Below are 72,089 nucleotides of genomic sequence, written 5' to 3'. Positions count from 1 at the left end.
AAGGGTTCCAGGAGAGACCACTGATGCATCCCTCCTTTGAGATGCTTACCGCTTGGTTCTTTGCAGCTGGTCAAACACACAATGGACTTGAAGGACTTTAAATAACACATGGGAAAGTATAGATCGGGACACACCTCTCAAGCCTGCAATCCTGGGTAAAATAAGAAGACAGTATGTCTAAGCTTCCACCAGAACAGGAATGCCTAAGTGGAGGGGAAGGTTAGGGAAAATCATCGCACAGTATGCATTTCCCTCCTGCTCATAAACTTTGCCCTCCCTCACTATCTGGCTCTGTTTGCCCTCTGGTGGTCTTCTACCTGGATTACACTTCCTCAGCACCTTCACAATGGGGCTGGCTTTTAAGTGGTTTTGTTTGTTTCACCCTAAGCCCTGTCTCTCTACTGACTCTTAGCTCCATGCTCTGTGTCCTTAAGCCTTTCGCCCCCTCCTCAAGACCAGGCGAAACCAATTCATGTCTGGATAAGGAGTGTGCCTACTCGCCAATGACATTGAACTACAGACGCTGTTCAGAGTGAGGTAAACACATTCTTGCTCTTTGGGAGTACATGAGCTAAAATAAGACATGCATACATAGAACAGACTTAACAACTGGCTACAAAGGCAGTGAAAAGATAAACAGTGTGAGAGGCTGGCTCAGTCAGAGGAAGAGTAAGACTCTTGATCTTGGGGTTGTGAGTTTGAGTCCTACATTGGGTATAGAGATTACTTTAAAGAAAAAAAAACTTAAAAAAAAAGAAAAGATATATACTGTGGAAATCAAAGTGTTAGCATCACTGATAATACTTCCTGTACACATTCTTCCTAATCCACTTGGGACCTCAAGCATCACCCTATGAGGAGGACTCCTAATTCTCTGTTGCAAACTCACTACCTTACTCAATTTGAGATTAGAACCTGTGACTGTGTCTGGTCTCTGCTTGAATATCTCACTCTTCAGGATGGGAACTTTCCAAACTGAATTCCCCACTCTTTTCCTGGCCTTTCCCTTCTTGGCTGGTTATACTGTACCTATCCCAACCATGGACTTTATTTTAGCATTTTACAGATTGTAAAACCTGTCCTCACACATGAGCTCATTAATATTCCCGGTGGCAGAGGCTTGGAGCCTTGCAGCATCAACCTTAACTCCATTTCTTTGCCATCCCTTTTCTCAAATTTTCTACCTGTGTCCTTGGTTTGATCTACAAATAGTGTAATTGTCATTATTGTTTTTTTGCCCTCCTTGAGAAAAAAATAATGAGCTCATTTAGGTACTTGAAGAGAGCCAAAGGGATTTTGGAAACTGAGGTATCTGCCATTGAGCTTGGGCAGTGCTGAAAATTCAAAACAGAGCCCCAGTGAAATGCAAGACTTACTAATATAATGGAAGATAAGTGGGTTGTGTGAAGTGATTCCTGTTTATTTTTTAAAAAGTTTTTAAGTTTATTTATTTACTTTGAGAGACACAGTGCAAGTGGGGGGGGGGGGACAGAGAGAGACAGGGGGAGAGAGAGAATCTAAAGCAGGCCACACTGTCCATGCAGAGCCTAATGTGGGGCTTGAACTCATGAACTCTGAGATCATGCCCTGAGCTGGGGTCAGCCATATAACTGCCTGAGCCACCCAGGTACGCCAAGGTCGTTCTTATTTATTGATTTGATGCACATATAACATCTATGTAATAAAATCCCATTTGATTAAAAAAAAGTAGTTTAGTAGACGCTTTTACAAATTAAATTGCACCTCTCATATTTACCCTCCTGGCAGTAGATATACGCACACTAGACTAATTCCCTGCTCTATCTCTACTCCCTTTTTTTGGGTGGGAGATATTTTGCTCCTAGAAACCCCTCCAAACTGCACTGAGAAGTTGCATTAAATTCAATATCTACATTTTTTTTATTTTAATTTTTAAAATATTTATTTATTTTAGAGAGACAGAGCACAAGCGGGGGAGGGTCAGAGAGAGAGAGAGAGAGAGAGACCCAGAATCTGAAGCAGGATCCAGGCTCCAAGCTGTCAGCACAGAGCCCAATGTGGGGCTCCAACTCACAAACTGTGAGATCATGACCTGAGCTGAAGTCAGACGCTTAACTGACCGAATCATCAGACCCTACAATATCTACATTTTAAATCAGAGTGCTAACCAGAAGAGAAGGACTAAAGGCAACAGATTTCTGGGGGCACTGGGGTGGCTCAGTTGGTTAAGCGTCCAACTTCAGCTCAGGTCATGATCTCACGGTTTGTGGGTTCGCGTCTGGCTCTGTGCTGACGGCTACCTCAGAGCCTGGAGCCTGCTTCATATTGTGTCTCCCTCTCTCTCTGACCTTCCCCTGCTCACGCTCTCTTTCTCTCTCTCAGAAATAAATAAAAAACAGTAAAAAATTTTTTAAATAAATAAAAATTTTTTAAAAAGCAACAGATTTCTGGGCAGAGGAAGGTAGAACCCCAGGTAAACAGAATTTTGAGAGAAAGGCAAACCAGTGCCTAGAAGATAGATTAGTTCATAGACAATGTCCATGGAAGATTACTTGAATCTTCCATGTAGAGAAGACAGCCGCCAATGGAAACATGAGTGTCGGCAGCACTAAGCAGGTTTAATTCATTCAAGGAGTCTCACATAAAAGGCAACTAAAGAAAGTGTCTCAAATATTTTCTTAAGTGTTTCAAATATTTTCTCAACTGTTTTGAATATTTTCTTAACTTGGAAGCCCTGCTTTGTGTAAAACATGACAAGAGAAGCGCTGAGAGGCAAAATTACTGATAACAACTTCTAACAATAGAAAATTGTAACATATTTGGTTTACAAAGGTTGCACTCTTACTATGTCTTAACACCAGCATCGCGTGAGTATCACATTTACAGCAATATAAGCTGCATAACAAACCATATGTTTGTCATATTTTTCAGTAGCAATTCTGAGCTCATGAGACCTGCTGTACTTTGACATTTGCTGAACTAATGCTTGATATATTTGGACAAAATTCATTCAGGTACCCAAATTGTGTCTTATTTCACATCAGCTCACTTCCCCCTTTCTTTTGCTTTTGGAAAACTCCCTAAAAATCCATTTGGCTGTTTCTGATCACTTTAAAATGATTAAAATGTTTCCTTTTTTTGTCCAGAGGGGGAACGCTGATGCATTTTTACACTCAAAACTGAACAATGACTTTGTTTTGAATAACTGTGGTATGTACTAAATTTGGTCGTAGATGATGAGACCTTATGTAAAGAAAGCAGATTTTGAGTGTCTATATTTGTGAATGCTTTTAAAATGTCTTTCTGCACATACCTGATGCAGTCTGCTACTTGTGTTTAAATATGTTACTGTCCTGGGGTGCCTGGGTGGCTCGACTCAGAGCCACTCACAGTCCGTGAGTTCGAGCCATGCATCCAGCTCTGCACATGGAGCGCCTGTTTGGAATTCTCTCTCTCTGTCCCACCCTACTGTGTGCTCTCTCTCAAAATAAATAAATAAACTTTAAAAATAAATAAATAAATAACAGTCCTTTTGCCTATGGCCATTATATACATGATTCACTGATGACTTGATTCTATAAACAATAAAATTTGAAAAACATGAAGGTGCCTGGCCAGCTCAGTTGGTAGAGCATATGACACTTGATACTTGGGTCTGGAGTTCAAGATGCACGTTGGGTAGAGAGATTACTTTAAAAAAAAAAAAAGAAAAGAAAATGTAAACTATGTTATCTGAGTCATTGTGAAGTTTTAAAAACAATTAGGTTCAAGGGGCACCTGGGAAGCTCCGTCAGTTAAGTGTCTGACTGTTGATTTTGGCTCAGGTTATGATTCTAGGGTGAGGGTATGGAGCCTGCATGGCATTCTCTCTCCCCCCTCCCCTGCTCCTTCTCTCTCTCTCTCTCTCAAAATAATAATAATAATAATAATAATAATAATAATAACAATTAGGTTCCAGGAAGAACTCAATAGTATCTCCTGGTATGAATTTATGAGACTAGGTTATAAATCTTCACAATACTTTTGGCTAAAGGAGAAGAAAGGAAAAGGCCACTTAAATTGTAAAGTTTACAATTCTGTAAATTGAATTACAGAATACTTCATGATTAAGAGGTAATCAGTTTTATCACAGTAAATAATCAGTAGCTTGAACTGACGACTTATCAGTGCTGTCAAATACAAGACTTCAGTTTGATAAGAACTGATCACACAGTTATGTATTTGATATCACCCCAACATGGCTTAAAAGTGAGTGGAGGTTGAGGCATACACCTTTCTAAAACTGGGACCCTGAGCCTGTTTACTTGAATTACCGTCTGACCTTGGTGAGAAACATAATCATACAATTACGTGGTGATGATGCAGGATCAGTATGGGAAGAAGCTCCCTCTGCAGGAGTCCAGACTTAGGCTGCACTCAGGCCCAGGCCAGGCCTACTTCCCTCCTGGAAGACCAGAGCCCTGAGGGTGGCCCAGGAGAGCACTGCCCCCCCTACCCCCCCAAGTATTGAAAGAGATCCTGAGATAGCTTAAACACAAGAATACTCTCCTGGGGAGCCTGATGGAGGTACTGCTATCCCTGTGAATGAAAACAATTTTCATCCACAAACAGCTTTTACTTCTAGAAAATGTGTCATTTTATTGAGTGAATTCTGTCTTGTTGCCACATCCAGCCACTAGCCTTTCCCACATCACACCAGTAATACTGTATCTTCAGACTGTGTATGTGTTTTTATAATTTGTTTTTTAATTTTAGAGAGAAAAAGAGAGAGAGAGAGAGAGAGGGTGGAAGAGAGGGGCAGAGAGAGAGAGAGAGAGAGAGAGAGAGAAACGGAATCCTAAACAGGCTCCACACTTAGCGCTGAACCCAATGCAGGGCTCAATCCCACAATTCTGGGATCATGACCTGAGTCGAAATCAAGAGTCAGATGCTTAATTGACAGACCACCCACGCGTCCCTGTGCATATCTTTTAAAGAAACAACCTCTTTACTAGGAACTTGTAGCTTATTACACAATTCCCAGAATTTAAAAACAATTGTTTAATCCAAGTTGATATCAGGTTAATTCTCCCATAGCCTACCTGTGTATAGTTAAATAAGATAATGTGTGTTTTTGCCCCATTATATTTTATGGTTTGGATTTGTAACCAATCCATCTCAGCTGTTGAGACAATACTGAATCCTGGCACCTTCTAAGACGAGGAGGAAACCCCCACGTACGCAGCTCTCTCCGAGGTATTATGCTTCCGTTGCGTAGTTTCCTTCTCACAAAGTCTCTATGCGTTGTTCTTTTCCTGAAGTTAAAGAAGGAAGTGAAGCTCACAGAAGGTGCTGTAGCTGGTGAGAGGTGAGTGGATGCCTGGGTGGCACTTTCCAATATGGCACCAGTCTCTCATCACCAGGGGTCAATGGGAAACCTGATAAACTGGTCTTCCGTGTTTCCATTTGGAGGCTTGACAACACTTGGAAGTGGGCCAAGGACAAACACCTTGTAGGTCTCAGGGATGGCTCTTTTTTTGGCTCATGCAGGGCCAACAACTGCATGCATGTTGTTGTCACCGTGGAGTCTACTACCTCCCTGTGGAAACTGCATATCTTCTCTGACGGAGAGGATACCGGGAGAGATTTTGTTACATGTCTATCGCAAATCATGGTACATCGTACACAGCCTTTTCAAGTTTTTTTTACACCTATCTTTTAAAAATCTTTAAAGATAACTGAAGTTGGGTGCCTGGGTGGCTCAGTAGGATAAGCATCTGACTTCGGTTTAGGTCATGATCTCATGGTTTGTGGGTTCAAGCCCCTCGTCTGGCTCTGTGCTGACAGCTCAGAGCCTGGAGCCTGCTTCGGATGCTGCATCCCTCTCTCGCTCTGCCTCTCCCCCACTCGTACTCTGTCTCTGTCTCTACCTCTCTCTCAACAATAAATAAACATTAAAAAACATAAATTACTGAAGTTAGTTTGGTTGTATCTTTCATTTGTTCCTTTTCTTGGTGCTTACTTACCATCTGTTTTTTATAACTTTTTGGGTTTTGCTGGAAATTAAAATCAAACACATTCCAGTCTACCCTTTCTGGAAAATGTTCTTTTCTTGTTGAATTTTGGCACATTTGGCTGCTACCTGTTTTAAGTTTGTGAATGATTCTTGAGAACGGCTCAAATTACTTTCTTATAGTACCGTGGGATAGATTTCCAGTTGCTTTGAAGTTAAAGCGACAGGGTTTTCATGTTAGAAGTGTCTCTGCTATTCCTGGTTCTTTTAGAAAGACATCTTTCTCTTGTAATACTTTTTAATGCCCAACCTTTACTAGCTCTGGGATTATCTCTCTATAAACAGAGTCAAGGGACTTTTCTCCTCATTCTTTTTTAATCATAGATATTCAGAACTGCAACGAGTGTTAACTGTACCTCCGAGAACTATAGTGGTTATGCTGTCTTCCGCAAGACCCGAGAATGTGAGACAAGTTTGAGTTCAAGGGCAAATTTACAGTTCTTATTTTCTTTTTTTTCTTCTTCTTATTTAAAAATGTTTGCTTACTTTTGAGAGACAGAGAGAGACAGAGCACAAGCAGGGGAGGGGCAGGGAGAGAGGGAGATACAGAATCAGAAGCAGTCTCCAAACTGTCAGCACAGAGCCCGACGCGGGACTTGAACCCATGTACTGTGAGATCACGACCTGAGATCAGACGCTTAACTAACTGAGCCACCCAGGCATCCCTACAGTTCTTATTTTCAATCTCAGGTGTGTACTGGATAATTTCTCCTCAAGCATTCTTGTCATAGAAGTGCACATAAAAAGCAAGTGAAATTTAACAGCAAAAGGCTGGTGTTTTGAACTCCAAACGTCTGAGGGTTGAGTCTGCCGGCTGCTCAGCCATGTCAGCCAGTGTAGAGGAGCCACCGAGGGGCCTGCTGGCCCAGATGGATTCACTTAAGGCACCAGAACTACTTATCTGCTCCCTCTCTTCATCACATTCTGCCCCGCATTCCTGACAGCACTTAGCTCGACCTAATGGACAGAATGTGATTCCCAGATGATACCATATCATAAATCCAACCTTATAGTAACATCTTCAGTGCGTATGGAACCTACGTCGAGCTCATTCCAGAGTCTTATGTTCTGAAATAGAGCAGATGCTCTTGCTGGGCGTTTGAACAAGTTTAGAGCAAATCCACAGTTTTCTTTACCTCCAGGTGTGGGATATGGTAACCCCGGTCAGCTAAGAGCAGTCACCATTAGCAGGACGGGTAGGTAGTTTGTCTATAGCCGTCAATCTTCTGGCCTTTGGGTCATCTGTAACAGTTGCCAAGAAGCCTTGACCAAGGAGGGCCGAATGTTTGTGAGGCTTTGATGGGGATCTCAATTGTCCAATAATAGGAAATCTCTTCTTAGAGCCAGATGTCCATTCACTGAGTGTATTGAGCACATAACATAAGCTCTGGTCCAGGCTCTGCAGAGGGCATTTTACATACACATGATGGGCCCCAAGGGCATATGAGAGATAGTTTAAGTTTGCCCTTGGGTGTAGGGGATTTGGGATGTCATGTTTTGTGTCTGGCAATGTGCTTTTCCTCTTCTGTGTAGCAATCTCTCCTCAGTCTTCAGCTCTTGGGATAGATCTTGTTTCCCTAAGATGCCTGCTGGGCTCCCGATCTAAACCAGTCATCTGCCTCCTACTAACAGACCCCTCACATCACCTTGCTTATTTTCCTGATGACATGAATCACAACTTGTAATTAGATATTTGTTTGCAAGTGTGTGTATGTTCTACCTCATGCTTGTTTGTTATTTCAGAAGCTCAAGGACCCTCTCTCCGCTCCTTATTTTCTTTCTACTGTAACCCTGAATGCCTAACACACAGTGCCTAAGTGGTACATAGCAGGTCCTTAGTAACTATTGAATTAAGGGCATCGGAGTGGCTTAGTTGGTTGAGCATCTGACGTCGGCTCAGGTCATGATCTCACAGTTCATGAGTTCAAGCCCCACACTGGGCTCACTGCTGTCGGCGCAGAGCCTGTTTTGGATCCTCTGTCCCCCTCTCTCTCTGCCCCTCCTCTGCCTGCACATGCTCTCTCTCTCTTTCTCAAAAATAAACAGTAAAAAAAATATTGAATTAATAAATGAATCAATCATTAAGGGCTAGCTCGACTGAAATCCAATGATGAGAGCCCTTTTTTTTTTTTAAGTTTATTTATTTATTTTTGAGAGAGACACAGACAGTATGAGTGTGGGAAGGGCAGAGAGAGAGGGAGACAGAGAATCCCAAGTGAGTTTCGTGCTGTCAGCACAGAGCCTGATGTGGGCCTCAAACTCACAAACCATGAGATCATGACATGAGCCACAACCAAGAGCCGGATGCTTAGCTGACTAAGACACCCACACACCCCAGAGCCCTTATTTTCTTTAAAGCTTCCTTTTAAAAAATTTGTTATAAAGTTACCTACATTTAAAACTTTTATTAGTCAACTACTTTTAAACTGGTTTGGGAAAAGTTGCTCACACCTCAACTCCAGTACCTACCAAGAGACCTAAAAATGTTTCAGAGATGGTGGTATTTAGTAGATACCCCATTCCCTTAAATCCTGAAATGCTTGTTTCTATTGCAGCTTGCCCACTATTATCAGACTTACCTCTCAGTTGTAAGAACTATGGTCTCTAGAATTACTGTTCACATTGAGAGCATGGGGGGGGGGGGCGCGGTGTGGGAGGCGGAGAGCAAAATAACGTAAGGAATTTGGGAGGAAAATATTGGAGCTTCTGTTTATATACCTTTTTTTTGAAGTTTATTTATTTATTTTGGGAGAGAAGGAGAGTGCCAGCATGCACGGGGAAGGGGCAGACGGAGAAGGAGAGAGAGAGAATCCTAAGCAGGTTCCTCAGTGTTAGCACAGAGCCCCATATGGGGTTGGAACTCATGAACTGTGAGATCATGACCTGAGCTGAAATTGGAAACTTAACCAGTTCAGCCACCCATATGCCCCTGTTTATATACTTTTATCAACAGATAAGAAAAAATTAAGCTTTATGAATATTTAATGTATGTTTTGACAGTAGCTCGTGTATAAATTTATATATTGGGCACCTGGGTGGCTCAGTTGGTTAAGTGACCCATTCTTGATTTTGGCTCAGGTCATGATCTCATGGTTTGTAGGACTGTGTCCCCAGTTGGGCTGTGCTCTGACAGCATGGAGCCTGTCTGGGACTCTCTCCCGCTCTATGCCCCTCCCCCGCTCACTCACCCTTGAGCACACACATGCACATACGCTCTCTCTTTCAAAATAAATAAACTCAAAAAAATGTGTACATTAACATACATGCAAAGGTGGTACATGTTTACATGTTCACTTTTTTTTTTTTTTTTTTTTTTTTTTTTACTGATAGGGGTTCTTAACCTAAAAAGTATGGAAGCCACTAGACAAGAACATCATGTCTATGTGAGTTCATAGGCAGGGATCATGGCTAATACTTCTTTGCAGTCTTCAGATGGCCCAGCATAGTGATTGGAGGACATAGAAAGTGATGGAGAGCTGTTAGCTGGATATTTTTTCCCCTGTTTGCTTGATTAATGAGGTCAAAGATCACAGATGCTGTTCATGTCAAGACAATTAACTTTTCACTGGAAAAAATAAAGTCAGCAGGTGGTACCTCTGGCCTGTCTGTGGTTCCCCATTCCACTTTTAAACACTTATCATCAGTCCTAGGAAAACAACTGAAAATAGACGTCCCACTGACATGGGTCAGTAGAATTATCTCAGTATATAAAGGGCAGAATATTCCATATTTCCTATATACTTTCCCCTCTGGGATTCATGAATCATAGAAGCTGCTGCGTCTGTCCCTTGACTGAAGCATAAACCCACTGAAGTTGGCAAATGTGAAGCCAGAGGGTCATGGAGACACAGGCTGTCAGTTGTTACGTGTTGGAACCTTTTATGCTTTGCTTACATACTTCTGGTGGTGTGCAACTCACTGCCTCTTTTCAACGACTTTACTCCTTGCATTGACTTGAACTCTGCCCCTCCATGACTTCTGTTCATGGGTCTCAGAGCTTCCCCGCTCCAAATAAGCTTCTTCCACATAAATGCTTCCCAAGGGCTTTAGGAGCACTTCTTGTGTCTCTGATAGGTTTTTCTGCTGCTAGAAATCCTTAGCCTTCTCAAGTTTCTTCCATAGCCAGGGTCTTTAGTGAGTTCACATCCTAGTCATCCTCCTTAAAATGAGGTCCAGTTTGTCAGTCTCCCCTGGAATCCAGTGCCTAGAACTATATGTAATCATCAAGACATGGACTGGGGAGTGTAGGCCAGACATCTCCCTGCACTGAACGCTGCATTTCTATTAAGTAGATGAGCATGGAGATGGGTCTTCCTGTAGGCACATTACATGGAAGACACACATTAAGCCTTCGGACTAGGAAATCCCGTCTCTCTTCACCACGAGCAAGATATTTGCACCCCTATGTTTATTGCAACAAAGCTACAATAGGCAAGATATGGAAGCAGCCCAAGTGTCTACTAATAGATGAATGGATAAAGAAGACATGGTATGTGTGTGTGGAATATTACTCGGCTATAAAAAAGAATGACCTCTTGCCATTCATGACAACCTGGATGAACCTAGAGGGTATTATGTTAAGTGAAATAAGTCAGACAGAGAAAGATAAGTACCATATGATTTAACTTATGTGTGGAAGCTGAAAAACCAAAACAAACAAAACCAGACTCATAAATACAGAGAACAAACTGACGGTTGCTGGAGGGGAGGTGGGCAAAATAAATAAAGGGTAGTAAGAGATACAAACTTCCAGTCATGAAAGAAATAAGTTACAGGGATGGAGATTACAGCATAAGGAATATAGTCATAGTATTGCAATAATGTTGTATGGTGGCCACACTTACTCTGGTAGGCATGGCATAATGTGTAAAATTGTCAAATCACTCTGTTGTACACGTGAAACTAACACAACATGGTTTGTCAACTAAAAAAGAAAAGAAAAAGGGAAAGGTGAATCTTTTTTTCACTTTCTTTCCCCAAATCAAAATTCAGAATTTTCACGGTACTGTGGAGTTTAGAGGGAAAAGTGCTATAATGTAGGGCACCAACTATTTGCAGCTCTCTGTTCACTTTGGAACCTTCTCAATGACGACACAGGCTGATTTATGTTTTGTAGACAAACTGTACGTTCTCTTTTCTCTTTACATGATGTGACACATGCATTTTGGTGTACCAACAGAATCTGCAAACTTCATTCCTTTTACTAACAACATAACGTTCCATTGTCTTAATGTACCATGGTTTCCATAACCCTTTCCCAATTTTGAGCATTGGGCTACATTCCATTTTTCCAGTTATGAATGGTATTACCATAAACATCTTTGTGCTATTTGCTTTCCTTTCTCTTTTGCATATTTCGTTGGGGTATCGTCCAAAAATGGGACAATTGGGTCAAAGCATATGAACAGTTTTCTAGCTCTTTTTATATATATATAGCCAGACTGAACTTGAAATGGGATACATACTTTTCAAAAGTCCTAAATAAGACAGTGGGGCCAGAGAAATGTAGCTTAACTGGAAAAGTAGCTCTGCATGTGATATCAGACCTCCTTCCTGTCCTCTATCCTTAGCTCCAGGGATCTACATGTGAGAGAGAGAGGGTGTCAAAGACCCACACCCTCAGTAGGCCTCTCTGTTTTACCCAGAAGTGCGTCTTGCTTTTCTGTGAGAGAATTTTTAACTCTTGAGAGAATGCATAATGTGACCTGGATTCTAATCCAAGTTTTGTCAGCACCTTGCTGTGTGCTCTTAGATAAGTCACCTCATCTCTCTGAGCCTGATTCCTTTCTCATTTGTACATGAGGATACATGATAGTCCCTACTCAGGGTTATGAGAAGATATTTATACAATGTTGGGCTGTTGTTATTACCCAAGACCCACTTGGTGTGGGGGGCATGTTTCTCCTTTCTTCTTTGTACTGTCGGGTTGTGCTTGCCCTGTGGTTGATAAATAGACATGTGTTGTAGAATGCATGCACTGTCTTCACCCCTGATCTTGATTGATAGTGTTTGGGAACTGGAAAAACATAACAGAAAAGTCTGTGAAATAATCTATCTTTAAAGTGTGAAGAAAGGCCTGCCCTTGAATATTTGTGGGACATGTCAAGTTTGGGGCCTGTACTTTGACTCATTCACTGAGTCTAATATGTTCCTGTAGGATGAGTGTCCAGCTTCTTTCTTTCTTTTTTTAATATTTTTTAAAAAGTTCATTTATTTGAGAGAGAGAGAGAGAGAGAGACAGAGACAGTGAGTAGGGGGAAGGGCAGAGAGACAGGAAGAGAGAGAATCCCAAGCAGGCTCTGCACTGTCAGCACAGAGCCTGATACCGGGTTCAAATTCACAAATGGCAAGATCATGACCTGAGCCAAAGTTGGATGGTTAACTGACTGAGCCACCTAGATGGCCCTCTAGTTTTCCAAGACCTCCAAAGGTATAAGAGTTTGTAGAGAAGATGGGCTGGAAATTAGTGAAAGAGGTCAAAATAAACTGTTTCAGAGAAAGCTGCTTCCACGTAAGGTCCTGGGTCTCCAAGTCTCCAGGGTATTTATAGCATCCATGGTCTCTGAGAGGGATTTGGGATGATATGTTCCAAACCTGCCTTGCATCTTTACCGTATCCTTCCTGCTAGTGAAGAAGGACCAAGAGAAGTGAAATTATGCTTGTGTAGGTGGTCCGCTTCCACTGGGTAGAAATTTCTTCCATTCTCCAATGTTCTAGGTTAATAATGGTCACAAATTATTGCTACTTCTCCCATTGAGAGGTAAAGTCTAGTGCCCCTCTGCTTGGAGCTGAGCTGGCCTTTGTGACTTGTTTGATTGGGAAAAATGCTACACAAGTGACATTCTGAAAAACTGCAGCTTCTACCCAAGTCACTTGAAACACTTTCCTTGGGAGTCCTGAGCCGCCATGTAAGTCCTTGAGTATCCCAAGACTCCATGCTGTAGAAGGCAAATGAACATGCTCTGGTAAACTGTTCAGCGAAGCCCACCAGGGCTCTAGACATCTGAGTGGAGCCATATTGGACCTTCCAGGTGAGGGCATCGGCATCCAGTCACACTGACTGGCCTCAGTTGATGCCACGTGGAACTGAAAAATTGTCCAATTGAACTCGCCCAGATTCTTGACTCACAAAATCATGAGACAGAACGTTGTTTTAACCTGCTAAGTTCTGGGGCAGTTTATTATCCAGAAATAGGTAGGTGAACATCAGGGTTTCCTGGGCTGTGCTGAGCCTTGGCTCTACCGCATGTCTATTAATCAGCTCCACTCAGCAGAACTTGCGCTTGGGTTTGTGAGCCCCCTTCTTACTGTTTGGACTAAATCTCAGAGGCCATGCAGAAGTCATTGACGTCAGTCGTTCCATTTGACAGAATTCCCTAAATGTATTTCTGGACTACAGTCTATTATTTACGATCCCTTGTTGAATTTTACAGTCAAATAGGGCAAGAGTGGGCAGTATTCCAGAATCCCAGCTAATGGACTTTTCCGTTGCGTTTAAAGAGGAAATGACAAAGCAAAAATATCTAGAGCTGTTCCTATTAAACTAGTCCCCCCACGAGTTAGGTGTGGGGTGACTCTACTGTATGGCAGCCCCATTCTGAAAGTCTCAAATACTAAATGAGGACCTGTTTAGAGCATCCACATATTTAGGACAATCAGTACAACTTCCTGACTGCTTTCAGCTCTCTTCAGGTGATCCAGGAGATTTTATTTAAATTTATTTAAGAACCTGAGAAGGCTAAAAATGTACATTCCCTTGCTGATGTTTTCATGTACCACATGACTTTAGCAGGGCCCAGACACATAGGAAGAATCCAAAATGATGAAACAATGACTTTTCAGTTTTCAGGCTTCTCTGCCATGGCATGACAATTATTAACTAAGAAATTAATCATTAAGGGTATTAATGGAATCAGTCCAATTGGTCACATTGCTTCTTACACAATGGAACTGATTAATGTCTGGCCTTGCCCAATATCCCTGATGAACATAGATGCAAAAATTCTCAACACAAAATATATATGTATACCAGCAGACCGAATTCAACTATACCTTAAAAAAAAGGAATTAACCATGATCAAGCAAGATTTATTCCTGAGTTGCCAGGGTTGTCCAGTATTCACGAATTGATCAATGTGATATATCACATCAATAGGAGAAAGGATAAGAACCGTATGATCATTTCACTAGATCCAGAAAAAGCATTTGACAAAGTATAACATCCATTCATGATAAAAACCCTCAAGAATTTAGGGTTTTTAAATTCATATTTTATTTTTTAATTTACATCCAATTTAGTTAGCATACAGTGCAATAATGATTTCAGGACTAGATTCCAGTGATTTGTCCCCTGTGTATAATACCCAACAAGTGCTCATCCCAACAAGTATCCTCCATAATGCCACTTACTCATTTAGCCCATGCCCCCACCCACAATACCTCAAATTAGGGTTTTTAAAAAAAAAAAAATCTTTTTTTTTTTTTAATGTTTTATTTACTTCTAGGAGAGAGAGAGAGAGAGACAGCGTGAGCAGGGGAGGGTCAGAGAGAGAGGGAGTCACAGACTGAAACAGGCTCCAGCCTCTGAGCTGGCAGTCAGCACAGAGCCCGACGCGGGGCTCGAACCCACGAACCGCGAGATCATGACCTAAGCGAAAGTTGGACGCTTAACCGACTAAGCCACCCAGGCGCCCCTAAAAAAAAAAAATCTTTACTGTTTATTTCTTTTTGAGAGAGAGAGACAGAGTGCAAGCCGGGGAGGGACAGAGAGAGAGGAAGACACAGAATCTGAAGCAGGCTCCAGGCTCCTAGTTGTCAGCACAGAGCCCAATGTGGGGCTTGAATTCACAAGCTGTAAGATCATGACCTGAGCTGAAATCAGAGGCTTAATCGACTGAGCCACCCAGGCACCCAACAAATTAAGTTTAGAAAGAACATACCTCAACATAATAAAGGCTATCTATGAAAAACCCACAATTAATATCAGCCTTAATGGGGGAAAGAATGAAAGCTTTTCCCCTAAGATCAAGAACAAGACAAGGATGTCCATTCTTACCACTTTTATTCAACATAGTACTGGAAGTCCTAGTTACAGCAATCAGACAACAAAAAGAAATAAAAGGAATCCAAATCAGTAAGGAAGAAGTAAAATTTTCACTATTTGCAGATGACATAATACTATATATAGAAAACCTGAAAGATTCCACCAAAAACCTGAAAGATTCCACCAAAAAACTGCTAGAATTGGTAAACAAATTCAGTAAAGTTGCAGAATACAAAATCAATGTACAGATGAGTGCTTGGCTGGCTCAGCCAGTGGAGCATGTATGTCTTGATCTTGGCGTAGTAAGTTCGAGCCCCATGTTAGGGATAGAGTGTACTTAATAAAAAAAATTTTAAGAAAAATATCAATGTACTGATATCTGTTGCATTTCAATACACCAATAACAAAGCAGTAGAAATAGATATTAAGAAAATAATCCAATTTACAATTGCACCAAAAATAATAAAATACCTAGGAATAAACCTAACTAAAGAAATGAAAGACCTGTACTTTGAAAATTATAAAACACTGATTAAAGAAATTAAAGATGACACAAGAAATTGAAAGACATCCCATGCTCATGGATTGAAAGAACAAATATTGTTAAGATGTCTATACTACTCAAAGGAATCCACACATTTAAAGCAATCCCTATCAAAATACCAACAGCATTTTTTACAGAACAAGAACACAAAAGACCCTGAATAGCTAAAGTAATCTTTAAAAAGAAAAGCAAAGCTGGAGGCATCACAATTCCTGACTTTAAGTTATATTACAAAGCTGTAGTCATCAAAACAGGTTGGTACTGGCACAAAAAGAGGCGCACCGATCAATGGAACAGAATAGAAAGCCCAGAAATAAACCCACAACTATATGGTCAATTAATTGTTGACAAAGCAGGAAGGAATATCTAATGGGAAAAAGATAAGTCTCTTCAACAAATGGTGGTGAGAAAACTGGACAACAACATGAAGAATGAAACCAAACTAATTTTTTTTTAAATTTTTTTAATGTTTTATTTATTTCTAGGAGAGAGAGAGAGAGACAGCGTGAGCAGGGGAGGGTCAGAGAGAGAGGGAGTCACAGACTGAAACAGGCTCCAGCCTCTGAGCTGGCAGTCAGCACAGAGCCCGACGCGGGGCTCGAACCCACGAACCGCGAGATCATGACCTAAGCGAAAGTCGGACGCTTAACCGACTAAGCCACCCAGGCACCCCCCAAACTACTTTCTTACACCATGCACATAAATAAATTCAAAATGGACTAAAGACCTAAATATGAGACCTGAAATCATAAAAATCCTAGAAGAGAACACAAGAAGTAACTTCTTTGACCGAGGCTCTAGCAACTTCTTCCTCGATATGCCTCTTGAGGCAAGGGAAACAAAAACAAAAATAAGTTGTTGGGACTACATCAAAATAAAAAGTTTCTGCACAGCAAAAACAAAAGACAAACAAAACTGAAAGACAACCTACAGAATGGGAGAGGATATTTGCAAATAACATATCCAATAAAGGGTTAGTATCCAAAATATATAAAGAACTTATATAACTCAACACCCAAAAAACATGGGCAAAAGACACGAGGAGACATTTTTGTAAAGAAGACATCCAGATGGCCAACAGACACACGAAAAGATGCTCAACATCGCTCATCATCAGGGAAATGCAAATCAAAACCACAATAAGTTATCACCTCACACCTGTCAGAATGACTAAAATCAACAACACAAGAAACAACAGGTGTTGGCGAGGATGTGGAGAAAGAGGAACCCTTGTGCACTGTTGGTGGGAATGAAACTGGTGCAGCCACTGTGAAAAACAGTATGGTCGTTCCTCAAAAAGTTAAAAATAGAACTACCTTATGATTGAGAAGTTGCACCACAAGGTATTTACACAAAGAATACAAGAGCACTAATTCAAAGGGATACATGCACCCCTATGTTCATAGAGGCATTATTTACAACAGCCAAGATATGGATGCAGTGCAAGTGTCGATTGATGTGTGAATAACAAATATGTGGTGTATATATACATATATATATATGGAATATTATTCAGCCATAAGAGAGAATGAAATCTTGCCATTAGCAATTATAGCAATTATTATTATTAGCAATTATAGAGAATATAATGCTAAGTGAAATAAGTCAGTCAGAGAAAGTTAAATACTATATGTTTTTACTCATATGTGGAATTTAAGAAATGAAACAAATAAGCAAAGGGAAAAAAATGAGAGAGAGAGAGAAATCAAGAAACAGACTCTTAATTACAGAGAACAAACTGAAGGTTATCAGAGGGGAGGGAGGTGGGGGATAGGTTAAGAGATGATAGGGATTAAGGAGTGCATTTCTAGTAATGATCACTGGGTGATGAATGGAAGTTTTGAATCACTGTATTGTACCTGAAGCTGATATAATGCTGTATGTAGACTAACTGGAATTAAAATTAAATTTAAAAACCAAGGGGCTGGGGCGCCTGGGTGGCTCAGTGGATTGGGCGTCCGACTTCAGCTCAGGTCATGATCTCACAGTTGGTGGGTTCGATCCCCGTGTCGGGCTCTGTGCTGACAGCTGGCTCAGAGCCTGCAGCCTGCTTCAGATTCTGTATCTTCTCTCTCTGACCCTCCCCTGCTCATGCTGTCTCTGTCTCTCAGAAATAAATAAAACATTAAAAAAAAAAAAAAGGGTTCTTCCTGGGTGGCTCAGTCAGTTATGTCTACCTCTTTTTTTTTTGTTAACCTTTATTTATTTTTGAGAGACAGAGAAAGACAGCAGGAGCAGGGCAGGGGCAGAGAGAAAGGGAGCTCAGAATCAAAAGCAGGCTCCAGGCTCTGAGGTGTCAGCACAGAGCCTGACATGGGGCTCGAACCCTCAAACCATGAGATCATGGCCTGAGCCAAAGCCAGATGCTTAACCAACTGAGCCACCCTTAAGTGTCCAATTCTTGATCTCCACTCAGGTCATGAACTCACGGTTCATGAGTTCCAGTCCCGTGTTAGGCTCTGCGCTGTCAGAGCAGAGCCTGCTTGGGATTCTCTCTCTCCTTCTCTCTCTGTCCCTCTTCCTCCTACCCATCTCTCTCTCTCTCAAAATAAAGTAAAAAACAAAAACAAAACAAACCTTACACTTTATCTTGACCTTCATTCAACTCATCCAAGCAGATTCTCAAAGGTTAGTATTTCTATAGTGATTCATTTCTTCTTCGTTCATTTACTTTTTCCACCAATGCATTTATTTGCTTATTCAACAAGCATTGATTTAATGCTTCAAATGTGCTCGATATTGTGCTAAGCTTCTGAGACGGAAGATGAAGGGCACATAGCTCTGTTTTCCAGGGGCTCACTGTACTTAGTAGATCCTCAGTAAACAGTTGCTGAATAAGTGACCTTTCTCTGAGAGGCCATGTTGGGAGAATGAAGCTCAGAGAAAATAATGAGCACCAAGCTAGACAATCACAAAGCAAGAGGGAGCCCAGGAGCGTCTGACACCATCCTGACCACACCCCTGTACTCCCTTCTTCTCCTGCTCTGTTCTTACTGGCCCTTCCTTGTGTTGCTCATACATGGATTTAAAGTGTGAGGCTTCACATGTTCATGCTGAAAAAGTCCTCCTCTAAATTCTTCTGCACGATGTCTCCTTGCTGCAAGGTGATGCTTACTGGAGGATCCTATTGCCAATTATAGAGCGTTCTCTATTATTCTGTTATGGAAAAGCAACAGCTGTATTCCAATAAAAACAAAAGTCAGCTCAGGAGGAATTTTAGTCCGTAAAAGATGCCAAAGTCTCTCTCAGAGAGTAAGATAAGGCCAGTCTTATCTTTGTAGCTAAGTGAGTTGGTTGGCACTGAAAGTGTGCTGGGGGGCCCTGTCATTTAAGGAGCCCGGAAGTCCTGAAGCCCAGGTCATAACCGCACCGTGTGCAGACTTTGGAGGCCTCGGAACCGAAGAACAGCCTGAAACCCAGCTGATTTGGTAGCGAGAGGGCATTGCCACTGACTCCGCCCCTCACCTAACCTCCTCTTTTAACAACGCCCAGTCCTGCCTTTAGAGCCCTTCCCCCTTTTCCATTCTGAGCACAGACATGGCCAGTCAAAGCCAGGATTCCAGAAGATAGGAAAATGCTTGGCCTATACTCACACCAATAGAATGGGGCAGTGATTGAAGCAATTCCCAAAGGCAGTTACTAAAGAGTCTAGCATTTATCACAGGTCACTTTTTTTATTAAAAAAAATTTTTAATGGTTATTTAAAAAAATTTTTTTAGTGTTATTTATTTCTTAGAGAGAGAGAGAGAGAGAGAGACAGAGGGAGCAGAGGAAGGTCAGAGAGAGAGGGAGACACTGAATCTGAAACAGGCTCCAGGCTCTGAGCTGGCTGTCAGCACAGAGCCCAATGCGGGGCTCGAACCCACAAACCGTGAGATCATGACCTGAGCTGAAGTTGGACGCCTAACCCACTGAGCCACCCAGGCACCCCTATCATAGCTCACTTTTAAACAGGTTCAGCTGCTGAGGAGCCAGGGAGTTACACACAAATCCAATGTGGCTGATGGGAAAGTTCCCTGAGTTTCAGAATAGAGACTGGAGGCCCCATCTAGTAGACCTCCTGGACACTCAGCCAATGTGAGCCAGGTTGACCCTGGTTTCCAGTTTAAGGGACTCTGAATCTTGGCCTGCCCTTTGTGCATGTCCTTGGCTTCTCTCTCAAGAAGCGCTCGAACTTCCTTTCACCTTGGACTCCTGGTCTTCACTCTGTACACCAAGAGCCAGGTGGTGGTAGGAAGGAAGTAGCATGGTTACCCGCTTCGATGCTGGTGCTGACCTGTTCTCTCATCCAATAACTGAGCTTCCACTTGTTCATCTGTCATCTGTCTTGCTGATGTCTGTCAAGGGCTCTCTCTCAGCCTATTCTCCTTCTGATATTGCGTCCCTCTTGCTATCACTCCCTGGAGCACCTGAATGGAATCTTGCTGCAATGGTACTGGGAGTCATCACAAATTGGTCTGAATCAAGTTCATTACAAAAATATTAGACTTACAGGGGCACCTGGGTGGCTCAGTCAGTTGAGCGTCCATGTCTTGGTTTTGGCTCAGGTCATGATCTCACAGTTTGTGAGACGGAGCGCTGTGAAGAGTTCCACACTGAGCGCCCTGATTTGGGATTGTCTCTCTCGACCCCTCTCCTGCTCATGTGTATGCATGCGCACACGTGCACTTTCTCTCCCTCTCTTTCAAAATAAATAAACTTAAAAAAATATTAGACTTATGAAATAAAAAGAGCTTTGTCCAGGAAAAAAAACCACATGTCTTTAGTGAGAAAAAAAGCAGGACCTAAAATTGTACAATATAGCATACACTTAGACTTATGAACTTATTTAGAAGAAATAACAATCCTTAATGTGTATGTGCCTAACAACAGAGCATCAAAATATGTGAAGCAAAACTGAGAAAACTGCAAGACGAATGCACTGTTGTAGTTGGAGACTTCAACACCTCTCTATCAGAAGTATAGAGAGATCCAACAGACACAATATCAGTAAGAACATAGTTGAACTCAACAGCACCATCAATCAGCTGGATACAATTGACATTCATAGATTACTTCATCCAATAATGGCAGAATACACATTCTTCTCTCTCTCTTTTTTTAATGTTTATTTATTTATTATTGAGAGACAGAGAGAGACAGAGCATGAGCAGGGGAGAGGCAGAGAGAGGGGGGAGACACAGAATCTGATGCAGGCTCCAGGCTCTGATCTGACAGCACAGAGCCTGACACGGAGCTCAAACTCACAAACCGTGAGATCGTGACCAGAGCCGAAGTCGGACGCTTAACCAACTGAGCCACCGAGGTGCCCCTATACGTTGTTCTCAAGCTCAGATGGAATATTCACCAAGTTCACATTCTGGGTCATAAAACCCACCTTAACAAATGTAAAGGAATAGAAATCATACAATGTTTACTCTCGGCCACAATGGAATTAAACTAGAAGTCAAGAATGTAAAGGTAGCTTTAAAATTCCTGAATATTTGAATGTTAAGCAGTACACATCTAAATAATGCATGGTTCAGGGTGCTTGGGTGGCTCAGTTGGTTAAAGTGTCTGACTCTTGATTTTGGCTCAGGTTATGACCCACCAGTTCATGGGATCAAGCCCTTCATGGGGCTCTGTGGTGACAGTGGAAAGCCTGCTTGGAATTCCTCTCTCTGCCCCTCCCATGCTCACTTTCTCTCTCTCTCTCAGTCTCAAAATAAATAAATAAATATTTAAAAATAAATAAGTAACACATGGTTCAAGTATAAATTTCAAGTGAACTTTTAATATTTTAACTAAATGAAAATAAAAATGCAATTTATCAAAATATGTGTGTGTGGGGTGCACCTGGGTGGCTTGATCGGTTGAGCACCTGACTTTTGATTTATGCTCAGGTCATGATCCCAGGATTGTGGGGTCAAGCCCCACTTTGGGCTCCATTCTGAGCATGGAGCCTACTTGAGATTCTCTCTCTCTCTCTGTCCCTCCCTTGTCTCTCTTTCTCTAACACACACACACACACACACACACACACACCCCAAAACATCAAAAGAAGCAGGACATAAAATAGTATAGCATAACATAAACTTAGACCAGAACAAAGAAAAGAAATAGGCCCATGTAAATATCACCAAAATGATCTTTGACAAAGGAGCAAAAGCAATACAATGGAGAAGATGGTCTTTTCAATAAATGGTGTTGTAACAACTGGACATTCACATAGGAAAAAAAAAACCCTAGACACAGACCTTATATCCTTCACACACACACACATACACACACAACCCCTCAGAATGGAGCCAACCTAAATGTAAAGGCAAAACTATAAAACTCCTAGAAGATAACAAGAGTGAATCTAGTTGATCTTGGTTATGGCAATGACTTTTGAAATATAACACCAATGGCATGATCTATAAAAGAAATCATTTAAATCTGTACTTCACTGAAATTAAAAACTTATGTTCTGCAAAAGACTGTTAAGAGAATGAGAGAACAAACCACATGGTGGTATAAAATATTTATGAAAGACATCTAATAATTATTAATCAGAATATGTAAAGAACTTCTTAAAACTTAACAATAAGATGAACAACCTAATTAAAAATGGACAAAATATCTGAACAGAAACATCATTAGGGGATTGCAAAATAAAAGGATGAGATATGACTGCACACCTATTAGAATGGCAAAACTCCAAAACTCTAACAACACCAAATGTTGGTGAGAATGTAGAGCAATGGGAAGTCTCATTCACTGCTGCTGGGAATGTAATATGGTACAGCCACTTGGGAAGACAGTTTGGCAGCTCCTTACAAAACTAAATATACTCTTACCATATGATCCAGCGATTATGTTTCTTGGTTTTACCCAAATGAATTGAAAAAATATCCATGCAAAAACCTGCACACTGATATTTATGAGATTTGTTCATAATTACCAAGACTAGAAGCAACCAAGATGTCCTTCAGTGGGTGAATGGATAAATAAACTGTGGTACATCCAGACCATGGGATATTATTCAGGACTAAAGAGGGAATGAGCTACCAAGCCATGAAAAAACATGGAGGAAACTTAAACACATATTACTGTGTGAAAGAAGCCAATCTGAAAAGGCTACATGCTGTATGAGTCTGACCATATGACATTCTGAAAAAGGTGAAGCGATGGAGACAGTAAGAAGTTCAGAGGCTGGGAGAGGAAGGGGTGAATAGGTAGAGCACAGGAATTTTAGGGCAGTGGAGCTGTTATGTATGATACTGTTATAATGGATATATGTTGTTATACATTTGCCAAAACCCAGAGAAAGTACATTTCATTCACAAGAATGAACCATAAAGTAAACTGTGGACTTTAGATGATAATTATGCATCAATATTGGTTCATCAATTGCATTAAATACACCACTGTGGTGCAGGTGTTTCTTTCTTTTTTTTTTTTAATAGATAAAATCATTTTTATTTTATTTTTTAAAATAGTTTATTGTCAAGTTGGTTTCCATATAATACCCAGTGCTCATCCCCACAAGTGCCCTCCTCCATGCCCATCAACCCCCTTCCCCTCACCCCTACCCCCCATCAGCCTTCAGCTTATTCTTGGTATTCAAAAGTCTCTCATGGTTTGCCTCCCTCCCTCTCCCCAACTATTTTCTCCCCTTCTTCTCCCCCATAGTCATCTGTTAAATTTCTCCTGTTCCACTTATAAGTGAAAACATATGGTATCTGTCCTTCTCTGCCTGACTTACTTCGCTCAGCATAACACCCTCAAGTTCCAACCACGTTGCTACAAATGGCCAGATTTCATTTTTTCTCATTGCCTTGTAGTATTCCATGGTATAGATAAACCACATCTTCTTGATCCATTCATCAGTTGATGGACATTTAGGCTCTTTCCATGATTTGGCTATTGTTGAAAGTGCTGCTATGAACATTGGGGTACATGTGCCCCTATGCATCAGCACTCCTGTATCCCTTGGGTAAATTCCTAGTAGTGTTATTGCTGGGTCATAGGGGAGTTTTATTGCTAATTTTTTGAAGAACCTCCACACTGTTTTCCAGAGGGGCTGGTGCAGGCGTTTCAATTGGATAAATGAGGGTATGGGAAATATGGGAACCCTCTCCATTTTGCTGTGAACCTAAAACTTCTCTAAAAAATAAAGTCTATTTAAAAACAAACACAGGGGCCCCTGGGTGGCACAGTCAGTTGAGCACCGAGTTTGCTTTTGGCTCAGGTCATGATCCTAGGGTCACAGGATCAAGCCCTGCATCAGACTCCATACTGAGCAGGGAGCCTGCTTGGGATTCTCCATCTCTCTTCCTCTGCCCTCTCCCTCATTCTACCCCTCCTATATATAAATACATAAATGAATTCACACAAACAATACTAAAACATCAAAAGAAGCAGGACATAGGAAACAATCAACAGAACTAAAAGGCAACTGATAGAATGGGAAAACATATTTGCAAATGATATACAAGATAAAGAGTTAGTATCCAAAATCTATAAAGAATTTATCAAACTCAACACCCAAAAAACAAATAATCCAGTGAAGAAATGGGCAGAAGACATGGATAGACACTTTTCCAAAGAAGACATCCAGATGGCCAACAGACACAGGAAAAGATGCTCAACATCACTCATCATCAGGCAAATACAAATCAAAACCACAATGAGATACCATCTAACACCTGTCAGAATGGCTAAAATTAACAATTCAGGAAACAACAGAAGTTGGTGAGGATGCAGAGAAAGGGAAACCCTTCTGCACTTTTGGTGCGAATGCAAACTGATGCAGCCACTCTGGAAAGCAGTATGAAGGTTCCTCAAAAAATTAAAAATAGAACTACCCTACGACCCAGCAATCGCGCTACTAGGTATTTATCCAAAAGATACAAAAGTGCTGATTTGAAGGGGCACATACACCCCAAAGTTTACAGCAGCACTATCAATAGCCAAATTATGGAAAGAGCCCAAAAGCCCATTGACTGATGAGTGAATAAAGAAGATGTGGTGTATATGTATATAATGGAATATCACTTGGACATCAAGAAGAATGAAATCTTGCCATTTGCAACAATGTGGATGGAACTAGAATGTATTACGCTAAGTGAAATAAGTCAGTCAGAGAAAGACAGATATCATATGATTTCACTCACATGCGGAATTTAAGAAACACAACGGATGAACATAGGGGAAGGGAAGCAAAAATGTGATAAAAACAGAGAGGGATACAAACCATAAGAGAGTCTTAAATCTTTATACAGAGAACAAACTGAAGTTTGTTGGGAGGGTGTTGGGTGGGGGGATGGGTTAAATGGATGATGGTCACTAAGGAAGGCACTTGTGGAGATGAGCACTGGGTGTTAGATATAAGAGGTGAATCACTGGGTTCTGCTCCTGAAATCAATATTACACTGTATGTCAATTAACTTGAATTTAAATGAATATATATATATATTTTAAAAGAACACAGTGACTATCTCTGGATGGTAGAATTACTGTTCACTTTTATTTTATATTTTATCTCATCTTTCCAAATTTTCTATAAAGAATATGTATTACTTAGAACAAACTGATAGTTGCCAGAGGGAAGGGGGTGTGAGATAAGCAGAATGGGTGAAGGGGAATGGGAGATAGAGACTTGCAGTTCCCGAATGAATAAGTCACAGAATAAAAGGCACAGCATAGGGAATTTGGTCCATGGTATTCTCGTAGGGCTGTATGGTGACGGATGGTAGCTAATGTGTAGAGCACAGCATAACATACAGAGAAGTTGAACCACTACATTGTACACCTGAAACTAATGTGATATTGTGTACCAACTACACTAAAATGATTTTTAGAAAGAATATCCTTACTGAGGCACCTGGGTGGCTCAGTCAGTTAAGCGTCCAACTTTCGGCTCAGGTCATGATCTCACAGTTCGTGGGTTCGAGCCCTGCGTGGGGCTCTGCGCTGACAGCTAGCTCGAGCCTGGATCTTGTCTTCAGATTCTGTATCTCTCTCTCTCTGACCCTCCCCTGCTCATGCTGTCTCTCTCTGACTCTCAAAAAATAAAAAAAAAAAACATTAAAAAAAAGAATGTCATTACTTAGACAATCCAAAAACTAACCATTTATTTATTTATTTTACCGTACATTTATTTTTAAGTAAGAAAAAATGAAGGAACACAGACTTGGGACTCGGAACTAGGTTTCACCTCTTACTACTAATGTGACCCAGCAAGGCACTTAGTGTGGCAAGCTTCAGTTTCTGCATCTGTAAATGAGGATAATAAAACCTGCCCCAGAGTGGTGTGTGTGTGTGTGTGTGTGTGTGTGTGTGTGTGTGCATGCGCGCCCACGCACACAGAAGAAACTCTACAAGGAGTATGAATGTGCAAGGCACCTGGAGGATGTTCAATATGGATTAATTTCTGAGCCCTTTAAGGATACTTGGGTATTTATGGGTTCCAAGGAGATTCTATTGGGCATACACAAGGCCTTTTGTTCATTCTTCGCCCTTTCCCGTCCCAACATTCCTGCTGAGACAGACACAAGAGGCCTAGGGCGGCCCCTTTTCCACCAAGCCCCTCCAGTTTTGAGGAGAGAAAGGAGCCCTAGAAAAGGAAGCCATGGAAACATTTCTACTTTGAAAACCCCACAAAGTGCAAGGCTCTGGAAAGAGCTGATATTTGTTCTTTTTCTCTCCCTCTGCTACCCTTTAAACATGTTTCTGTTTTCCTGGCCCAGGCTGCGGGAAAGGCCAAGGGTACATGGCACCGAAAATAGCTGCAGGGCCAAAGTCTTAACATGAGGATTTGGATACACATCAGGCTTCGACAGACAAGGAGAAGACTGTTGCAGGCGTGGGGCAGCAAGGAAGCGTGCCCAGAGCCACGAGGAGGAGAGGGACAAAGAACTGAGTCACCTAACAAGCCTGGACCAGATGAGGTGGGATTGGGGCAGTCATGAGCAGAAACCACCAGCCCCCTTGGGCTAAGAGTGAGGTGTGACGGTGAAAGGAAGGAGAAAGGAAGGGAACTCCGGAGGGGACTTAGGCTCTTATTCACGTTCAGTTTTGCTCTGAAGCATCCAAACACGGTGGGAACAAAGCCTGTCTGGAAAGGATTGTTTTCCGAGCCACAGCAGGACAGAAGGGACAGAAGGAGGCCTTGAGGGTGGGGGGTGATGGCTGATGGCTCAAGAGACCATTCCAGCTTGGAGATAAGTGAAGGCAGGAGGTCAGGGATGATTCAATGGAAGTCTAAAGAACTGCTTGTTTCACTCCTGACGTGAGTTGATCTGACATACATCAGAGAGAACTTTGGTGCTGCACTGGCCCGTTCCTAAAGCTGAAATAGATCAGTTGCTGTCAGATTTCCATTAAAGACAGGTCTGCTGGCTCTAAATTTTAATTTCAGAAACCTTGCTCATTCTTTCTTTCTTCTCTAATTTTCACTGGCAGGATAGGATTTTAAAAGCTAAGAAAATTTGAATTAAAACTACCAGTGACGGTCACATGCTGAAGCTGATTGTGCAAGTAGTGTTGCAAGAGATGACGACAAAATTCTATAGGCAACTTTTAATGATAAAACTGACTCCCTTGCCTTTGTCACCTAGAGTGTGTCCAGCCAAATTCCCTCTTATCCACATGGGCTCTTCCTGTGTGTTTGTTCAGGTATAAACCAGTTCCTAGAGTGCAGGCATAGGACAGTATAGCAAATGCACCCTCAGCATCACCTACATTCACTGAGCACCACGGGGGTATAAAGAGATAGGGGACTCACTCCCTGCTTTCCATGACCTTATATTATGCTCCTGAGAAATGGAAGAGTTTTTGACATATTGAATAAATGGACTATGAGATTATGGAGGACACCACCGAGAGGTAGATGGGTCATCTCTGAGCTTGGTGCTTTATTCTGCTGCAGACTTTCTCTCCTTGACCTTGCAGATGCTATAGCCACTCACCAAAATGTTGTTCTGGAGGAGGAAGCAGGGCCTTTCTTTGTACTTGCTGTCCCCTCTGCTGTTAATGCCCTTCCCTCAGATCACAATGTGGCTCACCTCCACCCCCCACCTTCAGGCTTTTGCTTGAATGCCATTTGCACAGTAAAACCATGTTAGGGTTTGAATTGTGTCCCCGCAAAAGATGTTGAAGTCCTAAGCTCCAGAACCTGTGAATATGGCCTTACTTGGGAAGGAGGTGGTTGTAGACGATCAAGGTATGATGAAGCCACTCATTACAGTGGACCCCTAATCCAATATGACTGGTGTTCTTTTTTTGTTTGTTTAAATGCTTTCTTTTTTTCCTAAGTTTATTTATTTTGAAAGGGGAGAGGAAGGGGAGGGAGAGAGAGAGAGTCCCAAGCAGGCTCCATGCTGCCAGCACAGAGCCCAGCATGGGGCTTGATCTCACAACCCTGGGATCATGACCGGAGCTGAAATCAAGAGTCAGACACTTAACCAACTGAGCCACCCAGGCACCCCTACTGATGTTCTTATAGAAAGGGGAAATGTAGACACAGAGACAGACACATACAAAGGGAAGATGGTGTGAAGACACAATGAGAAGATAGCCATCTACCAGGCAAGGAATGTCTGAGTGACTAGGAGCTAGGAGACTGGCAGGAACGAGGCCTCCCTCCCCACCCTCCGAAGGAACAAATCCTGCTGAGACTTCGATTGCACACTTCTGGGAACAACACAGTTCTGTTATTTGAGCCACTCAGCTTGTGGTACTTGATTAGAGCAGCTCCAGAGAGCGAATACACCTTCCTTGGCCCATGGTGTTTAAATTTTTTTAAATGTTTTTTATTTATTTCTGAGAGAGAGAGACAGAGCATGAGCAGGAAGGGGTCAGAGAGAGAGGGAGATACAGAATCTGAAACAGGCTCTGGGCTCTGACCTGGCTGTCAGCACAGAGCCTGACATGGGGCTCGAACCCACGAACCGTGAGATCATGACCTGAGCCAAAGTCGGACGCTTAATCGACTGAACCACCCAGGCGCCCTGACCCATGGTGTTTAAAATTGCATTCCCCATACCCTTTTCTCCAGAGTACTTGTTACTGTCCAACACGCTATATTTTTAGCTATTTGCTTATTTACCTGTGTATGTGTTTATAATCTGTCTCCATCAGCTAGAATGTGAGCAACATGAAGGTAGAGATTTTCGTACACAGTATTCACATCTCGTCAGCATCTAGAATCAGTCATGTGCCTACAACTCTCAAGCTGCATGAGGCTCCCTTTGGTCCTCCCCCAGGTCCTCGCCTCCAGGTGAAGAGGTCCTCCCTTCCAGGTGAGGAGTCTGTGTGGCTGAGTGGATGTGCTTTCTTGATGTTGGTGGTCCAACTTGGTTAATACGCCCTGAATGCTCACTTTTCATAATAAAAATGGTTTACTTTTCGGGTAGAGTTCTTACTAGACTCATCTAATGTCAAAAGCTGAAGAGTCTTCGGTGATCATAACACCTGAGTCCCAACTGTATTAGTTAGGAATATTTTATTTTTATTTTTATTTTGTTTTATTTTATTTTATTTTATTTTATAGCCTCCACACACAATGTGGGGCCTGAACTCATGACCCCCAAGATCAAGAATCACGTGCTTCACCAACTGAGCCAGCCCAGTGCCCCTAGTTAGGAATCTTTAGGTTGAAGGTAATAGAAAATCCAAATCCAGCTGGTTTACACAACAAAGGGATTTATTGACTCGTATAACTTACAAACTCCACATCTATGGTGGTTTTCAGGGAAACTTTGATCCCAGGCTCAGTCATCTCAACACTGGTCGAGTTTCTTTTCTCACCTTTCTGTGCCTCCTATACTGCCTGTGAAAACTCAAGGCCAGGTTCTCTGTTGTCATAAGATGATTACCAGCACACTTCATGGACTTTTACATTCATGTCCAGGTACATAAGAGCATCTGTGTCCATCACTCCATGGAAAGATGAAAAAGTTTCTTTCCTGTAATCTCTAACAAATGTCCCCTCATGTTGCACTTCATTGGCCTAGAGTAGGGTACTTGCCCCTCTTTGATCAATCACTGCGGCCCACAGAGTGACATGATGCGGTGATTGGTTTAAGCCAAACTGGATTTGTCCTTTGGGATGGTTAACTTGACTGGGAAATGGGGCTCCCAGATGTTTGGATAACATTATTCCGGTTGAGATTAACATGTGAATCAGTAGACTGAATAAAGCAGATTGGCCTTCCCATTGTAGGTGAGTTTCATCCAATCTGTTAGAGGCCTGCCTAAAACAAGAGGTGAGGGAAGCCAGGACATGGGTTTCTTCCTGTACTCATAATGGAACTTAGACCGTCCGCTCTCCTGGTTCTGCAGCTTGTAGACAGCAGACTGTGGGATTTCTTAGCCTCTATAATCACATGAGCCAGCTTTCTCTCTCTCTCTCTCTCTCTCTCTCTTTCTTTCCTTTCCTCTCTCTCTTGCTCATCTCTGTTCATCTGGAGATCCCAGACTAATTCACTCCTAGAGCCAAGAATAGGGTTAGATTTTCCCAAAGGGCCTTGAGTGCTCGAGCAAAGAATGGATGACTGATGAGAACTGGGATTCTTGGTTAAAAGGAGGGATGAACAAAAACTAGTAGAGAAAAAGAACAAGCATCCACCACACTTGAGCTTATCCTGTCTTGAGTAGCAGAGCCAGGCCCTGTACTTACATCTTTACATTCCATACTGCCTTTAGTTATTTACTGCTTATCATGGGCAACCCACTGAGCTAGGTGCTGTGAGACAATAACTCCCCAGGAGAAAATAGAGATTTAGCATGACATGGAAGGCACACACAAATAGCTAGAGAGGAACATAGTGTATAATATATGCCATCAAAGAGAAATAAGGGCGCTGTTCCTGGTGGAAAAGCCACCCCATATAGACACCTGGAGCCCTCTTCCTTAGCGGAACTACATACCGCATTTTGCACTGTGTGCTGAGAATCTTCAATACATGCATTATGGGTTTCACAGATCCCACACATTGCACATACTCTCCTTAAAGTTAACATGTAAGATGAACTAATACAGAGAAAATATAAATCTCTTATGCCCAGGACTCTTAACAACATTCTTTAGAGAAACCAAAGGCTTAACTGAGTAGTGTATTAGTCAAACCTAAGTTTTAAACTGTGCCCTTGAGCCTCCAGGAAATATTCCTGAAATATTTTCCCCTACACGGGATAATGTCTAGTGAGAACATTTCTTCCTTCCTTAATCCTAAAATAGTTTACTTTGTTCTCATCTCTCTGCTCAACATCAAAGAAGGGGCATAATTCTTTTGTTCTGAATTTAATGGATTGTCGTTTTAAAAATACCTAGCCTGGGGGCGCCCGGGTGTCTCGGTTGGTTAAGTGTCCAACTCTTGATTGCGGATCAGGTCATGATCTCACAGTTCATGGGACTGAGCACCAAACTGAGCTCTGCACTAACAGCATAGTGTCTGCTTGGGATTCTCTCTTTCCCTCTCTCTCTGTCTCTTCCCTGCTCTCTCTCTCTCTCTCTCAACATAAATAAACATTTAAAAACATACCGACCTGGGGCGCCCGGGTGGCTTAGTCGGTTAAGTGTCCGACTTTCACTTAGGTCATGATCTCGCGGTTCGTGGGTTCGAGCCCCGCGTCGGGCTCTGTGCTGACTGCCAGCTCGGAGCCTGGAGCCTGTTTCAGTCTGTGACTCCCTCTCTCTCTGACCCTCCCCTGCTCACGCTGTCTCTCTCTCTCTCCTAGAAATAAATAAAACATTAAAAAAATTTAAAAAAAAATAAAAATAAAAATAAAAAAATAAAAACATACCAACCTGGTGCATAGGGTATAATAGGTCCTGTATAAATGCTTGTTAAACCTGGTTCTGTAGCTATAAATGATGATCATATCTATCTTCTCTTTAAGCAACATCTGATTTCAAAATCTCCCTAGCTAAAGGTTTCATTCCCTTGTGCTATTTAAATGGAAGTTACTAACCTCTTCATTGGGCTCCTTCTCTTGGGCACCTAATATTAATGTCTTCATCAAACACTGCAAACCTGAATCGCAACAGAGGGCAAGCAGGCAAACAAAAGAGTAAAGTAATTATGGTCAGCTTTCCATGGGTAACCTAATACCAATCTTGATGTGGCACTAATTTTTTAGCATCCCCCCCACCCAAAATGAGGTAATTCAACACAATAATGAGAAATTATTAGCCTATTGAAAATGTTCTGGAGAGATAGGAAAGAGCATTTGAACGCTAAAAGCAAAACAACCAAATTCTCCATTTCCTCCAGAAGATCTTCCCTACCATCTATCTTGCTTCTCTATCCCGCGTGGGCTCTGTATGGATAACACAGGTTCCAAAATCAGACAAGGACAGGACTTGACTGTGAGGTGCTTGTGCCCATCTTCCTTCAGGCAGATTCCATGCAGGAGGAATAAACTGTGGTGGACATTCAGCATATTCACCATGCTGAAAGCCAGAGATCACAGGGAACGGACTATAGCAGGCAGCCTACCTTCTCTTCCCAAGAGAGGGCTTTAGATGAGGAGTGAGTGCTTTGGGTACAGGGTGGAAGAAGCCCTGAGAGATTCCAGAGTGGAATTTCTGACAATCTCCAATTCCTTTTAGGATTATTTGCCTCAAGACAGTTGTAAAACTCTAGTTTTCCAAAGTTCATTAAACATTTGACTGACACAGAGTGGATGGATGTCCTTGCCTCACCGTAGAGGATGCAGTGTTCACTTCCGAGAGAGGAGCGAAATCAACTGAGGGCCTGAGGCGCATTCCCTCTCTGTGAGCAGATACTGTAAGTCAGGTTATTAGGAGAAAACCTTTGGCTAAGAGCATCTAAAAATAATGAGTAAAAAAGTTTTAAGGTCTTCATAAAAGCATCACATTACTGATGAGATGGAAAAGAAATATCAGGCCGAAAGCTAAGAGAACGCAAAACTTCAGAGGTAAGCAGGGCACTCGGAATTACTTTTGTCCTGATGGTATTTGCCAATTTGGCCTGAGACCCTGAGCAAGGGTTTTTACAGACTCTTGGTGTGAGAGGGGCAGATGCTAGGCCCAGGGTCCTCTAAACATAAAGGTTTAGTGCAAGCCTTCACATTAAGAGGGGCTCTCAATAGTGAAACTACCTTCCTGCTTTCATATCTGGGGAGTGTGAGGAGATTTAACTGGGCCAGAAGGAGCAAGGGAGAAAGCCAAAATCCACAAGAGAAGTTATAACTACAGGTAGTTACTCCTGTGGATTCAAAAGACTTGAGTGGTCTCAGAAGCCTTAAACCCTAAATGAAGTTTAAAGTGATAGTGGACAGAAAAGCACCTACGTGCTTAAAAGAAACAAATTCAAATTCCTTACCTTCATCTTAGGCCACAGAACATCGCCACAAATGATTTTCTTGTTGTTTGTTTTAATATTTATTTGTTTGTTTGTTTATAGAGCACACACACAAGTAGGGGAGGCACAGAGAGAGGGAGAAACAGAATCCCAAGCAGGCTCCACACTGTCTGTGCAGAGCCTGATGTGGGGCTCTGTGAGATCATGACCTGAGCCTAAATCAAGAGTCGGATGCTTAACTAACTGAACCATCCACAAATATTTCCTAAGGGCAGTGAGCAGCATATAATCAAAAGTATTCAAGCACACAAAGAAACCAACGGAAATAACAAAGAGCCACAAAAAGACCCATATAGATGTTAGGTTACTGAATAAGCAGTTATAAGTTACTATAGAGAGTCAGTGGATTTAAAAAATACCTAACTTTAAGTTTATCAAAATTAAAAACTCAGGGTATAGATTAAACACAATTCGAGAAACAGTGAAGCAGCAAAATAATTCTTTCTAAATGCAACACAGAATCAAAAGATGAAAAATGGGAAAAAGGGTTTGAAAGACACACAAGATAATGTGAAATAGGAATTCTAGAAAAAGGGAGAGAAAGAATGAGGCAATATTTAATTTCATAATAACTGAACATTTTCAGAATTGCTAGACACTTATCCAGAGAGTTGGGAAACCCATTAAGTCCCAAGCAGGATAAAGTAAAACATACTTAGGCATATCATGGTGAAGTTGCAGAAAACTAAAGATAAAGAGAAAAATATTAAAAGCAGCCAGAAAAAGAGAGAGAGAGAGAGAGAAAAGATTGTCTTTAAAGGGATAGCAGCTCAACTGACAGCAGATTTTCAACAACAAACAATGGAAACGAGAAAACAGTGACATAGCTTCAGTGCACTGAGAGAAATAATTTGCCAGCCTAGAGTTTTTCTGTCTAGTGGGGGAAAAAAAGTCTTTCAAGATTGACAAAATAAATATTGCAGAGAAATAAAAGTTGCTAGTTCATCACTAACAAAAGCTCCTAAAGGAAATGCTAAAGAAAATACTTGAGGCAGGAAAAACAAAAAGATCCTACATGGAATATTGGAGACACACAATGAGTGAAGAGCAAAGCAAGTGGCAGACTCAAATGACCACTGAGAATATAAAGTTGTAATATGTTTTGGTTGTGTGTTAAAAGTTGACCTAATGGGACGTGCGGGTGGTTCAGTCAGTTGAGCGTCAGACTCTCGATTTTGAGCTCAGGTCATGATCTCCTGGTGTGCGCGTTTGAGCTCTGCATCGGGCTCTGCACTGACAACGCAGAGCTGGCTTGGGATTCTCTCTCTCGCTCTCTGTTCCCCGCCCCTGCTCTCTTGCAAGTACGTGCTCTCTCTCTCAAAATAAATAATCATTAAAAAAAAAGTTGACTTAACATATATGAAAAAATCAGCTTATAAGTAGGGTAAGGAGGAATGGAATTAAGTATTCTAAGGTTTTTGTATTGCTTGAGAGGAGAGGAAAGATGTTGATTAAGTTAGACTTTGGTGCAGGTTGGAATTTCTAGGGGAATCACCAAAAGAATAGAAGCAGAGTGTATATAACTTCCAAATTTGTGTGTATTAGAGAGATGGAATAATTCAACACGCTCAGTTAAACCAAAAGAAGGACACACAGTAGAAGCATCCAAGATTATACCATTTCCATCTAGTTTTGAGAGAAGGCTGTCTAACTCAAATGATTCGCCACACATAGTTGAGACCCTTGACTCCAGCTGTGCTAATTAGATTCTCTTACGGGACATTAATAACATGAACAGAGACGACAAGTAAACAGGGCTAAAACACATGACAGCAGCAGCTCCAGAACGTCCCTGTCCCCCCCGTCTGTCTCAAGACCAAGCTGGCAAGCTCTTCCTAGGTGTGAACTCTCCCTCGTACTTCTTTTTTAAGTTTATATACTTTGAGAGAAACAGAGACAGCACGAGTCGGGGAGGTGCAGAGGGAGAGGGAGAGAATCCCAAGCAGATTCTGTTCTGTCAGCACAGAGCTGGATGCAGGGCTCAAACGCACAAAACTGTGAGATCATGACCTGAGCCAAAACCGAAACTGAGAGTCAGGCAATTAACCGACTGAGCCACCCAGGCGCCCCATCCCCTCATGCTTCTAATACATTCTACCACCAATCCCTTCCTCCACATCCTCTTCTTTTTTTTTTTTTTTTTTCTTTTTTTCTTAATTGGCCTTGATTGCCTTGAAACAAAAGAAACTTAACTGATGCCAAGAACCATTGTGGCTCATGCCAGAAGTATCTTCCCTCTTACACAAAAATCCAAATGTTTGGCATAAATGGTGAGTTGTCTTCTTAGCAACGACAATCTAAAATGCAGCTGGAATCTTTAACTTATATCAAATATGCAAGATGAGGCTCCCCAAGATGTAACCCAGATGGGCTGGGCCTCCCATGGGGAGCCTTGGCTCTCACTTTACATTCACTCTGAGGCCCTACTCACCACTATGTCATATCCTCCAAAACACAGCTAATAGTACAACACATTAATAAGAAAATCGGTGTTCTAGTGAAGAATTCTTTAGAGTCTATGAAAGAGAGGTCACATCCCATATATATCACCAAGCAGAAATTTAATCCATTAGCCCATCAGACATTTTCTCTCTTCCTACCAAAGAGCCCACCTCTACCAAAGAGCTGCCTCTTTCTCTTCTTTCTTTTCTCCCACCCAACTTTTTTTTAATGTTTATTTTTATTTTTGAGAGAGGGAGAGAGAGAGTAGGGGAGGCCAGAGAGAGAGGGAGACACAGAAAACAACGCAGGCTCCAGGCTCTGAGCTGCCAGCACAGAGCCCAATGTGGGCACAAGTTCATGACCTGAGCTGAAGTCAGACACTTAACTTACTGAGCCACGTAGGCATCCCACCTCCCACTCAATGTTAAAAGTTCTCTTTCTTAAGAAAGTCAGCCTTCAGTGACACCTGGGTGGCTCAGTTGGTTAGGGTCCGACTCTTGATTTTGGCTCAGGTCATGATCTCACGGTTCATGAGTTTGAGCCCTAAGTTGGGCTCTGCACTGACAGCTCAGGGCCTGCCTAGGATTCTCTGTCTCCCTCTCTCTCTGCTCCCTCTCTCAAAAATAAATTAATAAATAAACATTTTTTTAAAAAGTCAGCCTTTAATCAGTTTGCATACACCATTCAGCAAAAGAAAAACCCTGGTAGTTAGCAGAACAGCATATCCCTTGGGAGTAGGGATCCTGGTTCTTTTTACCACCTTATCCGCTGGGTTCTTTCTCAACGAACAGAGTCCCTCAAGGGTGGGAACTCTATAGCACTGCTAGCACCTTGAATAATGGCCTGGCGCAACAGACTTTTCATAAAGAGTTGTTGAATGAATTTCATACACCTTTGTGCACCCTTGTAGAGCCGAGAAAAGATCAACAAATGAAATATGTACTTGATAAGTGGTCCTTGCGGAGAAAAGCCCATCTTCAGGAATATGTCTAAAATTCTTCACAATGAATAACGACCAACACGGTCAAAGGAAACAAAGATTCTCTCCGTAGAGCAAATCCACAAATGCTGGGAATCAAGGTATAGGATGTTGGTGAAAGTGGAGGGGAAGAAATTGATCAAAATACAGAGGAATTTGTACAATAATAAAAAGCTATAGATGGGCTTGATGCCATTTTGTTATTGTTGTTGAGAGCCATATATTTATATATATTTGTATTTGTGTTTATATATATATATATATATATACATACATACACCTGGACATTTCATAGACCCATTTTAGTTTGAGGTAAGGCCTATCTGGATTAGAGGCATATTTGATTTTAAAGACTTCCTTAAGGAAGAATCAGTTTCCTGCAAATATATATTCCGATTGGTTAGACTGACCAAGTGAAACTATTAAAAGTCCTATTTTAATGAATAGGTAAGAATAAGGTACATGGTTAAAATGACAAAGAACCACCCTAACTGGTGATTGACTTTTTATGGCACTATTGCATGGAGAATGGCTCCAATGGGTGGAGGGAACCAAAGACAGAGAGTATGCGTGCTATTGAACTCATGTTTCTAGTTCGTTCTAGTAGTCTCTGAGGCCCAGCTGTTTCCCTGTACTTCCCACTGCTGTGTGATCAGCTATGTGTGTTTACCTAATAATTTCCCTTTTTTGGCCCGTGTTAGCTATGTTCCTGCCATTTTTGATAAAACAACCTGAATAGCCCAACATGGCGTGTCCCTGCCATGCTGTTGGTAGGAAGCTTTACCCTTAAGAAGCTCAGTTTTGTCTGTCAACCATAATACAGGGTGGAAGGTTATACATGTTGTGAGAGGATTCAAGAGCTGTAAGAAAGCAAAGGTGGGAGAGATCTCTTCTAGCTGGAGGGTTTAGGGACAATGTCTTGTTGGCGATGCCTTTTGAGCTTGCCTCTAAGGTAAGCTAAGATTCCATCATGTGGCAATGAGGGAGAGAAGGTCCTCAAGAGAGAGAAAATAACATGAGCAAAGATTTAGTGTCAGACAAGACGGAGTATGTGTGGAAAACAGCCATGCCTGGCAGGTCAAATAACTTAGCAGCAACAGGGAAACCTGAAGATTTTTACGCAAGAGAGGAATGTGGTCTTTGGAATAATAAACCCAACAGTGGGTTGGGAAGGAGGAAAGGATGAGGTTGTGCAGTTAGGAGCTTAGTACAGTGTTCCAAGCTGACCACAATAAATGTTCTAATGAAGACAAGGCTGACAGGGAGTGGAAAGACAGTGAGGAAACTCCTTAATTCAGATAATCCCAGTGTTGTCAGTAAAGAAGGATCTCAGGAGAGAGAGCAGGGGACAGAGATGAGCTGGGCCTCGGGGAGTGGAATAAGAGCCTCGGAGGGCTCTGTGTGGGGTATGAGAAGTCAGAGGTGACTCAAACACTGCCAAAGGCCACTGAAGTCTTCCTTGATGATAAATAATAGGAACTAGGATGCCTGGGTGGCTTAGTGGGTTAAGTGTCCAACTCTCGGTTTCAGCTCAGGTCATGATCTCACTGTTCGTGAGTTTGAGCCCCGCATTGGGCTCCGTGCTGCCGATGTGGAGTCTGCTTGGGATTCTCTCTCTCTCCCCCCCCCCCGCCCCTCCCCCACTCTCTCTCTAAATAAATAAACTTAAATTAATTAATTAATTAATTAATAGCAACTAGAAGTAAAACCAGCAACCAGCCTCCTCAGTTGGTGGCCTTGCAGCAGAAGAGAGAAAATGGAAGGCACAGGTTACACAGCGTAGGGACCCTTGGAGTTTGTGAAAGAAAAACACGGAAGGAATGCTTCAGGGAGAAGCTTACAGAAGTCCTTGAGGCCAGGAACGGGGCTCTCCCATCCCCCACCAGGGGATTGTGCACCTTGAACGTGGGATGTCCTGGTCTGGGTGAGGAGGACACAGCTAAAGCCAGGACGACACTCAGAAAACAGTGCGAAGGGATGTGATAGGATCATTGGTTCAGTAGGAACACGGGAAGTGAGATCCTATGGAGCCGAAAATAGAATGTCCGGACTCTGGAGTGTGGGGCTGGAGCGGGTCCGGGGGATGATCTCTTTTGTGTCCTGATGACCCAAAATCAGTGGAGATAAAGGTCTCTGGGCCAGAGAAGGCTGAGGAACTGTTAGAAGAAGATATCTAGGGGCACCTGGGTGGCTCAGTCCGTTAAGCGTCCAGCTCTTGGTTTCGGCTCACATCCTGATCTTTCAGTGTTGTAAGTTTGAGCCCCGTGTCAGCCTCTGGGCCGAGAGTGTGGAGATTGCTTCGGATTCTCTCTCCCTCTTTCTCTGCCCCTTCCCCATTCACACGGTCTCTGTCTCTCTCAAAATAAATAAATAAACTTAAAAAAAAATAAGATATCTATGGATGTTTCTAGAAGGGGGAGGAGGGAGAAACTAGGACATGTGAAGGCCGTCCAAGGCAATCGTAGACGGGAAGGACTGGGAAAGGTGGAATGGTGTGGACTTGCACAGGGCTCGCTGAGAGTTGACGAGAGAAGACAGAGTCAGGAAAGGGCACTGAGAAGGAGGGACAAGGAGAGGCACTTCGTGGCCTGTCAGCTTGGAATGGGGAAGGCGGGAGACAGGAGGTATGTGTTGGGATGCCGCGGCGCGGGGCAGGGAGGATGGCGTCGGCCTGTAGATAAAGTCGGCTTTTTATTAAGGTGAGGTAATGAAGGGGGCATCTGAAGTAAAGAGGGAGGACCTGGGATGGTTTATTTCCAAGAGCTGCCGGGTCTCCCTCCCCGGGCGCCCTGAGGAGAGCTCAGGCCGTGCTGCGGCGGAACAAGAATGCAGAACGAAGATGAGCTCCCTGAGAACAACAGTCCAGTGAGTTTAACCAAGTGAGAGGTGGCTCAGGACTCACGTTGATGACAAGGAAGCCGATTCGGGAAGACGGATTCTCCCCAAATTCTTTTCAAGGCTGTTTTCCCAAGTGGGTACATATTTCCGCCCCCACCCTCAAGACCTGTATTTGCTTAGCAAATCAAGCGTGTGTGTGCCTATGCGCGCGTGTGTGTTCATGGGCATACAGGTGCGTGTATGTGCATGTGCGTGCAAGATAACAACGGCTTACTGCACCTTTGCTATGTTTGGAGATGGGGGCACGTGTCCCCCGTTTTGATCACTGCAATAGACAGTTGAGTGTAAAAGATTCCAGAGCAAATAGATGCTTCCCTGACTCTTAGTCTGCAGGGAAAAACACCGATGACAAAGTAATGTCAGGTCTGACTGGGAGCTGAAAGTGGAAGCAAAGGTTATCTAAGGACCACCTTAGGAGATAAGTTCATGTTCCCTTCGTGACGCGTTCGTGTTCGTGTTCTTTCCAAAGCCTCATGACCTGAAGATTACTGCTCCTTCTGTCTTCTCCCTGCAGCATGGATAGACAACACCGCTCCACTCATCTTCAGACCCACATGGCAGTGCTCTAGGGAGACACCGGCTCCAGGGCCCCAGAAGCAGGGAGTCCTGTGTGGTAAGGGTAGAGTCCTACATTTGGGGGAATGAGGCACAGGGCCCAGAGCTGCGGGCCGAGTCCAGGAAGGTGTCCCATTCTTCAGATCCCTCATGGCTTTTGTGCCCCCTGTCACTAGTGGGGCAGCAGCACAGCGCCGTGATGAGGACCTCCAGCCCCATCACCCATCGGCTATGCGATCTTTGGCACGTTACTTGACTTCTCAGAGCCTTGGTGTTCTTGACTGGATCGCTAGTGTGACGATCATATATCGCACTTGGGACAGTGAATGGGCATGGAGTGCCTAATTAGCATAGTACCTGCCACAGAGTTGAGGGAGAGGCTAATATCATCATAGATTCGGTAAGCATTCAGGGGAAGCAGGAGGAAGGCAGTGTGCACACTGTCACCTTGTTCTTGAATAGTATGAGGACAGGGTTGTAGACCAGTATCATCAGGACGTCTGGGAGAACCAAAGTCTGAGGAGAGGAAGAGGAGTATTATAAATCCGGGGAGTCCGGGGGAAGGTGGTGGACAAAGTCCTCGGTGCGCCTGGATCAGAACGTTCTATGTTTCTATAGCAACATCCCCTGGGGCCTCGCTACTCAGGGCGCCATTCTGACTGCAGCGCTGGCATTCTCTAGAATCTAGCTACACGCGCTGGTTCTCAGGCACCTACCCCCCACCCAAGCCACGGGACTGCATTTATAACAAGATGTTCAAGCATTTCATGTGTATGTCGGACTTTGAGAAGCCCTGTTCTTGGGAGCTGGTGGCTCTGATTTGATTTACTTAATCAGCTTAATCTCATGATGCGTCTGAGGAGGTGACGGTCAAAGAAGAAACCTCTGGCCCTTTGCCGGGAAGGGCACCAATATGAAAACAGGGGACAGACTTTTTTTAAAAAATGTTTATTTATTTTTGAGAGACAGAGAGAGACAGTGTAAGTGGGGGCGGGACAGAGAGAGAAGGAGACACAGAATCTGAAGCAGGCTCCAGGCTCTGAGCTGTCAGCCCAGAGCCCAATGCAGGGCTCAAACTCACAAACTGCGAGATCATGATCTGAGCTGACATAGGACGCTTAACTGACTGAGCCACCCAGACACCCCATGGACAGACCTTTTTGAACAGCCAGCAGTGCCTTGTGATTTGAGGCCACAGCAAAGCAGCTGAAACAGCAGGGAAGCAAATTAATACAGTGACAGGAACAAAGGCATCAGAACCTAAGTCAGCCCCATACAGGCTGTATTTGCAAAGAGCGTAGGGCTATACTTCCAGATGAGTGTGAGTGTGTGTGTGTGTGTGTGTGTGTGCACGCGCGCACACACTCATATGCGTATATGTGGGAACAATCCTCTCCCATAAAACACATGGTTAGGAAAAATGTCTGCTTGCTTTCATAAACAGAACCAATGTGTCCAGCATAAAAGGGAAGAGTATTGTACTAAGACCTCTTCTGAGAGTACAAAAAGCTCTCTCCAAAGATAGGGACGGGATTTTTTTCTTTCTTGTGAAATATAACTGGTCTCTGGAGCCAGCTCTCTGTTCACTGTGCCCTGGCCCCAACAGCTTTGCTTTCTGTTGTTATTTTTTAACAGAGAACACGAGTTTCCAGTTGACAGAGTCCATGCTCGGCTCTTTCACTGAACATTGCACAAGTGACAGGGGCCTGTGGCTGCCTCTGTAAATAAACAGGGGCATGGGACACGAGAATGTGCCAGCAGGTCCTCCCAAATGTCCCTGCAGGTGACGACGCGGCCCTCAGGAGGCAAGACTTGCTGGGCCCCCTGCCCCGGAGGCCAGGCCGACCCCGGGCGCAGTCAGCAGAGACCTCTGTCCACATCAGCACTCCTTCGGAATCTGTCCTGCGTTAGTCAGGAATGTTCTTCAGATAAGGGATGGAGGAGAATGCAGGCCCTCAATCAAAGTTATCCAAGGACAGCAGGGATCTTTATCGTGCAGGCCAGGACAGGCATGCTTCCGAGACGACTCAGCCAGAAACCTGAACACGACGGTGACACAGAATGCCGAGACCGGACTGCAGAAGAATGTGGCCAGGGTGCTTTCTCCAGGGTACCTTTGACCTGGACCTGCAAACAACCACTTATTTCCTTGCCTTGCTCCTCCTATAAGAATGACCCCAAGGGACTGCAGATTCCTTAACAGTTATATTTAGCAAGTCATGAAGGCGACTAGCCAGCCCCAGACAACTAGCCTTCCTTAGGAGGCCTGGATTCCTTTGTGCTACCCTCTGCCCACCCCCCCTATTCCCGCTGGCTGACTCTTAACCCCTTCATGGCTTAAGGAGTCCCCTGCTGGCCCCAAACATCCAGAACAAGTGCCCAGGTCCCCAAACTTCTCTCTTGGCAGCCTGAAATTCCGTCTGACTGAGTTCTCTCTTGGAGCCTGACCTTTTTTTTTTTTTTTTTTTTTTTGTCATCCAGTGTTTTCCTAGTAAAATGATGCAAGGACCCTTGGGAAGGGAAATGACTCAAGCTTTTCTTTTATCAGCTCACAGACCAAAGAATGGGCACAAGTTGTGGCTTTGGAGGCAAGAAGGCTGGCTGGAGACTGAAGATGACTTCTGGCAAAAACGAGAATGACTCCCCTGGATGCACTGAAGTGGCGCAGAAGGAAGGAAAAAGGGCTTAAACCCACAAGGACAAAGTGAGTGGAGAGGGCACCGAGCACGGAGGGCGGGACTTTGCCTCTGCTGTGAATAAAGGTCACAATCGGGGAAACCCTGAACATCGATGTGATCACAATCTGAGAGAGGGAGGAGGGGGCGCGGGTGGGAGGCAGTGGGGGGGAGCCCTCAGGTCTTTATCTGCCATCCTAGAAAAGCAATAGTCCGGATCTAACACAGAAACATGGAGAGATGATCTCTGAGCAGGCTTGCAGTTTAGAAATGCAGAGTAAACGCAGAGTAAATACCAGAAGAAGGAAAAAAAAAAAAAACCTGAAAAGAGGAGGATTAGAAGCCAAAGGAATGCAGCAAGGACTCTTCTTTCCTTTCAAATTCTAGAAGTGTTGGGGCGCCAGGCTGGCTTGGGCTGGCTCAACAGGTAGAACATGTGACTTTTGATCTCAGGGTCAGGAGGAGTTTGAGCCCCACATTGAGTGTAGAGATTACTTAAATAAGTAAGCATTTTTTTTTAAGTCTCAAATTCTACTGGCGTTTAGTTTTTAGATTATGTGACGTGTGTGTTTCTTTTTTCATTAGAAAAATTAAAATGTAAAAACGTGAGAGAAATGAGATGGAGTAAGAGAGAATGCCTGCGATTTCGAGCTCCTACGCAGGGCGGGCTGGGCTGGGGTGTTCCTAAGCCTGAGCCACGCAGAGACTGACTCCACCACACCCCTGAAGTGTGACTGAGAAGCCAGAATTCTCCAGTGTCCTTGTTTGGCTTGAAAGGGGGCAAACCTAGGTTGAATCCGCACGACTGGAAGCCGCAGGTCTGCGGGCACAGGAGGGAAAGAGGGCTCGCGAAAGGCCAGTTCCAGCCGAACAATTTGCACCTTCTTTGCTTCCCATGGATTTCTGTTGTCCAAGTTCGCTGAGCCACACACCGGGCCCACCTGGCCTTCCGGCCCCCACTGGGACTGCACTTCGGGCTCAGCCGCACCTGCAGCGGCCACCGCGGGGCGGATGTGTCGGCGCCGGGCGGGAAGGACCAGTGCGGCTCCTCCGAGCTGCATGGAAGACCCCATGGCCCCCTGTGTTTTGGTGTCCGGGGAGCTTGGCCTGGGTGGGGGAGCAGGTCGTTGACTCTGCAAGCCCAGCTTCCCCTTTTAGCCCGCGCACTGCTTCTCTTAAAGCGCAGTAAACCCCGGGTCCTGGCTGCTGGGATCCCCGGGCTGTAACTCACAAGGCACCACCCCTCAGCATCATCTCCCTGGCAGGAATGATGCCTAGGAGGAAAACAAATTGCAACACTGTGCATGGGCAGGACTTGCAAAATGCATCAAATGAGATACCATAAAGAATTATTAGCAAAGCCCCCAATAGTCCGCACTAAAGAAAATACTAGTTATGACCACGATAATAATTATTAGCACCTACTTTGGCTGGGAATGGTGTTAGAAACGGTGATACATCGATGCTATATTCTCTTACCGCAATACACGCTTTTCATCTTCTAATTAATTTTTAAAAGCTTAATAAGTCCATTGTTTGATTATAAACAAGTCCCTGGATTCCAGAGCTTTCAGCTTTGTAATGCATGAGAAACGAAAGAGCCAGTGTTGCCCAAACAAGCTGAAAGGAGAGTTGCTAACCTTCCGGAATCTGCTTTGTTTGTCCCACGGCTGACTAGACCTTCTGGCTGCCAGTCCTTTAAGACAATTTAATATTCTACTGAGCGAACCTGTCACGTTTATATAATCATTCCCCAAGTGCTGACTATGTAGATTATTTCTTACTTTTCAAATTATTTATGATCCTGGATGAACATTTTTGTTTTCCGTGTTTGAGTTCTTATTTGCTGTGTAAGAGTCACTACAGGGAAATATTAAAGGGGAATGAGGGCTCTGTGCAGAGCCCAACTCGGGGCTCAAACTCACAAACCATGAGATCATGACCTGAGCTGAAATTAAGAGTCAGATGCTTAACTGATTAAGCCACTCCGATGCCCCTCCCCACCCAAAATAGACTCTTAACTATAAAGATGGTTTAACTATAAACTGATGGTTATCAGAGGGAAGGTAGGCGGGGGAATGAGTGAAATAGGTGGAGGGGATTAAGAGTACACGTATCTTTTTAAGGTTTATTTTTTGAGAGACAGAGCATGAGCAGGGGGAGGGGCAGAGAGAGAGGAAGTCACAGAACCCAAAGCAGGTTCCAGGCTCTGAGCTGTCAGCACAGAGGCCAAGGCAGGGCTCAAACCCATGAACCGTGAGATAATGACCTGAGCTGAAGTCTGATGCTTAACCGACTGAGCCACCCAGGTGCCCCAAGAATATATTTATCTTGATAAATACTGAGTAATGTATAGAATTGTAGGATCACTACATTGCACACCCGAAATTGTACTGACACTGTATGTAACTATATTGGAGTTAAAATAAAATTTTAAAATAAAATTTTAAAAACTTTTTTGACATTTGTCCCAGTATTCCTTTTGTGGGGAATTTACCCTAAAGGTAAAAGTTTAAGGATGTGAACAATTATTTATCTATGATAGTTTTAGTTCTTAGATATTTTTAAACAGACTTTTGTTTACTTATTTATTTTTAAACATTTTTTTTAAACATTTTTTTAAATTAAGTAAACTCCATGCCCAATGTGGGGCTTGAACTCACGACTCTGAGATCAGGAGTTACATGCTCAGGGTACCTGGGTGGCTCAGCTGGTTAAGCATCTGACTCTTTGTTTCGACTCAGGTTATGATTTCACAGTTCATGAGTTTAAGCCCTACATCAGCCTCCAGACTCTCAGTGGAAAATTCCTGCTTGGAATTTTCTCTCTCTCTCCCTCTCTCTGACCCTCCCCTGCTCTTCCTCTTTCTCTCTCTTGAAATAAATAAACTTAAAAAAAAAAAAAAAAAAGAGTTGCATGCTCGCTGAGTGAGCCAGCCAGGTGCCCCTATTTCTTCTTTAAAACCTCAAAAAATGAGGTGCCTGGGTGGCTCAGCCAGCTGAACGTTTGACTTCAGCTCAGGTCACAATCTCACAGTTTGTGGGTTCAAGGCCTGTGTTGGGCTTTATGCTGACAGTGCAGAACCTGCTTGGGATTCTCTCTCTCCTCTCTCTGCCCCTCCCCACTTGTGTTTTCTCTTTCTCTCAAAATAAATAAATAAAACTTAAAGAAGAGTTGCATGCTTACTGAGTGAGTCAGCCCAGGTGCCCCTATTTCTTCCTTAAAATCTTGAAAATTTTATACATACATATGTATGTATAAAAATGATAGATTGAGGGGCGTCCAGGTGGCTCAGTTGGTTGAGTATCTGACTCTTGATGTTGGCTCAGGTCATTATCCTAGGATCGTGGAATTGAGCCCTGAGTTGGGCTTGGAGCCTACTTAAGATTCTCTCTCTCCCTCTCCTTCACCCCCCCCTTTTTTAAAGTTTATTCACTTATTATTTCTGAGAGAGAGAGAGAGAGAGCAAGCACCGGTGGGGAAGGGGCAAAGAGAGAGAGGGAGACATAGAATCTGAAGCAGGATCCAGGCTCTGAGCTGTCAGTACAGAAACTGACATGGGGCTTGAACTCATGAACTGTAAGATCATGACCTGAGCCAAAGTCAGACACTTAACTGACCGAGTCATCAGGTGCCCTTCTCTCCCTTTCCCTTTGCCCCTCTCCCCCACCTGTGTGCTTTCTCTCTCTAAAATAAATAATAATTAATTAATTAAAACCATAGATTAATGAAATTATGAAGTCTCATATGACAGAGTACAATGCAGTGATGACAAGTTCATACCAAGGGCTTTCAAATTACTCCCTTTGGGGTCTCTTTAGAAGGTAACTGGTGGGAAATGGGTTAGACATGGCAGAACTAGAGAGTGTGTAGATAAGGGCGCTGGGCCTCCGTAAATCTGTGTTCATCAGATAAGCGTTACTGTTCTATGCTTTAATGCTGGGAGTTTGTGTAAGATTTTATTGGGAAAAAAGAAAGGATTTTGTAACTAAAAAAGATTTTAAAATACAAAGTAATATATATTGCAGGATGTAGAAGAATGATATACTGATAAATGAAAAGGATGGTCTTTAAACAGTATTATGAAATTCTAGCAAACTGAATTCAGCAGCATATGTAAGGAATTATACACTATGACCAAATGCAATTTATCCCTGGATTTCAAGGATGGTTCAACAACCATCGTTATAAGACACATCAACAGAATGAGGGGAAAAAAGCCCACACGATCATCTCAATGGATGGAAAAAACTGAAAAAACTCAATACTCTTTCATGCTTTAAAAAAAACATACTCTATCAAACTGGGAATAAAAAGGAAGTTCTTGAACATAATAAAGGCTACAAATGGAAACTCCACAGCTAACATTATATTTAATGGTGAAAGACTGAAACCTTTTCCCTTAACCAGGAACAAGCCTACTTCCACCACTTCTATTTAACATATTCTTAGAAGTCCTAGCCAGAGCAACTAGGCAAGAAAAAGGAAAAAAAAAAGTTTTCAAGTTGGGAAGTAAGAAGTCAAAACTATCAGTGAGTACAGATGATGTCATCTTAGATATAGGAAACCTTAAAGATTGTACCAAAAACAACAGCAGCAGCAGCAGCAACACAACAACAACAACAACCCTTGAGAACTGATAGGCAAATTCAGCAAAATTGCAGGAGATAAATTCAACATAAAAATTAGCTGCATTTCTACATACCAGCAATGAACAATCTGAAAAGGAAGTTAGGAAAACAATTCCATTTACAACAGTATCAAAAAGAATAAAATACTTAGGAATAAATTTAAGCAAGGAGGTGAACAAATTGTACACTGAACATTGTAAAACACTGCTGAAAGAAATTAGAGAAGATATAAATATAAAGACACCCAGTGTTCATGGATTTGAAGACTTAATATCGTTAAGATGACAATACTACCCAAAGTAATCTGTACATACAATGCAATCCCTATCGAAATCCCTATATTTTTTGTAGAAATAGGAAAATCCATCCCAATATTCACATAGAATCTCAAGGGACCCTGAGTAGCTAGAATAATCTTTATTTTTACTTTTTATTTAATTTTTAAGTTTATTTATTTATTTTGAGGGGGGAGGGGCAGGGAGAGAGAAAATCCCAAGCAGGTTCTGCACTACCAGTGCAGAGCTCGACATGGGGCTTGAACCCACAAGACGTGGTAGCATGACCTGAGCCAAAGTTGGATGCCCAACCAATTGAGCCACCCAGGTGCCCCTGGAACAACCTTTAAAAAGAACAAAGTCGGAAGACTCACGCTTCCTGATTTTAAAACTTATTGCAAAGCAACAGTAACAAAAACTGTATGACACTGGCATATGACAGACATATAGACCAATGGAATAGAGCAGAGAGTCCAGGAATAAGCCTTCATATCTACAGTTAATTGATTTTCCCCAAGACCATTAAATAGGAAAGGACAGTCTTTTCAGCAAATAGTGCTGGGAAACTGGCTATCCACATGCAAAAGAATGAAGTTGGACCCTACCTTATACCACATATAAAAATTAACTCAAAGTGGATCACAACTTAAAAACAGGAGTTAAAATTATAAAACTCTTAGAAGAAAACATAGGGGGAAATCTTCATGACATTAAATTTGGCAAAAGCACAGGGAACAAAAGAAAAAATAGATAAATTGGAGCTAAGTAAAATTAAAAACTTTTGTGTATCAAAGAACACTATAAACAGAGTGAAAAGACAATCAACAGAATGGGAGAAAGCATTTGCAAATAATATATTTAATAAGGCATTAACCAAAGAACTACAGCTCAAAAACAATTTTAAAAAAATTCAAAAATAGACAAAGGTTGAGGCACCTGGCTGTCTCAGTTGGTGGGGCATGCGACTCCAGCTCAGGGTTGTGAGTTCATGCCCCATGTGGGGGGTAGAGATTAGTTAAAAAAGTAAAACACTGGGGCGCCTGGGTGGCTTAGTCGGTTAAGCGTCCGACTTTCGCTTAGGTCATGATCTCGCGGTTCGTGGGTTCGAGCCCCGTCGGGCTCTGTGCTGACTGCCAGCTCAGAGCCTGGAGCCTGTTTCAGAGTCTGTGACTCCCTCTCTGTCTGACCCTCCCTGCTCACGCTGTCTCTCTCTCTCTCTCCTAGAAATAAATAAAACATTAAAAAAAAAAAGTAAAACCTTAAAAAAAGTAAGCAAAAGGTTTGAATAGGTACTTCTCCAAAGAAGATAGAGTCAATTAGCACATGAAAAGATCCTAACCATCATTAAGTCATTAGGGAAATGCAAATCAAAACCACAAGACACTATTTTAAACCAACTAGGATGGCTATTATCCAAAAAAAAAAAAAAAAAAAGGAATGTAAGTGTTGATAAAGATGTGTGTGGAGAAATTAGAGCCTTGGTTTATTGCTAGTTGGAATGTAAAATGGTGCATCCACTGTGGAAAACAGCCTGGTGGTTCCTCCAAACAGAATTACCATATGATCCATCCATTCTATTGCTAGGCTTGTACACAAAATAGTTGAAAACAAGAGCTCAGACACCTGTAAACTAGCATGATTCACATTAGCCAAAAGATAGAAGCAACCCAAGTTTCCATTACACATTTTATAGGGAAACAAAATGTGGTGTATCCACACAATATAGACTAGTACTCAGCCTTAAAAAGGAATACAATTCTGACCTATGCTACAACACGGTTGGACCTTGAAAACATTATGCTAAGTGAAGTAAGCCATTCAGAAGAGGATAAATCTTGTATGATTCCACTTCTACGAGGTGCCTAAAAAAGGCAAATTCAGGGGGCGCCTGGGTGGCTCAGTCGGTTAAGCGTCTGACTTCAGCTCAGGTCATGATCTCACGGTTTGTGGGTTTGAGCCCCACATCGGGCTCTGTGCTGACAGCTAGCTCAGAGCCTGGATCCTGCTTCAGATTCTGTATCTCCCTCTCTCCCTGACCTTCCCCTGCTCACACTGTCTCTCTCTCTCTCTGAAATTTAAAAAAAAAAAAAAAAGGCAAATCAGAGAGACAGCAAGTAGAAAAGATGTTGCCAGGGTCTGGGGTCATAGGGGGAGGGAGATTTTGTGTTTAAAAGCTAGGGTTTCTTAGGGCGCCTGGGTGGCTCGGTCGGTTAAGTGTCCGACTTCAGCTCAGGTCATGATCTCATGGTTCGTGGGTTCTAGCCCTGCGTCGGGCTCTTTGCTGACAGCTCAGAGTCTGGAGCCTGCTTCAGATTCTGTATCTCCCTCTCTCTCTGCGCCTCCCCCTCTCAAAAAATAAACATTAAAAACAAATGAAATAAGATAATTAAAGTATTAAATAAAATAATTGTAAAAACATTAGATTTTCCCTTATTGCTATGAGGGAACCAGAGTTCAGAGTTCCCATCCTACCTTAACCAATTAAAAACATGGGAGAAAATATATGGAAGAAAAACAAACCAGTTTTCGGGCACTGGACAACAGACAGTGTCTTGACAGTGATCCCCGAGAGAAGGCAAAACCAATGAGATGAGCCCTCAAGTCACCCTCCTTATTACCTGGAGAGAGTTTTCAGGCCAAACCATAGGGGGAAGGGATCTAAACACAACCTCAGCTGAGGAGGCAGAACTGAGAATTTGGGGAGGCAAAGGTAGCTAGATTGCAGGGTGGAGGCCTGTAGAGGCCAGAGTTGTCTAGAGAGGGCGCTCTAGAACCTGCCAGCGGTTCTTTAGATTTCTGCGGCATCGCATTCACGCGCGGACACCGAATGAAGCTGGAGAAAGCTGTTGGGGAGTTCTTTTTGTTATTTTTTTTAAAGATCTGCTCTATTGTTTTTTGATGTTTGTTTATTTTTGGGGAGGGGGGAGGAGCAGGGAGCGAGGGAGACAGAGGATCTGAAGCAGGCTCTCGCTAACAGCAGAGAACGTCAGGTGGGGCTTGAAATCACGATGACCCGATGACCGGAGCGCGGAAATCAGATGCTTAACTCACTGAGCCACCCAGGTGTCCCTCTTCTATTCTTGCAACTTCTTCCAAGTTTGAAATTCTTTCAAACTAGAAAGGTGTTTGCAGTGAAAGGATATTAAGTGGTATATCATGCTAACATTTACCAAAAGAAAGGGGGAGTGTCTGTATTAATATCACACAAAGTAGATTTCAGAGCAAAGACTCTTGACAGAGAAAGAGTATCTTTTTATACTAGCAGTGGAGTCAATTCAACAACAGCACAGAACAATCCCAATCATTTATGCACCTAAAAATATTTATTTCCAGTATCTTTATATTATAAATATGGTAACAAAATTGACATGTGCAACAAGAGGCAATTTATTAGGGGTGAATTTTGTGTCTGTCTTGAATCTCCATTCTCTGTGATATCAAGAGACAGAATACTCAAGTGTAGATATTTTCAGTCATTTCAGGATTCAACTTGGCCATTTTGGGGCGCCTGGGTGGCTGAGTCAGTTAAGCGACCGACCTTGGCTCAGGTCATGATCTCATGGTTTGTGGGTTCGAGCCCCGCGTCGGGCTCTGTGCTCAGAGCCTGGAGCCTGTCTTTGGGTTCTGTGTCTCCCTCTCTTTGTGACCCTCCCTGCTCATGCTGTGTGTGTGTGTCTCTCAAAAATAAATAAAACATTAAAAAAATAATAATAAAATGAACTTGGTCATTTTATATTTTCCTTCACTCTCTACCTCTATAGAGACGATTCGAGTTCCAGGGCTTGATGTGGTGGTGACAGCTGGTCCTCCATCATGGGCTCACCCAGCTCGCTCCTGAGATGTGCTGTTTCCCATGTGGTCTTGTTATCACATCTGTCTTCCAGGCATGCATCCTTGACGTCCATATCTTACGATGGTCTCTGGTCCCTTGCCCACACACTCTATACCCTCATTGTCATGACCACAGGCTATTAGTGCTGGACAAAAATTGAAAGGTTACCTTAGGCTGTTTCTGCCTAAGCCTACTCTTTGGTTCACAGGGTTCCAGTAGTAAGTGGGGCATAAAACCTGTCCACTCTTGGAGTCCCATAATGTATATGGAATTCTTTCGTTCATGAGCATGAAAGAGGCAACGAGGTGCAAAGACCAGATTAAGAGGTGAGCAGCATCTTATTCTCTTGTGGCCTCTTTAACTCTCTTCCTCCAGCCTAGGATTCCTTGTCTGGCCTTCCAGGGAGCAATACAGTCCAGCTCTTCATCTGCTCTCTTTCTCAGTCAATTGTTTATGGCATGAGTTTTAGAATCTTTGTTTTATTTTGACACTTAAAAACCAAGTTTTTGAAACTAAAAACTCCTTTGTGTTTCAAAATGTTCATTTAAAAAATTGGGTTTCCATTCTTTCCAAGTACTTCAGGGATACATCATTGATGTAGTTTTCTTAGTAGCTTAACCAATACATATTTAAAAATGTTTTTTAATGTTTTATTTATTTCTGAGAGAGAGAGACAGCATGAGCAGGGGAGGGTCAGAGAGAGAGGGAGACGCAGAATCGGAAACAGGCTCCAGGCGCTGAGCTAGCTGTCAGCACAGAGCCCGACATGGGGCTCGAACCCACGAGCAGTGAGATCATGACCTGAGCCGAAGTCGGATGCTCAACCGACTGAGCCACCAGGGCGCCCCTTATTTTCTTAACCAGAAGTCCACTTGGCTAAAGTCAAGGTGTTGGTAGGAGTGTGTTTCTTCTAGAAGCTCTAGGGGGCCATCTGCTTCTTGTCTTTGGCACCTTCTAGAACAGCCTACATCCATTGGCTTGTGGCCACCCCCTCTTCCCCAAGTCACCAGCACAGAGCCGAGTCCTGCTCATGCTGCCATCTCTCTGGTTCTCTCTTCTGCCTCCCTCTTCCACTTATCAGGATCTTGGTGATTACACAGGGTGCAGCACGATAATGTCATCTCAAGATCAACATTAGCAAACTTCTGTTTAGCAACAGGCATTTCGCCTAATCCTGGCATACAGTCATGGGTACAGCCACAGGTGAATAGCCTAACCTAGTCCAATCAGACTGAATGTCAACTCCAGCTAAGAACACTGGGACAGGAGGACTCTCTCTCTTCTTCTAGACCCGGCCTGCCCAGTACAGTAGTCAGTGGCTATTTAGGAAATTGAGCACTTGAAATGCAAGCAGTGTGACTGAGACGTTCTCTAAGTGTAGAATACATACTGAGTGTTGAAGACTTAGCATAAAAGAAAACATATGTAAGATATGCTATCAATAATTTTTTTAAGTTTATGTATTTACGTTGAAAGCGAGAGAGTGTGTGTGCACGCACACGTGTGCCAGCAGGGGAGCGGCAGAGAAAGAGGGAGAGAGAGAGAATTCCAAGCAGGCTCCCTGCTGACAGCGCAAAGCCTGAACCCACGAACTATGAGATCATGACCTGAGCCGAAACCAAGAGCCCGCCGCCACACCGACTGAGTCACCCAGACGCCCCTGTTATCAATAATGTTCAAATGATTCCATGTTGAGATAAGATTTTGTAACTATTAGGTTAAATATAATATATTATTGGAATTAATTTCACTCTTTCCTTCTTGCTTTTTTAAAAACAGGACTACCAGAATCCTTTAAATCACACACCATGGCTTGCGTTATATTTCTACCTGACAAGGCTGTTCTAGATGGCGGTGCAAACAGAAGTGAAGATTGCGACTACTGTAGCAAGTTTTGTCTGTGTGTGGGAGGTCAGCTTGGGATGAGGCTGCAAGTGAAGAAGGCAGAGCAGAGAGAGAATGAAATTGGCTGCTTGATAACATCACTGGACCACTGGTCCACCAACCAGGAACCATCCAACCATAACGCCCTCACAGACTTTCCATCCCCTCCTCCTCAGCCCTACAATCAACACTTCCCTTCCACTTGGAGACCGCCTGTGGTAATGTTTATTCTTCCCAACTGAGGCCAACATTCTATTCCGGAATGTGTAACTCAACTTGTGTTGAAGTTAAAAAGTACAACAATCATTACATCATCCTGTGAGCAACGTCCAGGATGTGTTTGCTTGCGAGACAGAGCAGCAGAGAGGGGGGACTTTCCACTTCCTTCTTTTGGCACCTTCTAGATCTCACAGTCCCTCTGCTCATCTTTAAGACTTTGGAGTATTTGGTCCCTCTCTTCAGACGGCTGTTGCCAGCTCATTCGCACAGCATATAGCTTCCATCTCCCTGCACATGAAGCCCTGTGGCTTCCCTTGTCATTCTGCACTTCGTGGCCCTTTTGACCCCTTCGGCTCTGGTCTGTTCTGCAACTTCCACTGTGCAGGGTTCCTTCCAATGCTGTTGGACTGAGCAAGTTCATGATCGGCACCAGCAGCTCAAGCTGCTCTGTAAGCCTCCTGTGACTGCTCTCTCCTTCCGTTCCAACGGCCTTAAAGTGGTGTCTGCCTGCCCCTCAGCAGAGTCTAGGAGGCTTTAGAAAACTGTAGACAATTTTTCAAAATTAGAATAAAGCTTTGCCAATGACAATACAGAAATCCCATAGGCGTAAGGTGAGAATGTCACAATAACAGAAACAGCATGTGGCTGAAAGCAAAGCCCACGGGAGCAGCCTTGTGCTCTTACTTCAAAGCTGGCCAAGCCTGGCAAGCTCCCGCGTCCCCAAACATAATGCAAAATTTTCTGTGTCTCCAGTATCGTATTGTGCACCAGACTAACGTTGACCCAGTTTACCTTTATTTCTAGGGTGGCTTTTGTTATGGGGGTGAGGGCAGGGATGAATCACAGATCTGAAATAAGGATATTCTAGGATATTTTCTATGTAATTACATACTATTCTTACTTGAAAAATTTAAATTGCTTTTTAACAATTTAGAGGTTATTTCATTTATGAATAGATTTAAGATTATTCAAAGACTTTATAAAGACTCTATGACTGAAACAGAAGCTATATTAGAAGTTAGAAGTGGGATTTTGCCAGTGCTTGATTGCATTATGGCCAGTGGCATAGGACTTCCTCAAGCCGGTGGCTCACACCTCCAAGGGGTCCAATGCTGGGAAGAAAAGTCAAATGGGAAACAAAGCAGGACTTGGTAATCGTCGGCCAAGTCCTCCATACTCCCGAATGTGGCTCGCATTGGTGGACGTGGGCTGGAGAACGTGGCTGCGGCCAGGAAGACACAGTGCGACTGTCTCTCCTCTGCCCGCTTGCCTCTAAGATGGCCTCCACACAGCAGCCTCAAGCTAACAGACCCGCCCCATTGCAGGGAGAGAGGAACAGGACAGAGAGACTTGGCCAGGCTTGACCACTCAGGGAAACTGAACTTGACCCTTTCTTCTGCGTATTATCTCAGCAGGCAGGAGGCAGAAAGGGCCTTGCGCTGCCTGGAAGAAGCTGCTGCAGTGTGCTCACCACAGGAGAGCGGAAACTGTGAGGGGAGCGCCATGGAAAGTGTGAGGGGAGCGCCATGACGCTGCTGACCCTTAAGGTGTAAATGACAGCTGCTAAAATGCCTCATGTTGAATCATCAATTTCCCCTCCCTTTGCATAAAGCAGAGCTGGGGAGGAACACACAGTGGGGTGAGTTGGGGGAGTCTCCTCTCTGAAAGGCAATACTTCCCATAGAACCTCAAACCTCATAGTAAACTAGCAGCTGTTTGCTACTTGTTTGACTGTGGAATGAGCATCTTTGTTCTTATTTATTATGGAGTTACCAACTTGTACCTTCATGCAATGCTTCATTGAGCATTTGTAATTAAAAAATTTTTTTTTAATGTTTCATTTTTTTTTTTTTGAGAAAGCAAGTGCATGAGCAGGTGAGGAGCAGAGAGAGAGTGAGGGACAGAGGATCCGAGGCAGGCTCTGTGCTGACAGCAGTGAGCCCGATATGGGGCTTGAATTCCCCAACTGCAAACTGCGAGATCATGACCTGACCTGAAGTCGGACACTCACCTGACTAAGCTATCCAGGAGCCCCTGTAATTTTTTAGAGACTTTTTAATTTTATTTTTAGAGACAGTGTGTACAAGTGGGAGGGGGGAGCAGAGGGAGAGAGAATCTTAAGCAAGCTCCATATGGAGCCTGATGCAGGGCTTCATCCCACAACCCTAGGATCATGATCTGAGCCAAAATCAAGAGTTGGACGCTCAACTGACTGAGCCACCCAGGCACCCCGAGCGTTTGTAATTTTTAAGCTATAATATCCAGCTTCTACCTTCAAAGAGCTTGTAATCTAATGGAGACAATACGTAAACACACAAAAAATTTTACCCATAAAGATTGACTTAAATGCCGAAGAGAATAATGAAAGACATAAAGCAGCTGCCCTCTGATAAGTTTTAAGGACAACACTTACTGAAGCCTTTCCAAAGAAGGATGACCACTGAGCGAAGCTGGCCAGGGAGAGACCAGCAGACATGAGATTTCAGCTGGACCTTATAAGACAGTAGTTACAAGTTAGACAGGAGAAGGGAAGTGGGGAGAATGTTCCAGGAAAGTAGAGGGAAGAGCAAGGTAGATTCCAGAGACGGTGAGTAAAACTGTTTGACCACAGCAGAGAGTTCCTCAGCAGAACTGTGGAAGGTTAGATTAATAGGTCATGTTGGCATCACACTTTGAAGGGATTTACATGCCAGGCTAAGGGATTTGGACTTTATTTACAGGCCATGGGAAGCCATTCAAGGATTCTAAGCAGAGTAACGACAAGATCAAAGGGGAGTTAAAATGAAGTCTTCAGAAAATAAGGCTCAGAAGTAATGATATGGGATGGTGAACATTTTTTTCCTTATTTTACAAATATTCTGCAATGATTTAGTTCTTATCACTCAAAAGTATAATCAAGTCTTTTCTTGCTAAAAAATAGAAGTAAATTTCTTCTTGGTCTCTCTATGCTGTTTCCTCTTCGAGAGCCTTCTTGGTTTTGAGCATTTGTTTTCAATTTGCAATAAGTTGAGGTGTCAGACTAACTTGCTGTCCGTCTTGTGATTCCTGTCCAAAAGAGTGTGGACATCCCCTTACCACAGACATAAAAGCTCCACTGCATTTAGCTAGAGCATTCCTTGCCATGGGAGATCATGAGTTGCTCCTATAAACACCTAATTAGAAAACTTTATTTCTCTTCCTCCAAAATCTCATCAACAGAAAGGAGTAGATGTTTTTAATTCAGTTCATTTCCCCACTAAATGCACAGTGAGGACTCGCTGGCTTTTTTATTGGACTCCTGTCCCGGCACGTAGTACAAGATTCTCTTCTAAGATACTATGCTGGGGGGCATCTGGGGGCTCAGTTGGTTGAGTGTCAGACTCCTGATTTTGGCTCAAGTCCTGATCTCAGAGTTGTGGGATCCAGCCCTGTGTTGGGCTCTGTGCTGACTGAGGAGCCTGCTTAAGATTCTCTCCCTCTGCCCCTCTTCCACTCGCATGCTCTCTCTCTCTCTCAAAAAAATAAAAATTAAAATTAAAAACCAAATAAATAAAAATAAGACGCTATGCTCACTTTCTGCTTAGCTCAGCCTCAGCCTCGTTCTTTTCATCCCCATGGGCTAATAGGAAAGCATCCTCACAGTCACACCCAGAAAAATTTTACCGGCTCTCTGTGCACACTTAGCCCAGTCAGGCTGACACATAAAAGGAACCATCACACATTGAGCCACACAAGGAACTCAATGATAGCTGTTCCCCCTACCTATGCCTGGTCCTGTTTCTGCCTTCTGGTAACCAAGATGCCCAGATGATTCTAGTCATTTTGGTGAGAGCCTCAAGCTCTTCATTCGCTTCATTACCTCCTTCCACGTGTACTTACCTTGGGCATCCAGGCTTCTGATGTTTGCCCACCGCTTTGGAGGTGACAGAAAATGGGGGCAGAACTGGGTTTTACAGTAAACTCATCTATTTCCCCATCTATCTTGTCCCAGATGACAAGCACATATCTCCAAAGGACACCTCCTAATCAGTGTTCTAAATAGTAGGGGTTTCAAGATCTGGGAAGCACCAAGGAAAAAAACTATGAAATGGAATGTAGAGTAGGACTTCTCCTGCCTGACTAGAATTGTAGCTAGGGGCGCCTGGGTGGCTTAGTCGGTTAAGCGTCCGACTTTCGCTTAGGTCATGATCTCGAGGTTCGTGGGTTTGAGCCCCGCATCGGGCTCTGTGCTGACTGCCAGCTCAGAGCCTGGAGCCTGTTTCAGTCTGTGACTCCCTCTCTCTCTGACCCTCCCCTGCTCACGCTGTCTCTCTCTCTTTCCTAGAAATAAATAAAACATTAAAAAAAAAAAAAAAGAATTGTAGCTAAAAGGCTAAAAGTTGAGGACAGGAGGAGCTAATACTGAGAGACTGTGCCAGCAGCTGGGACCACACACTTCTCCCAGAGCTTACTAACCAGTGGTAGAAGTGGCTCTGCTCCCACGGCCGTCCCACCATGCTTTCTGTTAGAGGGGGAGGGGGTCAGGATTCATAACAAGTGGCGATTCTCTTCCCAACTGCCCAAGCAAGGAGATGCGTCTGTTCTGTGATCACCCACCGGCAATGAGGGTGCCTGTGGGAAGCCTCGATTTGGGCGTCTCATTTCCCAAAGTTCACTGGGCTTCGACCTCAATTGCAACTTGCCAGTCACCCCTGCCCTGGTGTGAGCGGGCACCAGGGAGGTGTAAGGAAGTGGCTGGACGCAGGGAACGGATAGCGGCTGCAGTCCCATGCTGGGAAGGCGGCCATGTTGCCAACCACAGAGCTGCTGGTGTCGTGGTGCGGTGGCTTTGCAGTGTCGGCCTGGTTGAGCTGCACTACATACCCACTACTTCCCTTGCCATTTGTTTCTAGCTAGGGTTGGCCACAAAAGGGAGAACTGGAAGACGGGAGTGGAGCAGTGGCCATATCTACTCTCGGAAGGTCCAGGCAAGTCAGTCCCTCTCACCGCACAGGCTGGTTTCTGTGGATCCAGTGGCTCCATTGTTGGTAGGGAAGCAGACTGGCTAAAGCCCGGGCTCTCCTCCTGAGCTCTTCCACATCCTAGGCCTGGGCCAGGTCCCAGTGCGGCACCATTGCCAGAGCACCAGCCTCTCCTGCAGCTCACCCATGGCGACGTCGTCAAAGGCTTGCTGACGGGATTCCGGTGAGAGGCAGATATAGTTTCAACTGCCCCTCCTGTCTGCCATTTTGCACTCATCTTTCCTTCCCGCCCCTCAGCCTATGACTCGGCCCCAGGCACAGGAGGAACAGCTGGACTGAGACTGTTTCACCCGCTCTCTCAGTTGAGGCACAGCTCTACATAAATCCCTTATTCTATGTCATTCCTAGCGGTTCTACTTCTTGAGTTAGTCCTACCTCATACACGAGGTTTTCCCCCAAAATCCGTCATGATACCCCTAAATTATGTGGAGAAACTCAGTATGGTTAAAAAGAGCACAAGTTGGGAAGTCAGCGAAGTGTCCCAATTTCACCTTTTCAACCAACTTGCCGTGTGACTTTAGTAATGTCACTTAACCCTCCAAATCTTGGTCTCATCACTTAAAAAAAAATTTTTTTTTAGTGTTTATTTATTTTTGAGAGAGAGAGACAGAGTGTGAGTGGGACAGGGACAGAGAGAGAGAGACAGAATCCAAAGCAGGCTTCAGGCTCTGAGCTGTCAGCACAGAGGCCAACGCAGGGCTCGAACTCACGACCTGAGCTGAAGTCGGGTCAGACGCTTAACCATCTGAGCCACCCAGGTGTCCCTCATCACTGGTTTTAAGGGGGCTTCGTCTAGGTGGTCTCTAAAGAGGTTCCCAAGTTTAAACATATAAGTGAACACATGATATCCAAGTTTATTCTTAAGAGTTTCTGAACTCTTTAAAAGCAGCTGTGAAAATTAAACTGTAAGAGAACTATTACTGACTGGTTAATTCCAAATTTTATGACAATTCTCCTGTTACTCAGTTATGGTAAACATTCTTAGGGGCACATGCGAAACTCACAATTCCTCATTCTTTGGGTACTTGGCCTCGTGTATTAAGGTAGGTCTCCGGCAGCCATGTTACTATTATATGACCACCTCCTCCCCTTGGTCTAATACTGACTAGACCAGAGGTGTACCCCTGGCCCAAGGAGGCCCTCAGATACTCCCTCCTAGGAATTGAGAATGGGACCAGAAAATTGCTTGCCAGCTTCTTTGGGTCCCTCAACCCCCAGAAACACTGGGGTGGCCATGTTCCCATATTCCTCCACAAGGTCCAGAGAGGCAGGAAGAATGTGTCTGACTTGAGACAGACAGTGAGGCACGTGCCCACAGAGAAGCAAAGGAAAAAGCTACAGGGAAAGAGTCCCATTGGTTTCTGGTCCTAGCCTGGCTGCATTCCTGCCCTTGGTTCCTTGAAACAACCTGTGGTTTTATTTTTTCCTGCTTTCTGTTTATGCTGGCTCAGGCTTATCTTTATTACCTGTTCCCAAAGAATGTTAACTGATAAGACAGTAGAAATATCTATTTTTTATAGAAATTAGTTAAAAACTATTGATTCTTTTTAAAAAATTTTTAATGTTTATTTATTATTTTTAAGAGAGAGAGAGAGAGCAGGGGAGGGGCAGAGAGGGAGACACAGAATGTGAAGCAGGCTCCAGGCTCTGAGCTGTCACCATAGAGCCCGACACGGGGCTCGAACTCCCAGACAGAGAGATCATGACCTGAGCTGGAGTCAGACGCTTAACCGACTGAGCCACCCAGGCGCCCCTGACTATTGATCCTTTATCATTATGCTTCTTCATTCAAAGCAGAAACTTTGGTTTTGAAAAATTGCACAGCCCTGTTAGACAATGGATAGTTTTGAACCGCTAATGATATTTGTCTGATAGCATCAGTAAAAACTGCTTCCTTAGCATCAGCCTCTTGCCCTCTGGCAAATAGGCATTAACCCTCCAAGTGAACATTCTCATACAAAAACTCAATGAATCATTAATCGTCTCATATTGGAGCACTGGGCTTAGCACATAAAGGTAGGGTTCAAGTCCCAGTACTGCCATTCACTATCTGTGTGCCTTTAGGTAAGTGTGTAAGGTCTCTGGCCCTCAAATATTCCATCTATTGCATAGAAACAAGTTCTTCCGTAAAATGTGACTGCGGCGTTTAAATGAACTGCTACGTGCCAAAACACTTTATAAATCATAAAGCTCTTTACAAATGTGAATTCAGAACACTGAATATTCGAACGACTGTGTTGAAATATAGTAGAAAACACAAGCAAGAGAAGGAAGACAAAGGAAACACTATCAGACAATGCGCTTCCATGTGGAGTGCCAGAACCTCAATGGAAAATTCCCTTCTCCACCCAGTTTATCTAAAATAAGAGTGACTGTAATAACAGAAATGAACTCCTTCTTTATGTTTATGCTAAGGTAGAGAAGTAATGTTCTTTCCTACAATCCAATCATGCAAACATGGGTATAAACAGAAGTTCTAGCATACAGACTCAAAGACATGTTTCTAGAGTTTTAGCTCAATGAGATGTGACACATCATCTATATATACAAACACTTCTGTGAATGTACATAACACCCTATGTACGGTATACACATATTAACATGGATAGTGGGGATTCCAGAGTGAGAGGCTAACTGGGAATAACCACTGGGAACTCAGACATGTTCAGGCACGTCTGAAGGGCCAGAATGTGAGACCACCCAGGATCTATTTACATGAGGACCTGAGATCATGTACACAAGGGACAATGATGGGACATGCTGGACAGAGAGGAGACCCCCAAGAATAAGATCACCTGCCTTTGGGAAACAGAAATCTGTTAAGTTCTCCTTGCCCCAGACAAGTGTGTCTATACAGGAAGAGGGGCCATATGTACAAGCCTGTTGGCCCTGTAACTGCAGTTTAGGGTGGCAGAGACAGCTATTTCTCTACAGCATGCTGCACTGGTGTCACCCAGATGTCCTCAGTATCCCTCTCTTGTGACCAAGAACTAAGAAGACAGCTAGAACCAGAGAGTCTGTGTGGACCAAGTAAGAGTGTAAGAAAATACTGGCAGAAGTCACTTCCTCCTCACTTCAATATGGTGCCCGTTTATTAAAAACCAATAAGGAAGGGGCGCCTGGCTGGTTCAGTCAGAAGAATCATGCTACTCTTGATGTTGGGGTTGTGAGTTCAAGCCCCACATTGGGTGTAGAAATTACATAAATAAAATTTTAAAAAATAAATATGATACAATAGAAGCCAATAAGGCCTATGGAAACAAGAGATGATGAGGGGGCGGCACCTACCCATTGTGCTCTGGTCCGCCAACCTCTCCAGCTCACATCCACCTATCTCCCTCCACTCTGCATCTGGCCCATGTCCATGGCAACTTCCTTCCCACCCAAGGGTGAGGCTGCTTGTACTAAAAAACCCTGCTGACTCAACTCAAATGCAGAGGTTTGCATCCACAGTACCATAGCATCCGGGTGTACTGTGACTCCTCGCCATGGTGATGTGGTCTTAACAGGACAGACAGAGCGGTCCTTTAATGAAGAAGTCATGTCACTTCTCTGCTCAAAACTCTCCAGTGGCTTCTTGTCACACTCAGAGGAGAGTCCCTCCTGTCTTCATCTCCTTTGACTTCTACTTTCAGAGGGGAACCAGGTTTTGTGGGGCCTGAAGCTTATACAATTTGGAGGGCTTTTAAAGAGATACCATACAAAATTATGTATGGGCATGAATATTTATTTACAATGAGAAAACTAATCACAACAGATTAAAAATCTTCCCAACGCAGGGTGCCTGGGGCACAGTCGGGTAAATATCTGACTCTTGATCTGGGCTCAGACCATGATCTTGCGGTTCATGGGATCAAGCCCCGCATCAGGCTCGGTATTGACGCCATGGAGATTATCTCCCCCGCCCCCCCCCGGCTATGTGCCCCTCTCCTGCTTATGCTTGCTCTCTCTCAAAATAAATAATTTTTAAAAATCTCCCCAACTCAATTTTCCCTTAGCTAGATCCCCAAAAAGCCAAGTGTCAAATGTGCAACACCATCCAGCCAGGGGAGAAATGTGATGGAGGAGATATAGAGGAAGAAGGAGGCAGCAGTCGTAATCAAGTGCAGTTGAAGTAGCTTATTTTTGTAAATTTTACAAAATGTGTGACCATGTGAACACACCACTAGGCTTCTTTCAGGCTTTGGAGGAGACCCGGGCAAGCTAGGGGCCCTGGCTGGGCCCTTTCCTGCTCTAGTCTTGTTGGCCTCCTTTGGGCGAAATCACCAAGTTGTTCCGCTCTCAAGGTTTTGCCCTTGCTGCTGGCTCAGGCTGAGATATCTGAATTCTTTCCTTGCTCATTTACATCGGGTCTCTGCTCAAATATCATGTGTCAGAGGGTCATCTGCAGACATTCTACATGAAAAATAACCTCAAATCCATTTCCATCCCTCTTGCCCTGCTTTCTTCCTCTCCCTGCACACATCAACACCAGATATGCTATCTGCTCGTCTGCTGGACGTCTCCCCCACTAGAATGTGAGAGCAGAGATTCTGTTTGCTTCGCTGCTTTACTCCCAGCACCCATCGCAGTGCCTAGATAATGGTAAAGGATCAGAAACTCCTTGTTGAATCAAAAAATATATATATATTAAGATTTTATTTTTTTAGGGGTGCCTGGGTGGCTTAGTCGGTTAAGCGTCCGACTTTTGCTTAGGTCATGATCTCACGGTTTGTGGGTTCGAGCCCCGCGTGGGGCTCTGTGCTGACTGCCAGCTCAGAGCCTGGAGCCTGTTTCAGTCTGTGACTCCCTCTCTCTCTGACCCTCCCCTGCTCACGCTGTCTCTCTCTCTCTCTCTCCTAGAAATAAATAAAACATTAAAAAAAAAAGATTTTATTTTTTTAAGTAATGTCTACACCCAATGGGGGCTCAAACTCACAACCCTGAGATCAACAGTCACATGCTTTACTGACTGAGCCAGCCAGGCGCCCCTGAATCAGTAAATATTTTAATAATTACAAGTATTACATTGCAAGTACTTGTTGACAGGCCTCTATTAGCTGGTATGATTCTTGAGAGCAAGAGACTTATCATCCCTGCATTTATTTATTCAACAAAGGTTTCTGAGCACTCTGTGTGTATTATTAGTCTCTTAGAGCTGCCATAACAAAATATCACAGACAAGGTGGCTTAAACAACAGAAATTTATTTTCTCACATTTCTGGAGTCTGGAATTCCAAGATCAAGGTGCTGTGAGGGTTGGTTTCTGGTTAGACCTCTCCTTTCAATTTGCAAATGGTGCCTTCTCACTGTGTGCTCACGTGGCCTTTCCTCTGTGTGTACCCATGGGAGAGATCTCTGTCTCTCACTGCGTCTCCACTTCTTATAAGGATACCAATCCCATCAGATCAGGGTCCGCCCTCATGACTTCACTTATGACTCACCATTAATTACCTCCCGAGAGATCCTGCCCCAAATAGTCACATTGGGGGCTAGGGTTTCAACATCAATTTTTAAGGGACACAATTTAGTCCGTAACACCATGTTGCTGGAGATGCAATATGACCAAACCCGTCCTGACTTCAACCCCCATGGAACCTGAAGCACATACTACAAAGAGTAAAATCTAATAAAAATGCTCAAGATGGGGATACGCTGAGGAGACAGTCAGAAAGGACTATACTATAGGAAGCAGGAGACACCAATAGCAACACCAATAATAATAGCAACATTGATTTCATACTTCTATGTGCCAAGGACCATTGCAAATAAGAAACAACAGGTAGATACTATCATCCTCACTTTAAAGCTGAGTTAGAGAGGATGCACACCTTGCCAAGTTCACACAACCAGTGCATGGCAGAGACAGGATTCAAACTCAGGCAGTCTGCTCCCACAGTCATATGCAATAGAAGGTTGGAGAACTGCCCCATTCCCCTCACCTTACAGACGAGACCACATGACAATAACAGCTATGTGGTAAGCTGATGTCAGTATTAGCGATAATGTCTGTAAAATTACAGATTATCACACTGACGACTCCCAGTGAGTCAGCACCCCTGGTAATCGTGGTATTCATGCCTTTAGGTAGTCTCCTCCCACATTGACTCTGGCCTTGGCCTTCTGACTTGCTTGGCCAATGAGACATAATACCGACACAAGCAGAGGCCTGATAAACACTTACACATTGGGGCTTACCTGTTGGAATCCCAATGCCATGAAAAGAAGTTTACTCCATGGAAAAAGAGAAGAGGCAGCTATCCCTGCCAGGTGAGGCTATCTTAGATCTTCCAGCTCTAGCCAACCCACCAGCGAAACGCAGCTTCCTCTTTTTTGTTTTTAAACGAAATCTTTATGTATCTATTTTTAAAGTAAGCCCTATGCCCAACATGGGGCCGTGGGGCTTAAACTCACAACCCAAGGTCAAGAATCATACGTCTCCTGAGACAGTCAAGCGCCCCTAAATGCAGCTTCTTGAGTTAGCCCGAGCAAGACTAGCGCTAGAACCCCCCAGCCAAACCACAAAATCATGAGAAATAATAAATGGTTTTGTTTTAAGCCACTAAACTTTGGGTTGGCTTGTTAAGCAGTAATACATTATGGATACATTAATTCCTATCACTATGATCTGTTTTTACTTAGAATACTTCTGATACCAAATGTGTGGGTTTCCCCCCTCCCCATCAACCAGTTCTTCAACTCTCTAGACACCAACTGGGTTTTCTAAAATTTAATTCAAATTCTGACACCAACTACCCAGAGTTAGACCCCACAGGTTAAGGGCTCAGTCTCACAAGACTGCCCCAACTCCAGAGGCCAGTTGTAAATTCAGGCTTCCCATAATTGACTGATGAGCTACAAAGTTGGGGGTGCGTGGGAGGGTAGTTCCCACAACCTTGTTCTTGGTCTTGATAATTTGCTAAATGGCTCACAGAACTGAGGAAAAATGGTTTATTTACTATTACCAGTTTTATAAAGGATACAACTCAGAAATAGCCAAATAGAAGAAATTCAAAGGGAATGCGGCTGGGAGGCAGTGTAGAGCATCCATGCTGTCTCTAGGCAGGCCACCATCCCAGTACCTTATTGCTCACCAACTCGGACTCTCCAAGCCCTGTAATTTAGGGGTTTTATGGAGGTTCCATCACATAGGCACGATTGATTAAATCATTATGATTGACTCAGTCTCCCCAGAAGACTTTTAGTCCGAACCAATCACATGGTTATTCCCTCTGACAACCACCCCCAGCTTAAAGCTATCTAGGGACCCACCAAGAGTCACCTCATCAGCATAAACTCAGGCATGGTCAAAAGAGGCTTATTATGAAAAATAAAAGATATTTGTCTTCTATCACTCAGGAAATTCCAAGTGTTTTTGAAACTCTTGTGTCAGGAACCAGGAACCAAGATCAAATATATATATGTATGTATATATACCCATACATATTTCTCATTATATCACAATGTCACACTCCTATTTTAAAAATACTTATGTGTGCCTACGAGCCAAGCATTATGCTAGGCTTTAGGGATCCTATGGTGAACAAAACCAAAATGGGCCTTCCTTTCACATTTTAATGGAGAAGGCAAATTAAAAAAAAAAAAATTAAAATCAATGTACATTGCTCTGTGTACTATGATGAACAAAATTTAGGAGGTGAGGCAGAGAATAACAGGGAATGAGATCTGCATTTGATAAGGTGACCAATGAAAACTTCCCTGAGATGAAATTTAATTGGAAACTTTAAAAATGAGAAAAAAGAGGTGCCTGGGTGGCTCATTAGGTTAAGTGTCCAACTTCAGCTCCGGTCATGATCTTAGGGTTCACAAGTTCGAGCTCTGCATCAGGCTCTGTGCTGACAGCTCAGAGCCTGAAGCCTGCTTCGCATTCTGTGTCTCCCTCTCTCTCTGCCCCTCCCCCACTTGCACTCTCTCTCTCTCTCTCACCCAAAAATAAAAATAAAACATAAAAAAAAATTTTAAGTGAGAAGAAAGTAGCCATGCAGAATTATATAATAGGTCCTCAGTAAGTGATAGCTATTTATTAATAGACATATAAAATTATTGATTGGTATTTATTAATTATTTATGCAATTGTTACATAGTAGGAGCTCAGTATATATTAGTTCTCTGCACTTCCCCTTCCTCTGTGTCACCATTACTATCACTCAGGTCCAGTCAAGAAATAGTCACCATTACTATCACTCAGGTCCAGTCAAGAAATAGAAATCACATGAGGTATATCAACCACGGGGATTTAATATAGAGAATTTACTAACGGTGTTGGAAGGCTGAAAGAGCTAAAAGGAATACTGAGGTCATCTAGAGGGTTGCAGGAAGCAACTAACACTTCTAGTGCTAAAATAACTAAAGGGAAAAAAAAAACAAAAAACAAAAAGAAAAGGGGCGCCTGAGTGGCTTAGTCGGTTAAGTGTCCGACTTTAGCTTAGGCCATGATCTCGCGGTTGGTGGGTTCGAGCCCCGCTTCGGGCTCTGTGCTGACTGCCAGCTCAGAGCCTGGAGCCTGTTTCAGATTCTGTGTCTCCCTCTCTCTCTGACCCTCCCCTGCTCATGCTGTCTCTCTCTCTCTCTCCTAGAAATAAATAAATAAAATAAAATAAAATAAAATTAAAATAACTAAAGGGAAGGGGTTGGGAGATACCAGAACCCAGGAATGTGGAGGAGTGGCTCATGGAGAGAAAGCATCACTCAGGTGCTATTGATATTTCTGAGGGGACTTGATGAGGTTGGTTCTCAAGGAGCACCCCATTAGATTGAAGCTGACACCAACTGCTGTTCCTGAAGCAAGGTGCTCTTGTTGGGGAGTGTGGACTGGAAGAGCAAGTTATCACAAGAAGGAAGTCCCTTCCCCTACTTCTACAACCTCCAAGTCTCCTCCTAAGTGCCCACTATTTGCAGAGCCAGGCAGGAAGCCAGTAAGCAAGGTACACTATGAGAGGTACATTGCAGTGTCCAGACCCAGAATAATAGAGAAGAGTATTCAAGGGTGGATTTGGAGCTAAGAAAAAACAGGCAAAGGACTAAGGTTGTCCAAGCTGGTCCTACTTACCTCATATGTTTTTTCTAGCATGTGATCTAGTATACCACTTGTCCTGATTATCTGTTATTATTTTTTAAGAAACAATTTTTATTTTTGAAAATAGTTTCTGAATATAACTGTTATTTATGTTTACCAATAAAACTGTGACCAGGTATATATATGTAATATAATACCTAGAGCAAACACTAAAAAGCTAATTAAGAGATATACTAAAAAAAAAAAAAAACAATAATAAATAGGTGGAATTGTGAAAAATGTTAAAGTAAAGGAAAATACAAAAATAAAATGGAAAAATTAAAGAGAAAAAACAAAAAACAAAAAATAAAATAAAACACCTAATCCATAACATATCAGTATATCAATAATGACATTAAATATAAATGGCCTTAATTCACCCATTAGAAGAAATTGGCAGAAAGCATAAAAAAATGTTAAACTCTGTAATGTCTGTAAGAAACATACTTCAAATATAATAACACAGGGAGGTTGAAAGTAAAAGGATGGATATGCTATATCATGCAAGCATTAATCAAAACAAATCAAGGAAGTTAAAAAATGGACAATAACAAGTGTTGGTGAGAATATGGAGGAATTGGACCCCTCACACATTGTTGGTGGGATTATAAAATGGTACATTCACATTGTAAAAATAGTTTGGAAATTCCTCAAAAAAGGTAAACATAGTGCTACCATATAACTCAGCAATTCCACTCCTAGGTATGTATCCAGTGAGAGTGGAAACATGTCCACACAAAACCTTGTATACAGATGTTCAAACTACCATTATTCATTATTCATAGTATTCATAACACCTAAAAGGAGAGACACCCTGAATGTTCATCAAATGATGAGTGGATAAACAAAATGTGTATATCCATAAAATGAAGTGTATAAAAAGGAGAAGGCCATAAAAAGAAATAAACTCTTATTAGTGCTACAACATGGATGAACCTTGAAAAGATTATGCTGAATCAGAATACATATTCTTTTCAAGTCCACGTGGAATATTCTCCAGAATAGATCACATATTAGGCTACAAAACAAGTCTCAACAAATTCAAAAAGACTGAAGTCATACCATGTGTCTTCTCTGACCATGATGCTATGAAACTAGAAATCAACCACACACACACACACACACACACACACACACACACACTATATGAACACAAATACATGAAGATTAAATAATATACTACTAAACAATGAATGGGTCGACCAACAAATCAAAGAAGAAACTTAAAATAACATGAAGACAAGTGAAAATGAAAACACAATGGTTCAAAACCTTTGGGATGTAGCAAAAACTGTTCTAAAAAGGAAAGTTTATAGCAAGACAGGCCTACATCAAAAAGCAAGAAAAATCTCCAATAAACCTACACCTACACCTACAGGAGCTAGAAAAAGAAGAGACAAAACTCAAAACCAGTAGGAGGAAGGAAATAAGAAAGGTTAGAGCAGAAATAAACAAACTAGAACTAAAAAAAACAATTGAACAAATCAGTGAAATCAGAAGCTTATTCTTTGAAAAGATCCACAAAATTCATAAACTTTTAGCCAGACTCATGAGAGAGAGAAAGAGAGAGAGAGAGAGAGAGAGAGAGAACTCAAAATCAAAATCAAAAAATGAAAGAGGAGAAATAACAACTGACACCACAGAAATACAATAATAAGAAACTATTATGAAAAACTATATTCCTACAAATTGGACAAACTAGAAAATTTGAATGGACCAACAACCAGCAATGAAATTGAATCCGTAATCAAAACTCTCTCAACAAACAAAAGTGCAAGATCAGACAGATTCATAGGTGAGTTCTACTAAGCATTTAAAGAAAAGTTAATAGCTATTCTCATCAAACTATTCCCAAAAAAATTGAAGAGGAAGGAAAGCTTCCATTCATTGTATGAGGCCAGCATTACCCAGATACCAAAACCAGATAAAGATACTACAAAAAAAGTATAGGCCAATATCTCTGATGAATATAGATGCATAGCTCCTCAATGAACTATTAGCACAACAAATCCAACAATATATTTTAAAAAGTCATTCACCATGATCAAGTGGTATTTATTCCTGGGATGCAAGGATTTCAATATTTACAAATCAAACAATTTGATACATCACATCAACAAGAGAAAGGATTAAAAGCCATATGATCGAAGCACCTGGATGGCTCAGTCAGTTGAGTGTCTCACTTTGGCTCAGGTCATAATCTCACGGTTTGTGAGTTCATGAACTCGAGCCCCATGTCTGTGTTCTGTTCTGACAGCACAGAGCTTGGAGCCTGCTTCGAGTTCTGTGTCTCCCTTTCTCTCTGCCCCTCCCCTGCTCATGCTCTGTCTCTCTGAAAAATAAATAAACATTAATTAATAAATAAATAAATAAATAAATAAATAAAACCCATATGATCACTTTAATAGATGTAGAAAAAACATCTGACAAAGTACAATATCCATTCATTATAAAAACTCTCAACAAAGTAGGTTTAGAGGGAACATACCTCAATGTAATAAAGGACAGCTATGAAAAACCCAGCTACCATCATACTCAATGGTGAAAATCTGAGAGCTTTTCCCCTAAGATCAGGAACAAGGCAAGGATGTCTACTCTCATCAATTTTATTCAACATAGTATTAGAAGTCCTAATTACAGCAGTCAGAAAAAGAAAGGAGAGAGAGAGAGAGAGAGAGGAAAGGCATCCAAATTGATATGGAAGAAATCAAATTTGCACTATTTGCAGATGACAAATACTGTATATAGAAAACCCTAAAGTCTCCACCCAAAACCTACAAAACTGATAATTACATAAGGTCTCAGAATGCAACATCAACATACAGAAATCTATTGCATTTCTGTGCTCGCTTCGGCAACACATATACTAAAATTGGAACGATACAGAGAAGATTAGCATGGCCCCTGCGCAAGGATGACATGCATATTCGTGAAGCGTTCCATATTTTTCTGGGTGTTATATGGAAACCAACTTGACAATAAACTATTTGTAAAAAAAAAAAAAAAAAGAAAGAAAGAAAAAAAGAAATCTATTGCATTTCTATACACTAATAATGAAGCAGCAGAAAGAGAAATTAAGAAAATAATCCCATTTACAATTGAACCCAAAATAATAAAATATCTAGGAATGAACTTAACCAAAGAAGTGAAAGACCTGTATTTTGAAAACTATAAAATCTTGATGAAAGAAATTAAAGACAAAACAAACAAATGGAAAGATATTCCATGCTCATGGATTCGAAGAATAAATATTGTTAAAATGTCTATACTACCCAAAGCAATCTACACATTAATGCAATCCCTATCAAAATACCAGCAGCAATCCTAAAATTTGTATGGAACTACAATAGACCCCAAATAGCCAAAGCAATCTTGAAAAAAACAAAACAAAACTGGAGGTATCACATTTGCAGACTTCAAGTTACATTTCAATGCTGCAGTAATCAAAACAGTATGGTACTGGCACAAAAACAGAAAAATAGATCAATGGAACAGAAGAGAGCCCAGAAATAAACCCATGATTATATGATCAATTAGTCTTTGAGAAAGAAGGCAAGAATATGCAATCGGAAAAAGACAGTCTCTTCAACAAATGGTGCTGGGAAAACTGGACAGCTGCATGCAAAAGAATGAAATTGGGCCACTTTCTTATACCGTACACAAAAATAAAATGGATTAAAGACCTAATGTGAGATCTGAAACCATAAAAACCCTGGAAGAGAGAACAGACAGCAATTTCTCTGCCATTAGCCCTAGCAATATTTCTAGATCTATCTCCTGAGACAAGAGAAACAAAAGCAAAAATAAACTATTGGGACTATATCAAAATAAAATTCTTCTGCATAACAAAGGAAACAATCAACAAAACTAAAGACAGCCTACTGAATGGGAAAAGATGTTTGCAAATGACATATCTAATAAAGAGTTAGTATCCAAAATATATAAAGAACTTACACAACTCAACACCAAAAGAACAAATAACCCAATTAAAAACAGGCACAAGGTATGCACAGACATTTCTCCAAAGAAGGCATCTAGATGACCAATAGACACATGAAAAGATGTTCAACATCACTCACTGTCAGGGAAATGCAAATCAAAACCACAATAAGATATCACCTCTTACCTGTCAGAATGGCTAAAATCTACAAGAAATAACAAGTGTTGGCAAGGATGTGGAGCAAAAGGAATCTTCATACACTGCTGGTGGGAATTCCAACTGATGCAGTGATTGTGGAAAACAGTATGGGGATTCTTCAAAAAATTGAAAAGAGGATGACCATATGACAGTAATTCCACTAGTGAATATTTACCCAAAGAATACAAAAACACTAAATTCAAAAAGACTATAGTCTTACTATAGTATTATAGTATACGCACCCCTATGCTTACTATAGTATTATTTACAATAGCCAAATAATGGAAGCAGCCCAAGTATCCATTGATAGATAAACAAAAGCATATACATATGACAGTATAATACTGTCATAAAAAGAATGAAATCTTGCCATCTGCACCAACATGGGTGGATCTAGAGATATAAAATTAAATGAAACAAGTCAGTTGGAGAAAGACAAGTTATTATATGATTTCACTCATATGTGGAATTTCAGAAACAAACAAACAAAGGAAAAAAGAGAAACCAAAAATCAAACTTTTTTTTTAATGT

The 72,089-nt window shown here is 42.6% G+C and overlaps 1 long non-coding RNA gene and 1 other non-coding gene across 2 annotated transcripts; both read left to right on the top strand.

Moving 5' to 3' along the window:
• The first annotated feature begins 51,104 nt into the window (after nucleotides 1-51,104).
• Nucleotides 51,105-55,198, top strand: LOC120222653. Its single transcript, XR_005526098.1, has 2 exons — nucleotides 51,105-51,588; nucleotides 53,042-55,198. It is a non-coding gene; the product is annotated as an uncharacterized LOC120222653 (long non-coding RNA).
• A 15,064-nt stretch (nucleotides 55,199-70,262) lies between these two features.
• On the top strand, nucleotides 70,263-70,369 carry LOC120223202. Its single transcript, XR_005526230.1, has one exon. It is a non-coding gene; the product is annotated as a U6 spliceosomal RNA (small nuclear RNA).
• The last annotated feature ends 1,720 nt before the right edge of the window (nucleotides 70,370-72,089 follow it).

The sequence above is a fragment of the Hyaena hyaena genome, unplaced genomic scaffold (assembly GCF_003009895.1).
Source record: "Hyaena hyaena isolate Hyena2069 unplaced genomic scaffold, ASM300989v1 scaffold_17, whole genome shotgun sequence".
Lineage (NCBI taxonomy): Eukaryota > Metazoa > Chordata > Mammalia > Carnivora > Hyaenidae > Hyaena > Hyaena hyaena.
The sequence above is the reverse complement of the archived record's forward strand: the minus strand, read 5'-3'. Positions and strand labels throughout refer to the sequence as shown.